A 72,089-nucleotide genomic window follows, 5' to 3' on the forward strand; every position below is an offset into this window, starting at 1 on the left:
AATCCTTCGATTCAAAGTCGAAGTCGTAGTCGAATGTCAAAGTAGCCCATTCAATGGTCGAAGTAGCCCAAAAAACACTTAGAAATTCTACGTTTTTTTTACTTTGAATCCTTCACTCGAAGTTAGTGAATCGGCCCCTTAATATTGCTTAGAAAATTTCAACTTCAACACCCACTTGGCATTTAGCAAGTTAAAAAGAGGTCTATTGGAATATATGGCTTAAAGACATAAAAGTGTGAACATTTTTGAAAATTGTTCCCAAGGTCAAAATTATGCCAAATATTGCTTTGCTTTGTGAAGATGCTTGAAGAACCAATATTTTACTTTGGTGTTTTTCAGAACGGATAATGCACACGGTATCAAATACAAACAGACAGCAGAAAGGCCTCACTCATCTTAGATTGTCCAGTTATCTGCATTCAGTAAACAGCTCTTGCCAAAGATAACTCCATCAGCATCATCATCATTTTTGCTGATTCTTACTTTTCTGTTTAACATCATATTACTTTGTCCAGGAAATGCAAATATGTATTTATATACTGTGAATAATTATAAAGAGCTGCAAATATATGACTATAGAATCTTCTGAGTTACCTTTTGACAATCTGTAAGGTTCTGTTGTCCTGTTTGATCTTGTTTGAATCCTGAAGCTCATATTTTTATTTATTTCATCTTTTACAGTTTGGGCTTTCCTTTAACCTTCCCATGCAGCTGAAATTAACTTTAAGTTATGTGAAAATGACAAGACATTGCAGACAGAGAGATGCGAAAGAAGGAAATATGAGAAGAACATAATGAATATTTATTTTCACTCTAGTCTTTGCAGATTTCTTTAGGCGTTTCACTTGGCAAGGTGGATAAAAACAAAAATGTTGTTTTCAATAGCTTTTTTAGTTGTAAAATAAAATAGTTGGTAGGATGAATTGTTTTGTGGTACAGTTTGCAGGCCAACTTCAGGTGGCAAGGAAGAATATTTCATTCAAATGGTTTCATGTGAACTGATCTGAGCCCAGCTGAACAAATATAGATTTAGACTTTGTCCTGAAAGAGTTGCCAAGTTGCTGTTTCATTAACTAAATTCTTATGTGTTAATTAATTCAAAGTGGTGGCTGTTAAAATACTCTTGTCCTAGAATATTATTTTGTAAATTGATTATTGTAGATGTATTATTAGATTTGTTGTCAATACATAGATATGATGTTATATAAGCCCCATTGCTACAAACTTCCTGGGCCCTACAACCATTAGTATCCTTTGGGAGGATGTCCCCCATCCAGCTTAAGGTGCAAAGTGCAGGCAAACCCCACTCCTGAGCCCCATAGTGCTCTACTCAGGGTAATAGTAAATTAACCCTTTTGTATCCAGTTTATAATTGTGGCTGGTTAAATAATTCTTCATAAGTGGAGACTACTGAGCATGTGGCCAGGTTGGGTTAACAGATATTTTTTGAAAGAACGCAGTAACTGAATTAAAGAAAATAGGCAGATTAGAAAGAAAAGCTTGGCAAAGTATTACTGATAACTGGACTGATACCTGTATAGCTCAGAAGGTTACACTAGAAAAGACAAAACCTTTTAGTGCACGTTTGTGTGGTAGGGGGCCTGCTGCCTGGTAAGGTGATTTCACTATAGCTGGGGCTATCAATCAATCATGAACTCAAGGTCTCAGGACGTGGCCATATCTGACTCCATATTGTCCTCTCTTGTCATTTGGGTTGGGCAGCTAGTTATCCCATAATCATGTGTGGTGTTGGCATTAGGACCAGCATATTTGTTTTTACCGGTATGCAAGCAAACTTCCATTAAATTACCAAGCAATGACTAAGCATCTCTGAAATAGTAGTCATACAGAGTATTTTCTATTTTTAAAATACCTAAAAGTTCAGTTTAAGGACCCTTTAATGGCATCATGCATTTCTTAAAAATAATTTCCAGAGTTGTACTAAAAAAACAACCGTTTAAAAAAATTGCAGCGATAAAAAGTGTTACATAAAAACCATTTAATATGCAACAAAATAATGCCATTTAATTTTCTGCAAACGGACCATTTTTCATTATTTATCACTATTATGCATATTTCAGTTGCTCAAGTCAATAAAAAGAATGATATTCGCATAATCCAGACAATTCACTTAACTGCAATTATTTCAGATAGTATTGAATGTGAAATTGGCAGACTAGTAAAACGTTGCAAAATGAATCAATGCAATTAATCAACTTGCAATTTGTTAATTTTGCCTCATCACAAGTTTTACAATCAGCCATAGCTCACTAATATTCTCAATTTAATAGTGTCAAGGAAATTCATTGCACATTTATCCGTCTGATGCAGTAAAGCTGCATTTGTATTATCTATAATACGATCCTTGTTTTCGTGTGGAAGGTATTGTAATATGTGAAAGTTAGAAAATACACAAATGTCTGTAGAAATTCAGACATACATACATATCATTAGTGTTTCCCCTTTTTTGTAGGATGTCTGGAAGTTCAAAATCCATTATCCGGATCACACAGAAAGCTCCAAATTACAGGATGGCCATCTCCCATTGGGGCAGATTTACTAAAGGGCGAAATTGCAGACGCTAGAGAAAATTCACCAAAACTACAATCCGCAGGAACATTGTCAATTTACTAAAAGATATAGAGGACAATTAGATAGCGAAGTTTCATGTCCTTTCACCAGGCTAATTTTTGGTCTGCAAATTCATCAAAGTGCAAACTTTACAATACGTTACCCTTTTCGCCAGAGTCTGTTTCGCCAGGTTATGCTTGGCGAATTGATAAGATGAAGCTACATCTTCTACAATCAGTGACATCATATCCTGTATGCCAAAAAATAAAAAAAAAAGACAAAACGCTGGTGTTTGTTATATGTTAATTTGGGATTATCTTTAAAAATTGTAACTCTTAAATATATTAATTTTTTAAAAAAAAAATGTGAAGATCATGCCACATTTATTTTAGGGTGGATGCATTTCTAGGACAATAGGGTTCAAATTACCCTAGCAACCATGACTGATTTGAATAAGAGACTGGAATATGAATAAAAGAGGCTCGAATAGAAAGATGACTAATAAATAACAATAAATGTGTAGCCTTACAGAGCATTCATTTTTTTAGATGGGGTTCGATGACCCCCATTTGAAAGCTGGAAAGAGTCAGATGAATAATTGAAAAACTACAAAAAATAAATAATAAAGATAACAAAATTCTAGTATAAATGGTAGAGAAATTCTGTTTTCTCTAAGTTATATCTTGTCTCGATCCTGTCTCTTGACAGCTATACTATCATCCCTATACATTCAACATTTGTATTGCTTGGTAAATAATATTTACTTCTTTGTATGCTATGTTTTGGCTATGATAAATACAGTAAAACCACAATTTTACCAGAACCACAATTATACTGGGACTACAGAAAAACAGTGCAAAATGTGGGAAAACTTCAGGCTATGCCAGTATGAGGTTCATATTTCGAAGAAGAATAAAATACCATTCTATGACTAATTATGATCTGATATGTTAAGAAAGAGATCCTTTCTTAATCCTTGAAGGATTATAGTTTAGTTTTAGTCCTAAATTAGTTTGGGATAAAAATAATTTAAGAGAATCATGAAATAAATAAATAAATATATATATATATATATATATATATATATATATATATATATATATATATATATATATATATATATATTATATATATATATAAAGATACAATGCAGAGCATTTGGCTTATTAGGACAGACAACGTTTGTTCATGCAGAAGGTCAGTGGCAACTTTTTTTTTTAACCAAAGGAAAGAAGTTATAAAAGACAGAAATAAATGGATGGACACATTTAAAAAAAGACTTCAGTGGCTAGCCCCATCAGACATGTGAGCATGGCATGGAATTCTGTCTCATGCAAGTCATCTTATATGAGGTGAACCCACAAAAGAAGGTGATGAAAACCACAGGTACAAACATCTGAAGGCGGGTCACATGAAAGCACTTCCATACATGTGTATTTCCCTGTAATGGAAAAGAACCTGTTACGAAAAGTGAATTGACAGTAGTTTTTCCTCAAAGTATTTTTTTAACTATGGGATATGAGTGATTACTACTGAAAAATCACCATACTTGAGAGAGGCTAACAAAGTCTTTTTCTTATGTTCTGTGTGAAGTTGTCTTGAACTGAAAACCTCTGCTCCTTAAGGATTAAGGAATTGAAAAGAAAAGAATGAAGCTGCTGTAATTTAAACCTAGTCATTTTCTGCCACAAAGGTGCAAAGAAAATGGTCTAAGTAAATCTGTTTCTTTACTACTTATAAGAAATAATTTTATCTTTTGAAAGTTTTGTATTATTAACATTCCAAAGGTGTCATTAAATTTAGAGCAATTTCTTTCTCTGTTGCCTTTTAACATGAGATCAGAGCACAGAGAAGAGAGAGCCACTGAATAAGTGGATATGGTTTTAAATTGCCATTGATCACATTTTTGGAAAATTTGAGTTATGAGATGTACAAATAAACCGTAGATAAATTTCTTAAAGAACTGTGACAAGGGCAAAGGTTCTTGTTTACTAAGATATAATTTCAAAGACCTATGGTCAAGTTTATCTCAATCTGTTTTTATATAATAATAACAGAGTAACATGACATTATATCGTCCATAGCAAAGTTCTTGGCAAGAAATAGACTGTATAGTTCCAGATGCTGAATAAGCCTATTTGTGTAAATCCTTGTCTATAAAGAACTGCTGGTAACATTATAATTAATCCACTATGACCATGGTTATAATTTTGTGTCAAATTACTATTTAGAATTTCAACTTTTTTATACATTCAGAAATCCATGACTATTTTGAATGTCTTTGACTTGTGCTGTCCTATCAGTGTTAGAAGTTTCTTACCAATAAAAATGAGGCTTTTTTCATGAACAAGATGTTTCTCTTACGTAGCCCATAACAAACGGCATAGTCATTAAAACTGAAATATAAAATCCATCCAACAAATAATAGTAACACTTTTTACTCTCATCTAAAAAAGAAGAAACAAATAAGTAAATTATCCAGAAATGTTATATTGTTTTTTTTATTTTGTTCTTCTGAAGGAAGATTATCCAACAATTGCTATTTTTTAACATTTTTATTTCACTTTCTGTTAAGTTTGGAACATAACTTAAAATATTCAGTTTTCTAAATTAATCTTATCAAAAGCTCTAAATCCTACAGTATTGTCAACAACGAATTTCAGATAGGATCTGTGACCATTGTGACATAATGCTTTGTTATAAAAAAGAAAGTTCATTGTGCAATTTCCAGATACAAATTGCTCTGTTTTTTACCCACAATGCAGTACCCCTCCATGCTGATTGCAAGTGCCTGCTAAGTAGCATCTGTCCCATCTTGCATGCACAGTGCTCATATGTCTGCAAACTAGCCCTAGTTTTTGTTAATCATTCATATTTTAGTGCACCGTTTCAGAGTTATGATGGGATATTTTCAGTGAACCAAAGTGCTTGGCATTAGTCCACGAGGACTGGCGAATTTCAGGTCCAGGCTGGTGGTAAATCCATGATTCCTTATAGTCAATACACATACAAATTCATAATTCAGTCAACAGGGACATCGACTTGCCATGAGTTGCTAGAAGCATGTACAGAAGAAGACACCACATTAGTATCAATGCACACTTAGGGGTTATTTACTAAAACTCAAATTAATCTCATCATTTTATTACAACAAAGTCGACCAAACTCCGTTCCATGAATTTAAATCATTTATAATCATTTTTTTCGAAAAATTCAAAGCGAAAAAAAGACGAGACAAAGTCAAGCATCACTTCGTATCAAAAGATCCATGATCCGAAAACTTGACTTTTTTGGATTATCAACAAAAACTAGCACAGATCACAATGTCAAGAAACAAATTCAAGGACATCTACCATTGACCTTCAACTACGATTTCGAATCGAATGATTCAAACTAAAATCGTTTGACTATTCGACCATTCGATAGTCGAAGTACTGTCTCTTTAAAAAAAAACTTCGACCCCCTAGTTCTCCACCTAAAACCTACCGAAAGTCAATGTTAGCCTATGGGGGAAGGTCCCATAGGCTTAGCTATCTTTTTTGGGTCGAAGAAAAATCGTTCGATCGATGGAATAAAATCCTTCAAATCGAACGAATTGCGGTAAATCCTTCGACTTCGAAGTCAAAGGATTTGACTTCGACAGTCGAATATCGAGGGTTAATTAACCCTCGATATTTGACCATAAGTAAATTTGCCCCTAAATCTTTAAAAATTTTAGTTTTTTTTCCACATAAAATTAGAGTTTTTCCCTTTAAAACCTCGACCAGATAAAATCAAGGTTTTATAAATGGGCCCCCTAGTTTTTCATCCATTCTTATATTTGTGTTCATAAATTAGCCCTTTTCATCTACCTTCATTTAATTACTTGTATTATATATTTTATATATGCACCCTGGAGCAGCCATCTGTCACGTTCAAACCCTAAACAAACGCCAAGGTTGCAGTCATGGCTCACGCTTCTGCCTACAACAGTTGCCTTTAACGTTGGGAGGAGCCCTTCACTACTTGGATGCCACCAGGTCTTAAAGTGAGAGAGCCAAGGAACAAGTTCTTGGCAGGCAAGGGAATCGCAACGTGTTACAGGAGTAATGGCACCAGAGACGGCATGCCGAATAAAAGGCAACGTGTGTACGAACGCATGACAAAATGTGAGCACAACTAAATGGCAGGTGTCCCCACGAGGAGAGCCACTGCCCCACTAGACCACCAGGTATCGCTACACCACTGTTTTTGACAAGTTTTATCATTTAAAAATAAAATAATTAATCAATTAAAAAAATGTTGCTTCATAAATTAATTTAAAATATTCTGTGTATGTGTTTATTAAGCAATTATGTTTTTGTCTTCTACTGTTTATTACTGTTCATCCAAATCTTCAACTATACTAGGGTTCATCACCTTAGTCTCATTTATTCTGAAGGTTGCATGTACATTGGTTAATTGCATTAATAGTTCAATTTCTTTCTGTAAAATATTAGTGTGATGAAGATTAGGATATCCAAAAGAAAAGTTTTACATAAACATATGCTTTGACTGATTGACTGAAATTTCACTTCTGTTTAAATACTGTCAGTGTTTAAACAGAAACACCAATAGGTTCAAAACAGACTTTACCCCACCAAATGATTAAATAGAGACAACAAATATTATGAAAACACTAAATAAATAAGTTTCTCTGTTTGTAAACTTTTAGAATTTTGAACATGCAATCGGTTTTGGTTTCTTTCCAATTTCATGTTTCTGTTGAACTCTGAAGGCTTTATTATGAAGTCTAACATACATTTCTGGAAAATAGTTCATTTTGATCAAAAAATTCAAAAACAAGTAGCACCCTGCTTTATTTATGCAAAGAAAAGCCCCTTTTCCCAGTGGGTACCCAGGTGTATTTGAACCATGGCTTTCATCACAAACTATAGATTTTCAGAAACTATATATTTGGTTCTAAGTTTTGGAAATCTTCCCCTAATGTTGAAGTTAAATAAATGGCTTATAAAGTAATATATTGGTGATACTTTTATTCCAGTATATAAACATGCTTTACAAATGCTTGTTTTGGTGGATGTTTTATTAAGGAAGATTATCTGTCCAGTTGTTTGCTTCTCTGGTTTTCATTTGGCCTCTGTACTTATATGTAAGGCTAAGGCCACACGGCGCGATTTCGCCGCGATTCTGCGCTGGGCGAGTTGCGAGTTGCGAGTCGCTGCGGTTTTTAAGCCGAAATAGCTTTGCTAACTTTGGCGCTGGCGTCAATGCAAATCGCGGCGAAATCGCTGCGCTAATTCACACGCGGCGATTCTTTTTCTACTGTCGCCCGGAAACGCCCAGCGAGGCAACTTCGGGCGACAATAGAAAACGAATCGCCACGTGTGAATTAGCGCAGCGATTTCGCCGCGATTTGCATTGACGCCAGCGCCAAAGTTAACAAAGCTATTTCGGCTTAAAAACCGCAGCGACTCGCAACTCGCAACTCGCCCAGCGCAGAATCGCGGCGAAATCGCGCCGTGTGGCCCTACCCTAAACCCTTTCAAACCAAATTCGAATCTGCTGTTTTGTGATTAATTTATCCTGGATTGCTCATTGTACAATGAAAATGTGTATCTAAGATAGTGGCAGCTACATGCTGGGATATACCATTACATTGGCTAGCACTTTCACTTTCTATAGCTCTAGTTAAAGAGAACATATACAGGTAATACACTATTTATCAGCCATTTTAGAGGATGATCTGAAAGAACATAAGCCTATATGGTCCCCATGGGAAGCTTTTCCCTCAAAGGATAATTCTACATCTACCCCTGCTGTTCTCTGATCTATCTACAGTATTGTTAACTGGAATCTAGGAAACACGTTTGCTTTGTTTAACTCCCACTTACTTTACATCTTTTCTTTATTTACATTCATTTAGTTGATGCATCTTGTATATCGTGGATCATGATTCCATATGTTTGCAACATCTGCTGTCTATGTATTATGTTTCTGAATATAATGTTTCTAAACATATATAAAGAGTTATAAAAAAAAGGCCTAGGACAAGAAGCTACATAAGCAATGTGTCACGGCCGGCACCCAATACCAGAACAAATACCAGGGACCCTGGTTTCGGCTCAGCTTCACCAGTAGTGTGACCACCTTTGGGCTTCGGGAGGAGCCCTCAGCTTAATTGGGTGCCATCTGGACTTAATGAGGGGTATAAGGCGAGGAGTTCTGGCAGGCAAAGGGGCACGACCGGATAGCAAGAGTCTTTGGACAGAAGATCAAGGACAAGGCGTCTGGTGGAAACGGAACAGACCGGATCAGGACAGGCAGATAACAGAATTGTCAGGCAGGCAAGGGGTCAAAACCAGATAATCAGACTGGATAAGGCAGAAGGATGGTCAGACAGGCTGGGTCGAGGCAGGCGGATATCAGAATCGTCAGGCAGGCAAGGATCAAACCGGGTTGTCAATCAAAGGGTTAAGCAGGAAGAGTTGTCGTAGGTAGGCAAGGGTCAGGATACAGAATGCAGAGTAGTCAGGAACAGGCAGGGTCAAACACGGATAATCAGTCAGGATAGCAAATTCCTTTAAGAGATGCGCAGGCACGCCGTGCGCACCCTAGGAATCAAAGATGGCCCCGGCAAGGGCAGGACAGAAGCGGCGCAGCGGGCGTCCACGCCAAGGACGCTGCGTGGACCCCGTTGCCCACTAGACCACCAGGGTACGTTTCTTACACAATGAATCCATTCTCAAGGGTCAAGAATCAAACTTTATGAATGGCAGAGGGGTGTTTAAAACTAATAACATTAAAACATATTTTAGACTAACATTATTTTAGGGCTGTTTTCTAGTGATGGGCGAATTTGCGCCGGCGTCTCGTTTTTTTTCGCAGGCGTTTCGCAAATTTATTTGCTGGCGGCGAATTGCGCAAATTCACCCATCACTACTGTTTTCCTTATGTTGTAAAAATATTTAGTATGATAGCATACTGTTTCTTTAATTGATGTTTGAGAGGAGACCATCAAGGCTGCAGGCCAGTTTTGATTTCTCCTAAAGCTAATTTTTTTTTATCAGTATTACAATATTCCCAACAATCTCAACACTAAACAGCATGTTATACATCGAGGAAGCTTTGGACATTAAAATGGTGTAAATGTTTCTGTTATTGTGAGCAGCAGTTGTACAGGTTAAATGTTATAAATGTTATCTGTGTTTTATGTAATGGGGTTTTACTTTAACACAATAAATTCCTATTCTCCAGGTTGCTAATCTTTTCACAGAATGACCTAGGAACGCAGCATGTTCTGTTTTCATGCTACTTACTTCACCATTCTGATTTCACTTCATCCAGAACATTTTTTTTTTCCTAAAAATGCATCAAACTGTTTACTGCTTTTTTTTACATTATTACTATTTAGAAAGGGAATATTGGTGCTTTGCAAGCTCTTAAAATATAAGACCCATAGAACAACAATTTCTAATTTTAAAAGTTAGTGGGAAGAGAGCAGCAGCTAAGTGGCTATGAGGACGGCACGTAGGCAGGTTTTATGTCAAATAAGTTGCACTGCTTATTGAAAGCACTCAGAAGTCATAGCAAAGCAAACAAAGATGTTGCTAATATAATGCATTTTGTAGCAGAACAGAAGTGATGGTTGCCTAATGTAACAGTGATTGTCCCCCACTTTCTGAATAAAGTTTTATCAGAGCTTGTCATTTTAGGGCTAATACTCCCCATTCCAAAAATGTTAATACAAACTTTAAGAGAGCTATTGCTATTACAACTGTAAAAACCAGAATTGTATTTTATCCATTTATGTTGGGAAACCATTTTGAGTGCATCAGATTATTTCTGCATTCCCTACAAAGCCCCAATAGTCCTAAAAAAACTTTGGGCTTTTGTGATAGCAGAAGCTAGCATGTTACCAGAAAATGGAAGCAGATAAAAATTCCTTGTAGATTGACTTGATTATGCAACGTGCAATTTTAGTTCTAAATTAGTTGAGGGGGTACAAATTTCAAACACAAATATAGAGTTTGCTTTCAATTCCACATTTTGTGCATTGATTCTATGTAAGAAACCTATATTTGCAAACTAACTTTAATGTACGTATAGGTTTTCATTGGTGTTATGTATATGGTTAATACTGATTAAGGAGGAGTTACGTAATTATTTAATCTTGTTTGATTTTCCCTAGCTTTACTTGCTACTTTTCTGAGCACTTCTTCGCTGATGTGTGGTATGGAGATTCTAGAGGGTCACCTATGAGATATCTCACAACACATGTTGATGCAATTCATTAAGGTACTTGTGTCCAAACCCAATTCTGCACTTCCTCATGTTGCCAAACCATCTATCCTGCTTTTTATCCTTTTCTAATGAATTATGTGCAATGGCACCTTTTGATGTTGGGGAACCTTGGAGCTACTATCAACCTAGACCTGCGGCAGCTCCATGGTTCCCATATGGGGACTACATTTTGTACCTCTCCTATGTTTGCTTGAAAAGGCAGTAATAACTGAATTGGTTTTTGTTTTTGCAATATAGATCTAAGCTCTATAATGATTATTATTCAATCTGAAGTTGAAGTTGTATAGCCAGGGCAGCCATCAGGGGGGGACAGGGGGGAGCTGCTGACTTTGGGAAGACAGGGCGGGAGTACAAGGGGAGGTATCTTCTGACCATTACTTCCCCTTATTGGTCACTGAGTTTAAGTCCCGGTTGAGCTGCTCAGGGATTGGATAGCTGAGGTTTGAACTTCTCCTGCAGCTAATCCAATCACCATGCAGCTTTACCAGGACTTGAAATTCTGTGACTAATAAGGGAAGAAAATGCTGTCACTGGAAGGAAATGCAGCCATCTGTGTTCCCCTCCTCCCTTCTGTAGTTTGCAGCTCACTGACAGCACGTGGGCCCCATTAATGAAGTAAGTGCAACATGGCAGGGCCCCCTAAAGTTAACCTGTTGTGTGGGGGGGCCTGGGCACTAATTTTTTTTAAACTTCCGGGAGGGGGCAAGTTTTTTTTACATAGACTTTTAAGGGGGGCCCAGCCCACCAATTTTCTTATAACGTGGGGGGGGGCCTGGCCACCAATTTTTTCCCCATGTGGGATCCTACCCACCAATATTTTTTAATGGGGGGCCCTGACCACCAATATTTTTTTATTAACATGTGGGAACCATAGCCACCAATGTATTTTTTTTAGTGTGTGGTGGGTGGTGGACCTGTGGGGTGGGGAGGGCGGACCTGTAGGTAGGGCTTGTGGTGGGTGCAGCCCAGGGGGCCCAGGATATTTTTTCGTATGGGGCCCTGCGATTTCTGATGGCAGCCCTGTGTATAGCTATAATCAACTATTAAAAATGATGACATTTATGACAATTATCTTGTTATAGAATATATTTTTTTCAGTTTCTATTAACCATTTATTGTTATTGCCAGCTAGTTAGTCAGTATCAACATATTGGTATGAAAGGGGTTAATACTGTAAACACGATGTAGCTACTGTAACAATATATCATACTAATCTTATGCATCTTAAAGGTAACACAGCCTGAAAACAATCCAAAATTTTGACTAGTGTGTCCAACAAAAAGATTTCTTTGTTACTATTAATATTGTCTCGGACATTTGGTCTCAGCACAATGATTTTCTTTTTGCCTTCTTTCTGTAAATCTGACAAATTCTGAAATGTTGTTGAATGATACGGCTTGTGCTTTAGTGCCTGGGCCAACTTTAACACAAAAGCTTTGTTCATATGGCATCTTAGGTTTGACTTGTACACAGTTCAAGAATGAAAGGGCAGATCTTTATCCTCTAAGCCTCCTTTAGGCAATCCAACATCACCAGAACATTATAGATCAGATATGTGTACACATTTTTAAACAAAGATTCACTTTTACTGGTAAAAGGACGCAGCATAGATAGATGCAATATAGATGAAAAGGAAAGAGTTTGAGTTGTGACCTTTTAACATACCTTGTTGTGTTAACAGTATTTTGGAGCTGAAGCCATCCATAGCTAATGGTGTGTTCTTCTGTGGTATTTTTCAACATGCTAACAATGGTAGGTTTAAACAGAAAACATGCTAAGGTTCATCAAGGAAAAATAAGCAAAAGCCACAATGTTAATAAATTCAATGAACTAATGAGTAGTGAAAAACCACATTAAAAACTCCTTTGTTTTGAAATTTTTTTGGTTACAGCACGGAATCCACCACTTCAAGGGGGTTATTTATTAAGCTCTGAATACCCGAAATTCTCCGAAATCCAAAAAATTTGTGATTTTTTTTTAAATCATGATTTTTTCAGAATTTATTAAACTAAAAAAGCCCGAATATAAAAACACGGCATCTCAAAGATGTCAATGTTGCATAAAAGTCAATGGGAAAAGTCCCATTGATTTTTGGTTGTGTGGGGGTTTTTGGGCAATTTCATAATGTTTTCGGAGCCTTCGGGTGAAAACTCCGAAAAACTCTGAGATTTCAGGGAAAATTCACATAAAATCATGAAAATCTGAGCATTTCCCCACTAAGCAAATTATTGGGAAAATGTAATAATAAATAAGACCCAAGTGGGTTAGAACGGAGTTTGTAGCAGCCAATATTGAGATAAATTCGGACCTTGATAAATAACCCCCTAAGTCTATGAGCAAAACGTGGATTAGTCAGGAGGGGTATAAGATTCCCTAAAGATCCCCTGTCCCTAAAGTACAGTATTGTGCAGACAAATGTATGCAATGGTTCTAGTACTGACTACTGAGTGATGAGCAAAACTGCCCTATTGCAATTTGCTGAAAAAATTGCAGAAAATTTTGCAAAATGGAGTAAGTTTGCTGAAATATCGCCAAATGCATTGGAGTTAATGGGTGTTTAAGAGGAGGGGGGATAGGATGCATTTTCTTGTGCCAAACACATAAAAGTCAGTGAATTTTTTTCTTGCATCAAAATGCATTGGAGTCAAATTATGTTTTTTTCTCACACTAAAATGCATTGGAGTCAAAGGCTGTTTTTTCTCACTTGATACAGGTTACCTGCAGTAGGGGTAACATTTGTTTCTGCACCTCTTATCATTTTTTAAAAATTTTGGTGTGCCCTCCATCCATTATTAATTCTATCTGTTTTTTTCTCACACCAAATGCTTTAAAATCAGTGGGTGTTTTTTTCTCACGCCAAATGCATTGGAGTCAGTGTGTGTATTTTGCTATTTTTTTCTTGTGCACAAAAATGTACTACTTTAATAAATTATTGGCACTGGGCCAATAATTATTCTTATTCCGAGCTATACAAAATATAACTTATCAATTAATTTATAAATGTGATAGTGAGTGGAAACACTCTTTAAAGAACAACACCCAAAGTATTAGAACAATGTACTACAAGTAAAAGTTCTACTATTAGTGCTAAGTATTTATGGGCGAATTTCTCCCATTTCCGTTTGCAAAACTCGAATTTTGATGCCTGCAATAGCGATGGGCGAATTTATTCGCCAGGCGCGAATTCGCATTGAATTCCCGCGATTTATCGCCGGCGAATAAATTTGCGAAGCCGCCTGCCGCGAAAATTCCCCGGCATAAAAAAATGGACGCCGGAGCAATTTTGCCACAAATGGACGCCGGCATCTGAAAAAATGGATGCCGGCTTAAAAAAACGGACGCTGGCGTCAAAAACGAGACGCCGTTTCAGGATTTTTTCCCAAAAAACGCCCCAAATTTGCCCGTCACTAGCCTGCAACAATTCGCGTCAGCGTTAAAGTCAATGGGCATCTGAATAGTGTTGACGAGCATCGTTTTTTTCTGAGTTTTGCTAATTTATTCACCAGCGGCAAAACGCGGATATTTGGAATTTATTCGCCCATTACTAGCTCCATAAGCAGCATCTTGTTGATGAATTAAGGGATCTAAGCATCTATGCCAGCAATGCCTACGCTGAATATTATGGTACTGTGAGCAGCAGAAAAGGAGTTCAGCCATGATGAAGAATACCAATGGAGACTTACTCTGAGGCATAAAATGTTGCTCTCATAGCTCTGCTGTACTTCTGGGATGGTACAATATGTTTTTGTTAGGAAGGAACTGCATAAATATGTCGAATTTCAATTCAAACAAAGGAGGTAATTTGAAATATCTATGGACTGCTGTCCTACCAACCGCTTGTTCCAGGATTGGGGGGTCTGAAGAATTTAGATAATTACAAGTGGGAGCACTGTACTTCTGGGCTGGGCACATCAAGCCCATCATATAAAGTACAATGTTATCTAGCCAGACCTATAAATCACTTATCCATGTAATGAGGAAAAATGTTCACACAACAAATTTGCCTAGCGGTCCATGTTAAATTCGATTTTGGGAATTTAAGGGGAAGACATTTTTCTTCAACAGTTTATTTTATCCTAAGCTGTATGTTTTATTTTCCTGAAAGGAATTAGAAGTTCTAAAGAAATATTGTTTTCTACTGTTTTCAAAGATACAACATGTAGCCTGTAGCCTGGAACTATCTAAATCCAGCAGTCATAGCATGTTTTCATTAAATCAGTAGCACCACACTGCAGTTCTGGAAATTAAAATGCTTTGATACATTTACAAATATGTGAGAGCAGTCAAACAAAATACATACTGTAAAACAACACAAACCTAAAACATAATAGAGTATAAATGTGCAAGATAGCACAATTCCACTCTGAATGATATGTAAAACATGCAGATATTTAACTCTTCAAATAAATTCACAAACTTCTACAGTACAGTGTCAATACTCATACCTTAAATAAGAGATAGTGGGTTTGGATATATACAGTATTCTCCTCCTAACCAGGAGAGAAAGGCTGAATGCTCTGCACTGAGTAAATATGAACCAATTCCCCACCACACAGAGAGGGTAAAAGTAGTGTGAAGGGCATGAACTTCTAAGTTAAAAATTAGAAAAACCTTCTTTTAGTCATTAGACCTTTTTTATATGATACTATAGGATCCAGCTGAAAACTACTAGGTCTAACCAATGGGACAGGAATCTGTCACGGCCGGCACCCGATACCAGCACAAATGCCAAGCACCCGGCTCAGCTTCACCAGTAGTGTGACCACCGTTGGGCTTTGGGAGGAGCCCTCCGCTTACTTGGGTGCCACCTGGACTTAACGAGAGGTGCAAGGCGAGATGTTCTGGCTGGCGAAGGGGCACGGCTGTTAGCAGAGTCTTTTGGGCCGAAGGTCACGGTACAAAGGTCAAGGCAAGCGGATGGTCAGACAGGCTGGGTCGAGGCAGGCAGATAACAGAATCGTCAGGAAGGCAAGGGTCAAAACCGGGTATCAATCAGGCAGAAGGGATCAGGCAAAGAGTGGTCAAAGTTCAGGCTGGGTCAATATTCAGAATTCAGAGTAGTCAGTATACAAACAGGGTCAAACACAGCTAACAAACAAGAACAAGGTTTCAGGAACAGAAAGCACAAGGCTAAGGATACAATCCTATCACGGGCAATGTCTGTACACTGAAATGCCCTTAAATAGGATTCAAATTTCACGCCAAAAACGCGCTGGCGCAAGCACGCCAGCGTGCCTGAGCCTTTAAGAGGCACGCAGGTGCGCCGCGCGCGCCCTAACCAACATGGCGCCGGCGTTTTAGGGACCAAGCGGTGGGTGACCCCGCCGCACAGGTATTCTTACAGAATCATTGTAATTAATTATTCTATCCTTGGTGGGTTTTTAGGGAAAAGGGGTGATAGGAGCAAATTAATGTAGGATCCCCATATTCCTCACCAGAGATGGGCAAATCTGTCCCGTTTTGGTTCATTGAAAAATTTGCAAAGTGGCAAAAATACAATGGACGTTTTTTCATGGCTACTTTTTACAGGCCGCTTGATTTTTTATTTTTACAAATAAAAATACTCTCTAATTCAATAATATCCTGTTTAAGCGCTGTAGACCAAAACTGTACGGCATATTTTATGGCCTTAACAGCACTCCGTGCAGTGGAAGAGTAAACCCACTTTTAATACAACTCAAGACCTTATTTGCCCTTGATGCTGCCGACTGGCATTGCTTGCTACAGCCAAGTTTATCATCTACAAGGACTCCAAGGTCCTTTGCCATTATGGATTTGCCTAGTGCAGTCCCAATAAGGGTATAAGTGGCTTGCATATTTTTACTTCCCAGGTGCATTATTTTACATTTATCAACATTGAATCTCATCTGCCAGTTAGCTGCCCAGATGCCACAAGGATGCCACATCCTGGATGGAATTTATTGGGCTGCATAGTTTTGTGGCATCTGCATATACAATGTCCCATTTGCAATAGCCATCATAGATTTTGCGGCCAGTGACATATGTTTTTTATAAACTATTGACAAGTAATGTGTTGTGCCCTAAATGTGCACATAATGAGGCATGAAAACACATTTTGAAATATGACTCTTAATGAATCAAGGCCAATGTGTGTAAACAAGTCTATCAATAGAGAGTGCACTAATGGGCACTTATGTTTCTTAATCCCTGGCATTATAATTATCCTGTTATTTTATTGAACAAAATATTCTTTAAACCTCTATTATACTCATTTAAAAACATGCAGTTTCCTTAACAGAAGACGTGATATTTAATATGCCCTCAGCGCAAGTACCATTGATCAGTTTCTTTAACATACCATAACAAAAAGAGAAAGCTTATCCCCAGCTGTGGCTTTCTCAGGGTACCTATGATTGGTCTGTGGGAATTCAGGGAATGCAGAATGCCAATAAAGATATTAGTGTTCCCCATGGAGCAAACTATATTACTGACACCAAGGCAGATGCTCATTCCTTGTTTTGCCTAATGTTTTATCCTGTCTCAACCTTAAACTACTGTTTCTCATTTTAGCACATATATTTTCAGTTTCTTGTTTCCTATTAAATTCAGACTTTTATGAATAGAATGAATTGATTTTCCCGAGGATGATACCACCATTCATTTATGGTGGAAAAGTCTTCTATACCTTTTCTCTATATCTTATTTTTAAGAAATATTTTCTAATAAGGAGAATATATTTAATGCATTATGTGGGTTATATACCAAAGGGCCCATTTACTTAGTTCGAGTGAAGGAATAGAGGAAAAATAGTTAGAATTTTGAATGTTTTTTTTGGCTACTTCGACCATCGAATGGGCTACTTCGACCTTTGACTACGGACTTCGAATCGAACGATTCGAACTAAAAATCGTTCGACTATTCGATAGTCAAAGTACTGTCTCTTTAAAAAATTATTCAAACCCCTAGTTCGCCACCTAAAACCTACCAAGGCAAATGTTAGTCTATGGGGAAGGTCCCCATAGGCTTCCTAACAATTTCCTGATCGAAGGAATATCCTTCGATCGATGGATTAATCATTCGATCGAACGATCATTCGATCGAACGATCATTCGATCGAACGATTATTCCTTCGATCATTCGATTGTAGGAATAGAGCAAAATCCTTCGACTTTGATATTCGAAGGATTTTACTTCGACCCTAGGTAAATCTGCCCCCTAGAGTGTGTCATGGAATCGGAATTTTCTTTGTGTCCACTCCTTTAACTGGTTTACAGTTAATTTCTCACAAAACAAAAGTCTGATTTCTTGAATGTCTCAGAGGAAGACACACTGCAACATTAAGATAAGGGGCCCATTGTAAAAAAAGCTTCCTTAAAAAATAAAAAAGTGATATATATATATATATATATATATATATATATATATATATATATATATATATATATAGCATACCCCCCCACACACACACATATATTCACAGAGAAAGAATATAGAAGGACATAATGGTGTCTAACTGTGCATCATACATATTTCCTTTGGTTTTCTTTGCAATTGTCTGCATGATTCATTAAAATTCATTGCCAATTTGCTAAAAATGTTTAATACATGAGACAGACCTAGGACATCTATTAACCTACCATACATATAAGGGCTGGGGGAAGCACTACCAGAAAGATTAAGCAATTGTTCTGTTCTAATCTAAATGGAACTATTTAGAAACCCTATGTAGGACAAAGGAAGGACCATTGAGTATATTATAACGGAACAAATATTGCAGAACAAAAGTTCCCTTGGTCCTTGTCTATAAAATATATCAGATCAGATATCCATATTATAAATAAATATTCTATTAATGGAAATTGGTAAATAATGCAGCATTGTGTGTCTCAACTGACTTTTATATTTATTTTATTATTTATATTTTATATTTATTTTCCACCCTTCCTGTCCGGGCACAAGGTTCAGGGAAATTGATCCCCTAGAAGACTATGCAGATAATGAAGAAGGTATTTTAAGGGAGCACAAAAATTACCCATTGGCTTGTCCAAAGTTATAAGGGGGTAATTGTCAAACACATCTGCAAGCACAAGTACTAAATGGAGAGCACATATTGATGCAATTTAGAAAGGTTTTTGTGCTCAAACAAGTACCTGCACTTCCACATGGTTGTCAATGAGTCCATCCTGCCTCTTCTTATAAATTGTGCTTACTGATGCTGAGATACCCTGGAGTTTCCACCCACTGGAGTGGTAGCTAAATAGGCACAGCAAACTTGTGCCAATGAATCAGATGCCACTTTTAAGGGATAAAGACACCACTTTTAAGTGATACAACTTGTACCCAACTATGATGGGCACAATTGTGGTAGACAGTGGTGTTTCAGGGCTACTTGCCATCCTGAGGTGTCCTTTCTGATGCCACCCCCCTTCGTACTTGGCGCATACCATTTCCAGAGCTGGAACAGGTGCAGTAGGGGCAGCATTGCTAGTGCGGAGAGCGTAATTGCACTCTCTGCACTAGCAGAGCCGGAATTCCAATTTTAAAATCAGAATTTCAGCTCTTACAGTTACCAGGAGCAGCTTTTTTTGCCACCCCTGGTAACTTGTAGGCTGCTGCCGTCTGAGGCGAGTTTCTCAACTCACCTTATGGCAGTAGCCTGGCGGTAGATGCACTCAAATCAGCAATTACATTGGATTAATAAGGTGAAAACTGCATTATGGGTAAAAGAGACTACAATGTGCATCTAAAATTTCACTTTGCACACTCCACTTTCACAAATAATCCCTATAGGTTTGATTTATTCTTCTTTGACAGACACACATGAGAATGAGACAATTAAGCTGAACAATGCTAGTAACTTTCAAATTTCTTATAACAAAATAAGGTTAACATTGAGTAAACAAATAAGACTAGGACTATCCTGTATAGGATCAATGCTTAAAGGAAAACTATACCCCCCAAACAATGTAGGTCTCTATAAAAAGATATTGCATAAAACAACTCATGTGTAAAACCCTGCTTCATGTAAATAAACCATTTTCATAATAATATACTTTTCTAGTAGTATGTGCCATTGGGTAATCATAAATAGAAAATTGCCATTTTAAAAAATAAGGGCCACCCCCTGGGATCGTAGGATTCACTGTACCAACATACCAACAAACCATACATGTTAGGTCACATGAGCCAATTAACAGACAGAGTTGTGTGTTTTGCTTCCACACTTCTTCCTGTTACAGTTAGAGTTGTAGTATTTCTGGTCAGGTGATCTCTGAGGCAGCACACAGACCATCACAAAATGGTGGCTCAAGGCAAGAGATGTAAAAGGGCAAGATTTACTTAAATATATATTGCAGTTTGGTAAGATTCTTTAATATGTCACTTAATATGATATGAACTATCTGTTGCTTAAGTGTTCATTTTGGGGTTATAGTTTTCCTTTAATGTTATTTATATGCAGCAGTCATATAATGCAAAGCAGTGTAGTGTCAACTGTTTTCCCTGTATGAGGTCAAGCTACTTGCTGACATTGATGATAACCCACTTTTAAGATGCTCCAGCTCTGCTAAGCCATTATCGCCATGTCTACACTAGGGGGGGTAATTTATCAAAGGGCAAATTTTAGAGTTTTTTTAGACCTTGAATGAACTCAAATGAACTCACAGCTCAATTGGTTTCTAATTTAAGAAAAAACTTGAATGGGACAAACTCTAATCTTGACTCTAATCAAATGGTTCATGGGACCTCTGCCATTAACTTCTACATGAACTCGACAGGTTTAAGATGGTGTAATTTTGGATTTGAGCTATTTCCAGGACTGGGGTATAATAAATCTTGAAAAATCTTAGCTTTTTGAAAAAACTCGAAAAAGTGAGTTTTTTCCCCCCCCCCGAAAAATCAACATTTGACTCAAAAATAAAGTTGAAAACTCAAGTTTTTCATGGAAAACACAACTCGAACCTTTATAAACATGCCCCTATGTATTATAGAGTATATTAAGAGCGAACAACCTTTTAATTACTATGCAATCATTAATTGAAAGGTGGGAAAACCAGGAAGGAAATCCTACCTATTCTGCAATAACAATGGGATTTCATAAATACCAACTGCTTTCCTTTTTCCCCATATTTAGAAGAGAAGCTCAATGGTGAGTACTACTTCCTTTAATTTACGGGGTTTTAAGTCCAATTCTGACCCAGATACTATTGTGGGAGTTCTTGCTGTGCCAGATTTTATTTTCTTTGTGTACCTTGACTACCTCCCCACTCTCCAAAAACATAGAAGCAGGTTAACTGGCTCCTAATGAAACTGACCCTTTCTTGTCTGTTATGTGAATGAGATAGGAAGTGAACTCCACTTTGGCAGGAACTGATGGGAATGAAGTACAGGTATGGGACCTATTATTCAGAATGCTCGGGACCTGGGTTTTTCCAGATAATGTATTTTCCCATAATCTGTATCTTCATATTGTAAGTTTACCAGAAAATCATGTAAAGATTCAATAATTAGTCTGGATCAAGTACAAGGTGCTGTTTTATTACAGAGAAAAGGAAATCATTTTTAAAAATGTGGATTATTTGGATAAAATGGGGTTTATGGAAGATAACCTTTCCGTAGGAGCTTTTTGGATAACGAGCTAATTTCTGGAAAGTGATCAAGTATGGTCTCTTCTGTGTACTTGAACAATTATTATTAACATGTATTTATATAGCGCCAACATATTGCGTAATTCTACTTATAATTGCAGTTTTATACTATAGAAAGTGACCACATAAAATGTTTCTTTTAAACAAGATATTTTATATAATAATAAATATCAGTATATAATAAAATGCATTGCAGCAGATTTTGGTACACATATTTTTCTACAGTGTGCTAAAGGTCAGCATGAAGAACTCGTTCCCTACTAATAAGCTGTGCTTGCCTATAGCAAATCATGAAAAAATGAGGGTGGTGCTTTAAATGATTGTCTGTTACCTTCTGCTATGGAGAGCAGCTGAGGAATTCCTGAGGAAGCAACAAATCATCCTAAAAAACATGTATGGACAGACATATCTGAAAACACTTCCCATATGCCCAGGAAATACTCACGAGTTGGAATAAACCAGAGAAACCATAAGCAGGGAAAGTCATTAATGTTCTCTCATTCTCTAACTAAACGCTAGTAAGAGATTCACTAAATCAAGGGAACAGACCACATGTCATTTCTTTGAATTTGATGTAAAAATGGGCTTTCTATGAGGTTTGTCTCAGTGTAGTTAAATCTTAGATTTAAGAAAAGGATTCATGTGTTAAACGACTATGGGAGAGCCACTATATTTTTGTGTTTAACCCCAGGAATGCTGTGTTCTTTGAGAATGGCTGGAATTTTGTTTGCATGTGACTTTCCATCTGTCAAAACAGGATGAGCAAAGTGCATATATCACCAACTGCTTGGCTGCTGGGCGATAGTTCGTCCAGCACATTATGCAAAATAAAAGGAATTTTAATTTGGAGAGATATATATATATATATATATTACACACATATATATAAATACACACACACACACATATATTGCTGAATAAGTCCTCCTAGGCATCTGGCTTAGTAAAGAAATGTCAGAAATTATAACCTTGTTATAAACAGTTTTTTTAGAAAAATACAGTCTTTAAAAAATTTTAGGATGCATATTTTCTGTGGCCTGAATGATCCGCCAAAGAGCAGCCACCCCAGTGACATTATACAAATAAAGCATTTTGGTTGTAGAGACTCGCTTCTCATTTGTATTCTAAGAATCCAGTATCGCCTCTAATATTATTGTTCCATGAAAATGGAAATATTAGGAGCAATACTGGGTTTCATTCCCAGAATTCTTTCTACTATAGAAATAAGCATATTCACATGCACATTGGTACATGCAATAGAAAGTAGACCAGCAGCATCTCTTGGTACCTGTCTCATAAATACTCCTGCTAACATAGTATGACCAATTGTTTTGTATTAGTGGGAACTAACATCTTCTGTAATGCTTTACTTGAAATATTGCACAATTGTTGCAGGTGATTAGGGCTGTAGCAATTGTTCAACAGTTTGCCTGTTTATTTGCAAGCTATTTCTTAGCAGCCTCATAATGGTCAAGATGGCCTTCTTCTAGGTGCTTTTGAAAACTCCAGTGTTCAATTTTCTTTACCTTCAGATGCAGATCATGTTCTTGGAGCTGTTGTCCTCCATTCCAGGTCTTTCACCTCAAAATCCATTTCCTGTTCATGACAACTATTCCAGTTGTTCAACATTCCAGGTCCATTATCAAATGACATAGGACAGTTGGCCAGAAGAGAAATCCTACATAAATAGAAATGGTTTCTTCTCTTGTAAGGCAAAGTGTCTTTTTACCCTTTAAAAATTATGATGAGCAGAAAATCCTTGTACTAGGCAAAATTCACAGATTGAGAAGTGGCTATGTCACACCAGACACCACTCCTAATGAATAACTGGATTGTTGATGGCTGATAAATCTTTCAGTGATTTCCATTGCAGTTTTCTCTGTGATAGATCTATAGTTTAGATTCAGATGAATGTTTCCCAGCTGAATATGATTTATAGTACATAATATGTCCCTTAAACTTCTTTGTATGTATACACCAATCTAACCCCCTGATAATGGAGTTCAAAGCATCCTAAGATTGAGTATATAGGGTATTAAGGAGATAGAGGAGTTAAATGTAACTCTATGAAGGTTCTTCCCATTTAGCATACAAAGTGTCATGGTCTATCAAAGAGGGCTTGTATAGAAGAAGGAAGGAAGGAAGGAAGGCAGGAATGGAAGGAGGGAGGGAGGCGGGAGGGAGGGAGGGAGGAAGACAATCCTGTGCAACTGTATATACCCCCAAAGATACAATGTAACAGAATAAACAGTGTACTTCATGGATTTACATTTGTCAATAACAATCCACTTCTGTAAATATGTACTGTTGAATCAACAATATTGGCATAACCAGTTTTTAAGTCTGGGTTAAGGAATACATCTAATTTAAAGTAGTTGAAAATTGCTCCCTCAATGAAAGTTCTAGTCTAGCTCCTGCATGAATGAATGAATGAATGAATGAATGAATGAAGATGGACTGGAAAGCTGAAGATTGCCCAACCACCTTCAACTTAAACCAAATCATTGCAATCTTATCACCTGCTTATGCCTTTCATGCCACTGGCACATCTCCATGTAAGTAAAATGGCACAATATTGTAGTCTACAACTGTATCTGCTACATTATGAATAGCTTGGAGCAGTGTGTTCGCTTCTACACCAGGATGTATTTCACATTTTTTTAATCTTTCAGTAGTTCCAAGAATAAAATCGAAACTTCTGAATTATTACAAATGGCATTTTAACGTATAATTCGAGGTAATAAAATCACTGCCTTTCAAAGGTTTGGATCGTCTAACCATGTTTTATTTAATAACATCTTACAAAGGTTATATTAATGGCCAGGGCAGTAACTAGGCCTGCCTGCCTGTGGGAAGCTTTAACATATATATTGACCTTTATCATATTTTATTTTTTATTTAATATGTGCAAGATCTATCTACATGCACCCTCGCTGTACATTCTTCTAACATTCATGATTTGCTTTAAACTTGATCAATTAAAGAAAAAACAACATTATTTTATTTTGTTCTGAAACATTGTTGTATAGGTATATGTTATCCTTGCTTCCTCAATGTTGGAGTTCTGGAATGTTGAATAACAGCATTTAACGGATTTCATTCAGCTTGAGCATAACATATTTATATACATGATCCCTACAATGAGTAGTTTATATGTCCAGTCTTGCACCAAAGTGATTGAGCTAAGGCCAAGATTAATGATTGGATATGGGCTTAATTGGTAATATTGTACAGTATATTCAATAAGAAGGTTTAAGGCAAGTAGCTAGATCAAATGTCCTAGACTGTTGTTCAATAAATAAAAAAGCTACAATAAACTCTTGTGGATACTATCATCATATGATGGAGCATGTTATCATAATAATGATATCTCATATGGTATCTTTCTTTTTTTCTTGCAAAAGGCTTGTTCTATATTTGCCACCTAATGTGACCACTTGTATGTGGACAAGGAAAGGATGGATGATGTTTGAGAAAAACTGCCTGAATTTACTGCAATCAAATGTATCCCTAAAATGTGTTGTATACTCCATCTTACCAATAAGGAATAGCACTGCTTGTGGTCAACAGCACAGTGAGCACCCAGAGTTTTTCCAGTATTAGTATTATCACTAATAGTATTCTCCCATCAGGATTCTCTTAGAAGGCTATCATCTTCCTTTTACCCACTCCCTCCCCAATTAAAAGCCACCATAACTTTATTATTTGCATCAATGACATTTTCCTAATGTCTTAAATGTCTTGATTTCATAAATCACAGTCTTACAGTAAAATTATCTTGTGATTTTTTTGGGCATTAAATGGGTTGATTTATTATTGGGTATTAAAGGGGTAACTTTAGTATGCTAAAGAAATAGATATTCTGAGACAGTTTGCAATTGGTTTTCATTTTTTATTATTTGTGGATTTTTTTGTAATTTGGCTTTTTATTCAGAAACTCTGAGTTTGCAATTTCAGCAAACTCGATGCTAGGGTCCAAATTACCCTAGCAACCATTTATTGATTTGAATAAGAGACAAGAATATGAATAGGAGCAGGCTTGAAAAGAAACACAAGTAATAAAAAGTAGCAATAACAATACATTTGTAGCCTTACAGAGTATTTGTTTTTAGATGGGGTCAGTAACCACAATTTGAAAGCTAGAAAGAGTCAGAGGTAGAAGATAAAATGTGTCGGTATTTGGCCCTGCCCATGTCAAGAGTTATTCATTTCAAATTATAACAGGACAGGACAATCCAATTGTAAAATCATTTTAGTGCTGGTGTTATCAAGCATCTGTGGGATGTTCAGTGGTTTTAAAGTTATATGTAAATGTAATAGCACTTGAAAGTAGTACGGGTATAGGATCCATTATCAAAAATGCTCGGGACCTGTGGTTTTCCAGATAATGGATCTTTCCATAATTTGGATCTTCATACCTTAAGTCTACTAGAAAATCACGTAAACATTAAAGAAGCCAAATAGGCTGGTTTTACTTCCAATAAGGATCAATAATATTTTAGTTTGGATGAAGTACAATGAACTGTTGAATTACAACAGAGAAAAAGGAAATCATTTTTAAAAATGTGTTAATAAAATAGGGTCTATAGGAGACAGGCATTTCCAGATAATGGATCACATACCTGTATTTGTCAAGCAAATGCTTGATGTGGCCACTTTTATTACAAATGTCCAAGGAACCTTAATAAAGACAAGAGTTAAAATGATGCCCTACACATTAGCCCACTGTGAAATGAATGCTCCATATGTTCTCAAACGTCTGGGGAAAAATGTTAAGCCAAAAAAAGTTTGTTAGGACTTTTGCAGGCAATCACTTAAAAAAGGAAAAGTCGCCAACATTTTTTAAACTTTAATGCATTTTCGGCAGACAGGATATGATGTAAGTGACATAAGGTTGAAGAAGATCTAGCTTCATTTCAGCAGTTCGGCTGGTCTGAGGTGGCGAAGTCAATTCTGGCAAAAGAGGTAACGTTCAGTAAAATCCGCATTTTATTGAATTTGCAGATCAATGACCATTCGCCTGAGCGAAAAGTTGCCTGGCGATAGAGTGTGAATGAACGCTAGCGATGGTCCTGTTCGTTAGCGAATTGTCATCTGTGCCTGTTAGTGAATTGGCGATGTCTCTGTGGATTGGATTTCTGCCAAGCAGTCACTAGCATTTGCCACTTTGCCCTTTAGTGAAACTGCCCCAATGATGGGTGTTCCTTAGGTAGCAAGTTCCAATAATTGCAAAAGGTGTCATCACACTTTTGGCCATATAGCATATAGTATATTTCAAAGTGTATTCAGAATCCCCATAATGGCTGAATACCATTCCCAAAGCTAGGACAGAAGATGACTTTTACTTGGAAAAAATGTAAAATGTATAATTAGTTCAATTAATAGGTCTTGTGCTGAGCAAACATTTTGCCTATTGCTTTTATTTAAAGATACGTTTCACTTTTGTTATTTAAACAGGGTACATTCTACAAGCAAAATCAGTAGTTATTACCAGACCACCTAGAACCCCTCTGTATATTTAATTGATCCTTAGATCAAAACAGACAAAGGTGCAAAGGTGGGGTTTGTTTATACAGAGGGTTTATCAGTGTACTGCTGCTTGATTAGTTTCAGAACTCGTTTAGTGCATAAATAACAATACATATTTCTTCATTAAGTCAATAGGCAAAAACTATGCTCTGCATAAACCGTATTTATTAAACCAGTGTTGAACAATAGTGGGTATGTTGCCCTTTAATTAAAAAAACCCCAATAAGAATTGTATTGCACATCATTTTCAGAACAAACAAGATCTGGGTTTATAGCCTTAACTGGATTGATTTTCAGGGAAGTTTGAGAAATATGCTGAGGGTTTCAGGCAGAGAGTACAGTTTATTATAAGTGAGAGTGAATATAAATATGCAAAGCATAGAACATGTTCTGCTTCCTTTTACCTAACTATAGGCTGTAGTGCTGAAATACAGGTTTTTGGAGCAAAGGTAATAAAATTGTGGATTTAGGCACACTTAATGTGGGATATATCCAATTTTAAAATTCCAAGATTTGATACCTATTGTAGACATGATTTTTAAAATGTGAATATGCAGGGTGAGTCATTCTGAGCTGGATTATGTGATTCTTAAAATGAAATAGAAAACCAAGAACCTGCCTTCACATTGCAAACTCCTAAAACAAAGCCTGCTGGCAATAAATTCTGAAGAATAGTTACTCCTCCTATGTCTGGTGTTATGAAATTTCTGCATAATATACACATCATTATGGGAGCTTTGTGTACTTCGGAACAGATGACATCCTTATCAACTGAATATAAACATTCGATTTCATATTTAATTTGTTTTCCTTCCTGAAACGTCCACGGTAGCTGCTGTGTTGCAAACCGTCCACTAACAATAAAAATTCCGTCTTTCTCATCTAACTTAAATGTGTATTGAAAAACTGAGCAAAGATATAGTAGCTAAACAATTATCGGAATGTTTTGAATCCTCAATTCTCTATACGAATGAGTCGTTAACAGAGTCAGTGACCCTATAGCAGCAACAGATGCCTGAATGCTGCATGGTGAAGGCAACACAATAAAAAAATGTAAGTACAGGTATAGGATCCCTTATCCAGAAACCCCATATCCAGAAAGCTCCGAATTACGGAATGGCTGTCTCCCATAGACTCCATTTTATCAAAATAATCCAAATTTTTAAAAATGATTTCCTTTTTCTCTGTAATAATAAAACAGTAGCTTGTACTTGATCCCAACTAAGATATAATTAATCCTTATTGGAAGCAAAACCAGCCTATTGGCTTTATTTAATGTTTAAATGAATTTCTAGTAGACTTGAGGCATGAAGACCCAAATAACGGAAAGATCCTTTATCCAGAAAACCCCAGGTCCCGAGCATTCTGGATAACAGGTCCCATACCTGTACTATAAAAAAAATACAAAATGAATACTTTTAGGCATTTGCTAAGAAGCGGTCACCTAATTGACCACTTATTGATAACACCTGTGCCTACCTTTTTCAGGTGAAGGGTCCTGGAAAAGTAGAAAAGGTATGGGACCTGTTATCCAGAATGCTCGGGACCTGGAGTTTTCCGGATAACGGACCTTTCCGTAATTTGGGTCTTCATGCCTTAAGTCTACTAGAAATTCATTTAAACATTAAATAAACCCAATAGGCTTGTTTTGCTTCCAATAAAGATTAATTATATCTTAGTTGGGATCAAGTACAAGCTACTGTTTCATTATTACAGAGAAAAAGGAAATCATTTTTAAAAATTTAGATTATTTGGATAAAATGGAGTCTATGGGAGACAGCCATTCCGTAATTCGGAACTTTCTGTATATCGGGGTTCCGGATATGGGATCCTATACCTGTACATCCATTTGTAAATATAACATTGTTTCGCCTGGTCTATGGGAAATTGTGGGCGTCGGCTCACAGACCTTTTGCCCGAAATGCACCCAACTAAACGTTGACTTGTTTCACTACTTAAGGGGTTGTCCAAAAGGGGTGCAAGATATGGTTATACTTGGAAAAGTTTTTGATTCTAAAATGTAAGCTTAATATTGAACTAAGAAAAGAATTTGCACGCCCACACTGGGATTCTTCCATTTCGAAGGGGCAACCAAGTGATTTACTGTCTAGCCTAGTTTTGATGTTTACCACTGCTACTAAAAACGACTGTTTTATTGTAAATTGGCCACTCTCTCACTGGCAAACATTCTGCCTTTTCTAAACTATCTCTGCTGGCCAGAAGCAATAAGGATGAAATCAGCAGAACCACATCTCAAACGATCGCTTACTGAAACTCAATATTCTGGGATCAAATTGACTCAAGCTTCAAATCATGTACTCTGGGCTTGTTGCAGTTATAAGCGAATCCTTAGTGGTTCTATGGGCTTGTCTACATATTCTTTGTTTTCATTTCGTGCTTTATGTTTGTACTATTTAAGAACCTTGACATTTTCGCTGTTTGGTGGTTTGGTTGTATGATTTTGTTTTAATTCATTTGTTTCAATCAGTTGAACTATTCAGATGGCGTCATCAATTATAACTTACGTTTGATTTTGCTATAAGGCATTTTTGCCATAACAGATTGTATAGGTGTGCCTCGTTGTTCAGTTTTGATCTATTGTTAAAATCCTGCTTGTTTAACTTGGAAAACAATAAAACATTTATAAAAAGAAAAGTAGTACATTGGCTGGTCACTTCTCAGTAAATTCCTCAATTGGGATTTACCTTATAATCCAGCACTGGGGAATGTTGCCTTGATGTAACTACCAACAGTAATCAAACTGTGAAAATGAAGCGTGCGCCCATTAACATTAGGCAGGCAAGTCAACATATGGTTGTGCAAGGTCATATGTTGGATTGCCATTAACAAAGAATGTTTTTTAGGATAGCGTGTCTTTAAAATATACATCAATAGTCTAGCTGTCATAGACATAATTTTCCAATAAACATTATTTTTGGCCCGAGGACAATTTCAGCTCTGTGCAGAAGGTTCTTCAGATGCACCAGGGGTTAATCCAAGGCTAGGGAATAAGAAAAAAATCCTTAAAAATAAGAATCAAACATAACAAAGAATAATATTTACAAGGTAGCTCTTTTCCATCAGATAGCCCATGGCAAAGAAAGGAACCTTAACAGATAATTAGAAGAGCTTAGTGAGGGATGAGTTCGTATTGGTCACATCCCTCTTTCAGCACCTGCGATAACATTTCAGTTCTTGATTATACTGAATAAGGTAGTGCTGTAAACACCAACTTGATTATTTATCTGTCAGTGCTAAGTGTCAATCATCTTCTGAACAATTTCTGATGCAATGCTATTTTTAACCATATCATTATACTGAAGGAGCGTTACAGCAACAACTTGCATCAACAAACACAGCCCCTTAAAGAAACTATAGCTATAGGTTTTCAGACATTTTTCTTAAAAGCCCACTTTGCAGCCTAATGTTTTTGAGTCTCCACCTTGCTTGTAAAACATTTTAATCAGAACAGTGACCCTACTATTGCTAAATGAACAAGGAAAAAAACAAGCCTCATCACAAGTCATCCCCATGTTCCTTATGAAAATGTCACAGAAGGGGGGAAAAAACTATTTGTAACACTATTATTTTGATTCATTCATTCTGAAATGCAAATACTGTATACTAAGTGGGCCAACAGAATTCCTAATGAATTTTAAAAAGGATGCTGATTTGATTCATAAATCTAAAGAGTTTTTAACAAAGGTTTAAGTAGATTATATTAGCAAGGATCTCAAGACATTTTTTATAATGCCATTTCATGCTTTGTCAGTGTAAAAATGTCCTTAAATATTGTTCTTATGCATCAAGTTGAATTACCCAGCTCCCTCCTTACACAACTAACACAACATCCCTGTTATCTCTCCCCCTTAATGTTTTCTGAGCCTTTTAAAAATCAAAGCCTTTGTCTGCAGATGATCACCTTACCAATAAAATGGTTAATACTCCAGTTCTGTGGAACACAACATAGAGCCATATAAATGTCACTGCTTTAAGTTAATTAGATCTAATTTGTGCTGGTGCTGCTTTCCCTTTATATAAGCTTAGCTGAACACATAAAATATAGGTGTGCAGGTGCAAGAGCTTATGTCAGGCCAGGCTTAAAACCGTATATATACACTGTTTGTCCAAAAGTATCAGGACACCCCTTCTAATTATTGGAATCAGGTATTTAAGCCATAGTATTTAGGAATACGTTGCTGTATAAATGCACACACTAAATAAAGAAATTGTTTTTTAGTTTTGCTGCATGGCTACGGAATATTTTTATTGGCTGTATTTATACATTTTGAATACAACAAAATACAAGGTAAGAAAAAGAAAACAGATAAGCAGAGAGTTATTGGTTATAATCACAACTACAGGGTAACAGAGCGTTCTGTGCAGGTTGGAAATATTTAGAAGGAGGTACAAGAGAGCAAGTTTAAAAATGGTGCATCGGGTACTGCAGTGTATAAACTTTTAAAAAGCACAGTACAGCATATTGACACCAGTTTAACAGTCAACTTGGGCCTCTGGATTCGCATTTAGCCAAGGGGCCCAAATTTTATCAAATTTCCTGGAACATCCACTGGCTTAGTAGGTTAACTTGACCAAAGTAAGAATCTTATTTACCAGTGATATCCAATCGGGGACTGTGGGTACTTTGATTGTCATCCACTTAATCATTAGAAGCTAAGGGAGGTCCTTTACTAGAGATCTGGTTCTAAGTAGAGGCAGGATATCATCATCTAGGCCCTGTTGGCAAACCTCTAGGGAGATAGGGGAAGGCTAATTTGTTAGTCATGTACTCTATTACTCCTTCCCAGCTGGTAGCATTCTGGGAACAAGCCGTATCATGTGATAGAAGGCAGCCCTGTCATCCTTGCATTTAGGACACCTTGTGCTGGGATTCCGTACCTTTTTTTTTAGTCTAAGCAGGGATGCTTGACAAGACCAAAGGCTGCATTTTGTGTAAAGTAAGAAATTCCCTTGTCTGAGGATACCACAACTTTTCATAATCACCCTTGTGCATAAAATTGGGGCATAGGCCCCATCCTTGACAAGTGTTCATCTGCAAGCTGTGACACTTATGCTTTGTACATAAACAGGCCCTAATGCCTGGTAGTTGTGCCACCAAAATAGGATGAACCTCTTCCTGCTGCTTATTATTCCCTGCTTCTACCTGGTACCTGCTTCCAAACCTAACCAATCCCCTGCTCAGTGTGATTTTCCCATGCCACTCCATATCCGATTCAACATCAGATCTTTGCATATAGTGGTATTCTGATGAGTTTCACAACTTAGCAGAAGTTATTTCTTGTGGGCAGTGGTTCTTTACATTGGGTATTGCTTCAGCACTCTATTGGCGCTGTGGTAGACTGTTGTTACAGTTAATAGTGATGGGTCAATTTGTCCCATTTTGCTTCGCCAAAATTTTTTCGAATTTCGTGCTAAATTCGCGAAACAGTGAAAAATTCGAGAAACGCAAATTTTGATGCCTGCGTCAATTTTGACGGCAGCATTAAAGTCAATGGGTGTCCGAATAATGTTCGCAACGGTTTTGACGCAAGCGACTTTTCCTATGCACGTCCAAAACTTTTTGATGCCGGCAAATTTTCGCAGCAGTTTCACAAATGTATTCACCGGTGGCAAAGCATAGAAATTCGCCACAAATTCGCGCCTGGCGAATTTATTCACCCATCACTAACTGTTAACGGAAACATGCATCATATTTCACTTAATGCACACACACATTTACATTTATTTTGAGGCATTAGGTGCAATTGCAGTCCGCTGGAATTGTGAGCAAAATGCTGCATTAAGGATTTCAAAAAATGCTAATTTTCATCTGAAATTAAACTTTGCACTATCAGTCTTAAATGAGACCGTCTCATATATATATATATATATATATATAGTATATATATATATAAAATAAATATCAAATGGTATTTGAAAAAAAAAGCTCTTTTTATAGTTTTACCCTGCAAGGGATGATTTTACAATTGATTTTCTGCAAAAGGATATTCCATTTTTTTAATTAATTAATCTAATTAATTATTAGATACTCTCACAGTGTATTGCTTATGAGAAGAGTTGAAAGTTCTCTGCAGATTCTATAGGTGACTCCAAAGCATGAAATATAAGTATAGTACTGTTCGCAGAACACGGGACATCAAAGAATAACTTACTAATGTTTAAAAATCTTCTGGTATCCCTTCAGGCGGTTCAGTCGATGATTTGGATTTTTTTTCCAGATTCCTGAGACACCCCTGGAGGTCACCTTTTACACACAAAAGGAAAACAGGTGTTATGAATCAGAAAAATGTGCATTTTCAAGTAATCTCTGCTATTGCACAAATGATGTGCAACTTGCTTAGAGAGCTTAAGTTTAAGAGCTGAAAAAAGTAACATGTAGTTCAAAAGAAATCTGCAGGCTGTACGTTTGGCACTAAACCCCAAGAATCATTTATATTAATTGTTTTCAGGGGCATTCTTTCACAAAGCCAGAACAGCTCTTCTTGTCCAATCTCAATTTTAAATAGGGGAATCTTTTATGCAACCAAATGTTGCTCTTCAAATGATTGTTGCTTTTGTATTTTTCATAAATATTAATTTTTGCTCAATCTGTGAGCAATTTGGGATATCATAGAGAGAGATAAAAAATGTACAGATGATTTACTATCGGCAGTTATTTTCTGAGCAAATAAGAGCAGAAATAGTTTTTTGTTAAAAGAGGAAATACCGTACTATACGTATAAATATACAATATGTATGAATATATGGTGTGCAGAGCTACCAGTAACATATGGTGCTCATCTGCCCAGCTTATCAGCTATAAGGCAAAGTGAGAGCTTTATTAAGCAGCTTGTTTAGTAGTATTTTTTACAGTTTTTTGAGACCTGGAGTATTAAGAAGAATTCCCTCCAGAAATAATATACACCATGGTTTGCAAGGCTTTTTGGGAACCAAATCATGCTGCTGTTTACCCCATAGCAAGGTAAAACATTCTTGTATCATTCACACCTCAATAGTTAAAGGGTTATGAGAACACCCCAAAACTCCTCATTTTGGCCTTGTGGGGATATCAACGCAAACAAATATGCATTATGTGTTCTCCTGTCCTGCTTCTTTCCACCCCAGGGCACCTGCCCAGTTTAAGAAACCTATAGTATTGTGAACACTTGTAAAATAACTACTGGTAAACAATATTGTATGTAAATGTATACAAATCTTACCCTAACTGATCTTCAGAATGTGTCTCTCTTCTTCTATCTCCCAGAGGAACCACTTCTCTTATTAATAGATTTTAAAGTGATTCTGCTACTTATAACCTTTATTTCCTAATTAACAGTTCTCCAGCATCAATGCCATCCAGGCCCAAACCCCCGTGAGACACTCCTGGGTGTATGGGTGATGATGATCTTCTTTTGGTTTTACAGAGGATGTGAGGCTTTGTGTTAACATTTCACCCTGTGGGTATAATGGGAAGTCTAGTGGTCATCCTTTGTATGTACTGGAAACTGTTGTGGGTATACTGATTGCTATATATCAACCTGTAGATGCACTGTGTACCACCCTATAAAGACAGAATGTATCCCTATGTGAAAAGCAGGGATAGACTTGATGGATGAAGTTAGATATTGATATTGATGAAGTTATTGATGAAGCTGATGGGAAAGCTTGGACAACCAACATGGATGAAAAAGTGACCAATGATAAAGAATAAATAAATGTATGTCTGCTACCAATGGACATGGTATATTGATAAAAAAGTGGAATTCTGAATTGCCATGCAGCAGTCAGTATGGATTCCAATCACACAGCTTACCTGTGAGAAAATTAAGTGGCAGGCATCAGGGATGACCGCCACCTCGCCTGCTGGGATGCCCTCCGCTTCCTCCTGTGTGATCTGTGCGCCACGTCTATTCTATCGCTTCCGGGTTACACAGTATATTTGGCATTATTTGGAGCGCAGCGGTAGGTCATCGAGCAGTGGCGCGAAGTTCAAATATTTAAAGGGCTCCTTGCCTAATGTTGATTGCCCAACGGAAAGGTTCCTTCCAAAGTTCCTATGTGTGTTTCTAAGTCTCTTGTTAGTATATTCGGTTTTGATACTTAGCTGTCCCTGACTTTGGCAATCTGCTGCCTGAACTGACCCCTGCCTGTTTTTGACTATTCTCTGGATTCTAAATTGGTGCTGCACATCTGCTTCCAGTATGACTATGGACTATGACCTCAACCTTGTCTCTGCTCTCTAAATTTGGTACCACTTTGCCCAATTGGTTTGACCCGGCCTGTTCTTGTCTGCATCACAAGTTCCCCTGTCCCTTACATACATATTTGGTTCCGGTACTCGCTGAGTACTTTCTCCCTGGTCCTCCTACAATAATACCTGGCATTATCTCAGTAGCCGAAGGCTCCACCTGAAGCCAAAGGCGGCTGCTATAGGCAGAAGAGTGGGCCATAACCGGAACCTTGGAATCTGTTCTGGGTTTGGGATACCCTAGGTTACATTACCTTTTTTAAATACCCATGCTACCAATCACTCTGCATTTTGCAGCAGCCCCTCTGGCCAGTATCCACAGATTGCCATTCCAGGTCTGGATAATGCCAAAGAACTTCAATAGAATTGTATATATTATCTTAGATAGGCAGGTATTTCACCCCCCTAAAACAGCTTCACATTTTTTCAGTCAATTTCCATGAAGTTTGCCAATATTTACTTAGACAAAAGTTTGAACTTAATGGACATGTATAGTTTTTCTATTATACTGTGTAACTATGCTATAATCCATTGTAGTATGTTTAATTACGTAATCATTGTTTCTTGGTAATGTCCCTATATCCCACATAATTGACATTTCACATGTGGGGTTATGCATCTGCTAAGTAAAATTGTGCCTAAATAAAATGGTTTTGTTTAAGCGCTACGAACAGATTGTGGATATGTTAGGTGTTGGAGGCAGAGAAAAATGACACAAAGCACAATAGATTATTGAATGGAAATCTTTGTAAAGTAAATTTAGTTAATTCAGAGGCTCAGAGGCTGTCCACACAAAGGCTTCCATTAGACAAATTTTCACATAACAGCACTCCTTGAATTAGGTAAAGTACTTGAAAGATGTGGCAGTACAAACAGGCCCATTTGTATTATCATATGTTTAATCAAGGTATTTAGACAATTAATAAGTGTTATGTTGCATATTAATGGTATTAAAAAACTGTTTAATTAAACACAGTTATTTATCTAATTGTTCGAAAGCTATAATATCTTTTTTATTTTTAACTTTTTATCTTGTCTTTCCTTGTCTGATTGGAAATGTATTTTTCCAGTTTGCTGGGCAGTAAATATGTATCTTTTATATAAAACACAGCTTCATTTTTTATGTAATTTTGGATGTCATCACATAATCAAGATAACCTTGGCTCATAAGTTCCTATGTTTTTAAATTTAGAAACTAGGTCATATGAAATCATTCCATGGAACCTTAGATATGTTACCTTAGGTCAACTATTAATTAGGTTAAATCATCTACCAGTTCATCTTCCAATAATGTGCTAGTATGACAACTTTACTCGAGAATCTGTTATTACTGCCAGTTATAATTTGTATGCAAATATTAGAGGACTATAGGACTGGATAATTCTTTTTTGTTGTTCTTGTTTATCCTGTATCTCCTAATGCAGTTACAGATATCTACCATTTCAGGAATGATAAATGAACCTTGGATGCCCTTAGAAAGACAAATTGGCCAAAATACTAATAAATAAAGTCGAGCTTTATAAAATAGAATTGTCATACGTCATAAAGATGATCCCAGTTCACATGGTGCAATCCTAAAATACTGCAATAGCTTTTTTTTGAAGTGCAGTTTAAAAGTAATTTACAGAAAACTACATTCTAATGACCCAATTTTGTAGAAACTTTTTTTCCCAGGAAAGGCCAATTCAAAGTAATTTTCATGGTAAAATGTCACAATGCATTTGTTCCTTTCTGCTATGCGAATTTAATATTTTCTCTTTTTCAGTGAAGGTGAGAATTTGCACAGCAAGAAAAATGCAAGGTAAAAACGACAACAAACAAATTATACAAGTTCTCAAATATTTAATTTTAAAAGGCTAAAATAGGAGGCAGATCTTTAGTATAAAGGCTCAGAAATTACCCAAGAAGCCTCTGATAAATACACCACACAATCACCCTAACATCAGAACTGTGTATGTTATCTTTTGTACAAAGGAGGTTTTTTTAGACTTACATGGCCTGTTTAAAAAATACTTTTTCCAGTTTTTAGAATGCAGGGGTATTAAAGCATTATTACTCTCCTTTTTGTTTAATTTGCATTAAAAGAATAAAAAAATAAAGCCAATTTTAGTATTTTTTGTATATTTTGTCCTTCAGGTACAGATGGTAAAATAAATCCTTCTGAGCTCTCAATTGACAGCATACTGTAAATTACAGAAACCCTAGTGGTTACAATTTAAAATAAAAGAGACATACATAAAGTTCCACCTTTCCAAAACCCTCTACATGTCAGTTTGGCTGAATTACCTTACTATGTTCGTTCGGCACTCGGCAGCTGAGATTAATCAGATCATATGGGGACCCATTGACTTTAATGCATTTGGACAAAAAAGTTGCCATAAGAAAAAAAACACCCATTGACTTTAATGCATTTTTTACAAAAAAGTCGCCATAAGAAAAAACGCACATTGACTTTAATGCATTTGGAGCAAAAAAAGTTTGCGCGTAAAAAAAAAAAATGTTGATGCCATTTTCAATCTGTTTCGCAAATTTTTTAGCAAAGCGAAACGGGACAGATTTGTTCGTCACTACCACTGATATTTGATTATATTTTATAATATATTTTGACCCCGTAATCAGCCCAATATGTTGCAAAGTCAATCAGAAATGGCCAGGTTTGTTGTCATCTGGTACCGTATTGGCCCTTTTTTAAGCTTTTGACCAAAAGAAAAACACTCAAAATTATAAAGAAAAAAGTACCCCGTAGGTAACAACCTAATCAATATCCAGCATACGTTAAATCTCTTAAGATTTAAATAAATTAATTAAATAAATAAGTTAAGGTGAAAAAAGGGCCCAATCAATTAATTAATTAATTGATCAACTACTTGATTTTAGAATAATTCATAAATACTATAAAGTGCCAATTAGTGCATAATATCCATTGAGTGGTTTAATCAATTATCACTCTCACATTAAATAACAATTCATGGTTGAACTCAACCAGAAAAAGATAAAAAGATAAAATGACAAAGTTCATCAAAGGAGTGCAATTAATTGGGAAAAATGCTTAAATTAAGTGAGGATTATTAAAAACACATTGGAAAGGTATATTAAATTAATCAAGTGCTGGTATTTATATAAAGAATGCTGGAAATTAAATTAATTGAAAAGATCCCATTAGATTAAAATATGACCACAATTGGGTAAGAACAATACCAATGCTACGGTCAGCAGAAAAGAGAGAGGATGTAATGAAACATAAGAAGGTGGAGTTGTCCCAAAACGAACTGCCTGTTGTTTTCTAAGTCTGGGACACCACTAGGGATGTAGCGAACCGCCGTTTTGGTGTTCGCGAACGCCGTTCGCGAACACCGGCAAAAAATGCGAACGGTTCGCGAACCATTCGCGAGCTTCGAACACCCGCAAAATCGTTCGATTCGAACGTTCGAAGGATTTTTCGTTCGATTCGAACGTTTGAAGGATTTTCATCGTTCGATCGAAGGATTTTCATTCGAATCGAACGGTCGAGGGATTTTAATCGTTCGAACGAATGGAAATCATTCGAACGAATGGAAATCGTTCAATTTTAGCGGTCGAATGGTCGCGAACTCAAATTGCGAACGTTCCCAAACGTTCGCGAACATTAGGCGGACGCGAACGGTCGAAGTTCGCGCGAACAAGTTCGCAGGCGAACTGTTCGCTACATCCCTAGACACCACAAAGAGGAAGGCAGGACAGGGTAACCGAGACTGTGGCCTTGGTATATTAACTTGCCCTGATCTTAAAGAGACTAAGTTGACCCTAATAAGCCACAAATCACTGGCCCCTTAGAATGGAAGGATGAAGTTTAAGATAAAAAAGACTGTAGCAGTAAGGATTAAATCCAAAAGAAAAACACACTATAGAGTATCTCAAATTCACAAGTCTTTAGTCTACCATACTATAGTATGGAGGAATAGAGATTTGTGAATCTTTCCACATATGATTGCCGTAAATGCTTTCCACTGTTTCCGTATTAATTAATTATTTATACATAATATTTGTAATGTATATATAATGTTTGTATTTGTTTATGTAAATACTTTGTAAGTATAATTATTCATATGTCTCCATTAGAGCATAAGCATGCACCTAGGGGCACATTTACTAAAACTCAAATGAATAAATTTTTTTTGGAAAACAAATTCCCTTCCATGATATGAACTCATTTATCAATAATTTTAATCAAAAAAAAAATCGGAGTGACAAAGCATCATCACAAAATCGAGCGTCAAATAAAATCGTACAGTTAACGCTCTGAAAATTGTATCGAGTTTATCGGATTATCAACCAAAAAACCTGAATTTTCCAGATTATCCAAAGCAGATCATGATGTCAAAAAGTAACTTCAAGGATATCTGCCATTGATGTCTACATGACCTCAACAGGTTTGAGATGGCATGATAAATGTCTAAAAATAATTTACAGTTTTCCCCCTAAAAACCTCAAGCAGAAAAAAAAGAAGTTTAATAAATGGATCCCCTAGTCTTTTTTAATATACACCAAATTATAGATACTGGGTTCTCAACTATTTATTGAAATCACAAAAATGTAAACAGTTATTTAAGTTCTCTTTCACACTGCAGTATTCCTTTTATTTTTCCTCTTTTTTTAATAATACAGCAGACTGCATTTGTAGCAACATTCAGTTGAATGAAAAAATGGGTGTCACTTTACGTGCCAGATGCTTCAATTAAGCATGAATCGATTACATAGTGGCCTAAGAAGTGATCTTGAAAAATATTGTCCTTAAATATTGTAATTTCTTTTTTATGATTTCCTGAGTAAGAACCTATACTGCTTATGGGTCAAAATGAAAAAGGGTGATGTATATATGCCAGAGGCATAACCAACCGTTAATAGACCTCATCTGCTAATGGCAGCTGAGTGCAAAGCACAAACAAAGCCTACAATCTGCCATGTTTTTTCCACAATGCAGCATTTTATGAAGAGGTCCAGCATAATTGCACCCACTCAAAATATCTACAAGATTTTGCAAGTGCCATTAGGGTCAAGCTATGGTAGAGCACTTGTGCCTTTCTTTTTAAAAAAAAATAGCACACGTGCCAATTAAACAGAAACATGAATATTCATTAAATATTGGCTCCTTCACTTTATGTGATATGATCACAACACAGAGTCTCTGGAGACCAACATACAGTAGATGCAGTAGATGCTGTATCATTGTAGCACTGCACTAGGGGTAAAAATGCAACATATATGTTTTTTATATTATTCATGGTCTTCCTGACCTAAAGCTACAGTATGTATCTGATTTGACAGAATGATGGCTTCTTACCCTGACCCTAACCTGGATATCTTATTGAGCTATATCCACCTTTTTCCAAAAAACACATGCAGGGCTGTATATATAAGTGTATCACAATAAAATAAAGGCACTAAAGCCCTTTTGTTATTTATACCCATGGGTGAGTAAATTAAACTGCAAATGTTTTTTCCACCAATTCCAACCTCAATTCAGATGGAAATTGTGTATTTCCAGATTGCTTCAAATGGCCAATCAAATAATCACTAATTTGCACATCTCTACTCCCTGGAAATTGGATATCACAACTTTCAAACAAGCAAGCAGATATCATGTCACTGTATATATTTTGCAGCAATTGCAAGTGCTTCGCTTATTTTACATTGCACCAGTCATCAAAATATCTCTTCAAATGTCATCTTATCCTTTTTCTGCTAAAGTACAGACTTTCCACTTTCCAGACAGAGTGCATATTCTCTTTTCAAATTACTCAGAAACCTTTATTTTATAGCAATCAGGAACTTGAAAGTATAGTGTCATTATTGTTTTGCACCATATATGATGGGTGCTCGCTCAAGATGCTTTCCATCTGAGACATCTTTTGTGTTCTTGCTTCAAAGCATGTATGCCTAAGTTTAAAAGACCAGACCATTTTTATAAATGCCTTGCAAGAACACATTTTTCACAATGTTATACTTCTAACAAAAGCCTCTGTAATTAGTTTATTAGACCCTGTAATAATATTTCATTAAGATAAGTTGTTACCAGACCTTGCAATTCACCATCTTAGATGCATCCAAAGCCAATTAGAATGAAAGTTGAGGTTGAATGCTTTTTTTACTGTTCTGCATATACCTGGAACTATGGTAGAATTATTTTAACAGCCATGTTTTAATATGACAATATTTTTTTAGTCTTCCTTCATTATATGAACATATGACAATGACAACAAGGGGGGGGGGATTAAACTAAATGTGAAAATTCTTCTCAATTACAACGTAGTATTAAAAAGTAGTATGAGTTTTAATGATATGGATTCATTGCACTTTTACAAAGAGTATTATTTGTCCAAGAGGACATTACTTTTCTCTCTATTCTGATTTCAGAATTCAAAATTCTGAGCCATGATAAAGTGATATTGATGCTCCCAGACAGATACAGCCTTATTCAAGTGTTTCTTAGGGAATAATTGTTGCTTGGTATAAACGTTTTATGAATAAGCCCTCATATTCTATGTCATCCCGGTGAAAATTATTTTTATAGATCCAGTTGCACTTTGGAAACAATTTGGAGTCTTAAGTGGAGTCTTAAGTGGAGTCTTAAGTTTGCTACTTCTTGTGTTACCCATATCATCTGATCAGTTGTTGTGGATTACTCAATGTGGACAATCTTTAAACCTTTTCTTACTTTACCCCATTTGTTTTTCATAAGCAAACAGTGAAAGTTGAGTTCTGCTTGACCAATCAGGGTGTGTATTGCTTATGTATTCACCTTCAGGAGAAAAGAGGTAGAGATGTGGGGAGCAGAAGGAAATTAGCTGAGAGCATTAAGTGCAAGCCTACATACTGTACCTATTTTTTAAAACCATGTGAGTGCCACTTAAATTCATCTATTACCAATGTTGCCAAAAGTTACCTGCACCAGACACTGCCTGATAAGGTATTTAAGCCTTTGTTGCAAGCACTGTCATGATCCTTTGGCTTAAATTTAGAGTTTCTTTCCATTAGTTGTCAAGACACAAAAATACTCCATCTTTGAACATATTTAAAATAAAATATTAGGCAAAGATTATATTTAATGACATTTACATTTTTTTTTATCATATCTATATCTAATGTCAGACTGGTGGCTGGTGTTGAAATGGGTTCTGATAATAATGGCAAGGAACTTTGGAACTCTGGTTTTAATCTTGTGCCAGCTCATTACTGTTCTAGCAAATTGCTTTATCTCTGCAGAAATAATGACATTAATTATATGGAACTTGCTGGAACTTGCTGGAACTTGCTAACAGCTGCAGAATACTGCATACCTGTCAAATTACTCTACCCTTTCAGCTAACTGACCATTGCACTCGTTTTCAAAACTTTTTACTGGACAATAAAATTCAAAGTAAGGTAGTTCTAAGTTTTAATGTTTTGCTGCAGAAACACTACTATAGTTCATATAAACAAGCTGCTGAGTAGCAATGGCGGAAATTCAAAAAAGACTATATGGGACAGGTTAAATAGGGGATAACAGATAACACCATCATGTTCTACAGAGCTTATTTGCCATCTGAGCCTTTTCTCCTTTGACTGGCTGCCCCCATTGCTACACAGCAGCTTATTTATATAAACAATAGTAGTGTTTCTGAAGCAAACAACAGCTTTACCGGTGCACAGCAACACTGCATTATATTTTTATTACTTTAAAAGATTTAAATTTTTTGATGTTACAGTTCATTTATGGTTCATCTGGGTCTACTGGGCAACATACAGTATATACATGTAATGTGCTGCGGGTGTTGCTATTTAAGTACAGATCTTGGCCTTGGTTTTGTAAGTATTATAAGTATTATTTTAACCTGGTCACATGCTACTGTTTACCTACTTGTCGCTATTCTGTCTGTGCAAGAACTACTTATTCTTCTGTTTACCACTTTCTATAAATTCAATAATCCAGCATCTTTCTGCAACATCTTTCTGCAAGAACTATGATTCCTGGGACATCCTTCACCAACCCTCTTTGACCAAAATGGTACTGTACCCTTAAGCTTCTGGGTATCAGTGCCCACCCTGCAATGGCTGCACTGTTCAGCTCTTGCTCTGGTCTCAGAAAGTAATAAATACAGTATAAGTAGTGATGGGCAAATTTATTCGCCAGGCGCGAATTCGTGGCCAATTCCAGTGCCCCAAATTCACCCATCACTAAGTATAAATATGCAAGTGTGTAGGATAGTTCTGTTGTGTGTGCCATAAAGGGATCCATAACCTAATCATACATGCTTTTCTAAAACACCCAGCAGTCTGTATATATGTAAACACTGTGCATATTCCAGTACTGTATTATTTTAAAAAAGTGCATTTTTTCCTATTTTCATGGTACTACTAGTTTCCATAGTCAACTTTATAGCTACAATGATAAAATTGCTCATGATTAGTTCTTGGAGAACAATTTTTGGACAGCAGTGACAGAGCGCATATGAAGGAGAAGTGAAAGATAGACAAGAAGTGCCTGTGGCTGAGACACCATCCCATATTGTGCAGCTCACCTGGGAAAACATAGTAATTCGAGTAATTCTATTTAATCAGCACAACACGTTCTGTTTGATTTTAACCCTGCATGTTGTTTCCATAATGCATACCACTTATCAAAACCCCAATACCACACGTCAAGAGACACTGAGATTACCTTTGCACAGTGCTCCTGATCAGAGGAATATAGGGGAAGGAATGGGTTGGCTGTGTGATTGAAGTGTTTCTTGAAGCTGTGACTGCAATGCTGAAAGTACAACTTTGTCATTTAATTTGGGGTCTGTGTCCTTATGTGCCAGTGAAAATTAGTGGGTCAGATACCTTCTTCTTAGATATTCTGGAGATTACTATTTTTTTACTGTAATAATCACCTTCTGACATAATCTGTTCACGGGGTCTCTGCAAGTATAATCTGTAGTCATCACTATCAATGCCCTTACAGTATAAACCACTTTTTTGTCAATGTAATCTGATGGTATGGTGTTTGCCATCACAGTTCTGTAGGTATATAATCCGCTGGTGTCACTGTCACATCATCAGTTCAATCAGAAAAGGCCACAGTGACCATTCAATAATTCGACTCTAATGGGGTCACTGACCTGCCAGTATAATCTGCTAGGGGCATTCACTGTTCTAACAGTATAATCTGCTTTCGTCACTTGTAACTGTTTTTGTGGAGCTATCTTCTAATGAAGAATGAGTCTCCACGTTATCTAGGTAGTGAGAGAACTGCAAAACCTGATTCTCTGTGCACTGCCACCACTTGATGGGTTTCAAATGATCGTGTAAGGACCACTGGCCTTAATATTTGATGTGTGGAAGAAGGAGGAAGCAGGCATGGCAAAAGGAGCATCATATTAAAGGTACAAGCAGGATAAAAGACAAACAGTTAAGGCATGGTAGGTAAAATGCAAGGCATACATAATATACGAAAATACAAACAGTAGGTAAAATAAAAGGGAATAAAACCCTATATATACCAAGATAAAATTTATTTGTGTCCTCCTGAAGCAATGGTTGGAAACTTGGGCACATTCTCCTACAAAGATGAGTCCCCAAAGTATGAGCTACCATGGTTACTCTCCCTCACCCTCATTACCTTATGCATCAGGTAGGATAGCCAAGGATTAATGTCCCCCTGTAGTTGGTTGTGGGTTTTAGGCCAGTTTTCTGCAATATATTATTGGGACTTGCCAGTACCCAATAGTATAATAAAAATAGGGTCATGGGGTGATCCATATGTAGGTGATCAGAATGATACCAAACATGAGGGGTTCCGCATGTTCCAATCCCCCAGGAACCCCCCTCCTAACTTGTGGGTATAGGCTGGTCCTGTTTGGTACCATTAGGAAGCATGTGACTTCCTCATAACCAATATGTGAGTTATGAGGATGTGAATCCTATGACAGAGGAGATATGAATCCTTTCTTATAATCCATATATGTTCTAATAACTTTCCCCCCTGTAGCTAAGGCTCTCGGCTACTTTATTTTGATCAACTGATTGACTGGTCCAGCTTCCTTGCCCAAATAGCGTGATTTGTCTCAGAAGGCAGATATGAATATCACCTTTGTATAGCCTCCCTGTGGAAATGTCTAATTATGGGTCTCTTTGAGGAACCAAAACCAAATGTCCCCAGTGGTAACCTTTTACAATGCCAGATGCCAATGACACAAGGTAACAGTGATCTAAAACAACAATCAAGTAGAAGTTTAGGACCAACGCAAGTGTCCAGCAACATTAGCAGCAGTTCAGGACATGTATTGATATTCTTTGATCTGGCCAGGGAGTAGGAACAAGGTTTATAAAGGTAAGGAACTGGGAGATCTCTAGCACTGGATGGTGCTGGGAACATGGACTGCCTTGATTAGTTTTCTATATAGGAAAGCCTAGTGCATGTAACCTGTCTAAAACAGTTCTCATTTTCTATCTAATTAGCAAAATATGGTGTGAAAAGCATGTACTGACACTAATACTCTATCAATGATGATTTATAGCACTATAGAGGAAGCAGACCCTGCAGTCACAGAGGGACCATGACTGTGGGGTCTGCTTCCTCTATAGCGAATAAAAAAAACCCTCCTCCCAGGCCGCCCTCTTACCTGGGACGCAAGTTGGGCAGGTAGTCGGCTGAGTCGGGTGGAGATTGGGGGTCGATGGTGCGACATGGGCAGGTGGAAGAAGTACATGGCATGATGGAGACAGGCATGGTTGGGATGGGGCGGGAGGATGAAGATTTCTTTGCAGGGGGACCCAGCACACTCTAGTTACGCCATTGGTTTATAGGGCACTTTCATGGGTCTCAGCAGTGATTTCCACCTGGAATCTTTATCAATGGCCAGTCTTTTCCACCCTATAGTTGGTATTGGAGCCCCAGATCTTACTTCTAGGCCAGGTTCAGCAGGAAGTGTTTCCTCTCTACTAGGATGGTTGGCTGGAAAAGATGGTGCAAAGAAATATAGTACAGAGAACATATATAGGGTTCTTTTCTTGAAAGGGGGTCAGTTTTGCCACTATATTCTTGCCCAGCCATATAATGCTGCTCCCCCAAATTTCATTTCTGGATCTGTCACTTATCATTATAAGTATTATACACGGCTTGAGTACTTTGCTTCTTGTTCCACCTCACTCAAAGCACAGTGAATAGATTGTGCTGCAGACAGTAAATTTTGTATGCACAGACACATAATGTAAAATAATTCCCATAAACAGATTTGATTAATAATTAATACAATATATTTCCAAAGTATGATGCAATTTGTAGTACCGGCTCAGATGCTGCATACAGATTTGCACAATTAAAAGAAATGCTGTACAAATGTTTTTAGGTAGGTCTTACTAAACAGTAATGTCTTTTCTCATTGCTCTATGCAACTTTAAGGTAGAGTTGTGTGGCCTCCCTAAATCTCTAGTGGATGGAATGTGATTGGGTCCTCATGTTGGTGAGCAATGGACTACTATGATAATTGTTGTATAAAAATAGCATTAATTTCACTGTAGGTTTATAATGTTTTTTGTAAACCATTTGCCTAAACTCAGAACAAGCTTTATATATATATACAAAATGGGTGCTGTTTGTTTAACTGAATTACACAATTATTGTAGTGGTCAGTGAAAACAAAGGTCACAGAATTTGGCAGGTCTGTATGTTAATGAAGTAACTTCTGGCAAGAGTCTTGAGTATGCAGAGGAAAATGATGGAGTGTGTCTTGGAACAAGGTTAACAGCAAAATTAAATCTTGTTTTTTTTACAGCAACAGTATTTATTATTAATATGGTTTCTTTAATTTCTATACAGTCTTGTAAACAACGAGATATGGAGCAGAATAATATAGGTGCATGAGTGTCTATTTACACAAGAAAAAAGGATATGGTGTGAATGAAAATTGTATTCACAGATTAAGGGTCAGGAGCACAAATGTGTATGTGAGAACCCCAGTTTTAACAGTTCAGTAGTAGTACTAGACACCAATATCTTGTCAATCATTGAGACCTTTCTCTCTCTCTGTCTCTCTTGTTTTCATTCAGGAGGACTGCAGGAGTAGCAAGAATAATAAATACATATTTACATAACAAATATACTTACTAGGAGTTATATGTAGAGAGATGCTCAAAGGGAATTTTTATTTGCCAGAAAAAGTTGTTTGTGTTGACTTCATTTAACAAAGAGTTGCATCTTTATGGTGCACATTATGTATTGTATACCATCATAGATGTTTGTTTGGTTACTCATTGGTCACTCAAATCAATTGTGATTGGCTGGGACAGTGTATAAGGGTATATTTCCCTTAAGTTTATCTCATATTCTTTGATGTACAACAGTGCTCTTGGGTTAACTATGTAGGGTGGCTCACTTGGTATAAATTATATTTCTATAGTTTGTTAGCTCTCAAGCTGCCTTGTCAATATAGTGTGGGAATTGATAAAACTGAATTGTTGTTAGTTTGCATGGACTGTGGTGTAGTGATGTGTGGGTCAACTTTCACTCCAACCCCACCCAACCCTAACCCACCCCTTCCCAACATGAACATTGCCCAACCCACTCGCCCCCTCTAATTATAGACCCTCGCTACTCCCCGCGGTGACATCACGAAAGGGGCAGAGCAGATGTGGGTCCTGCGGGTTTCGGGTCGGCCCACACATCACTACTGTGGTGCCAAGGCCTGATACTATGGTAGAGGGACAGTCACCTTTCTTGGTGAAGAATTAAAATAGAGGGTTTATATCACTGTTTGGACTGTGCCTTTACTATTGGGTGTCTGCAAATGTGTACTATGGTCTAAAACCAACCATCAGGAGACCACAATCCTGCTACCTGAGCTCATAATACCATATGCCCACATATATGCTTAATGCTGTGCAGAACCTTCACAAAAGGTAGTGACCAAAATTTATTTTCACATACCCTTTATAGAAGTTGCTGGTATTGAATCTAAAGCAAGTGCAGTGGGTGAAGTGAAATAAATCACCATGATTTCTACCCTTAATGCAGCATTTTCCCATAAATGGAACATAATTGCACTCCTAGTTGCATACACAGAAATTGTGGCTGATGTGTTAAAATGGTGCAAATCAGATGCAACTTGGGTGTATCATTTTCAGAGTGAGTTTTGTGTCACTTCTGAGAAGTGACACTTTTAGTATAACAGCTTTCACATCCACATGTCAAATGTGATGCTCGGCAACAATATACATTAAGTCAGTGATCGCCAACAAATGTTGCTCACAAACCCCTTGGATGCTCTCAGTGGCCTCAAAGCAGGTGCTTATTTTTGAATTCCAGGCTTGAAGCAAGTTTTGGGTGTATAAAAACCAAGTACAGGTATGGGACCTGTTATCCAGAATGCTCGGGACCTGGGGTTTTCCTGATAATGGATCTTTCCGTAATTTGGGTCTTCATGCCTTTAGTCTACTAGAAATTCATTTAAACATTAAATAAACCCAATAGACTGGTTTTGCCCCCAATAAGGATTAATTATATCTTAGTTGGGATCAAGTACAAGCTACTGTTTTATTATTACAGAGAAAAAGGAAATCATTTTTAAAAATTCAGATTATTTGGATAAAACGGAGTCTATGGGAGACAGCCATTCCGTAATTCGTAGCTTTCTGGATATCAGGTTTCCGGATAAGGGATCCTATACCTGTATACTGCCAAGTAGAGTCTCCTGTAGGCTGCCAGTTCACATAGGGGCAACCAAATGGCCAATCAAGGCCCTTATTTGGCACAGCAAGGGACTTTTTCATGCTTGTGTTGCTCCCCAAATCTTTTTACATTTCAATGTGGCTCACAGGTAGAAAAGGTTGGGGATTCCTGCATTAAGCAATACTGCAATGTCCGGTATTCGTTGCACCATCGGACTTTTGTCATTTAGGTGACTTAACCAACCCACCTCTAAAACAGATGAAGTGGGTCAATGTCTTTGTAATTCAAAAAATAAAAGTAACACATTGGATTTGTGTTGAAGAGTGCCCAGAAGTGATTTATTGGCCCACGGTGGTATATAGACAATGTTTCAGACCTTGCAGGCCCCTTTATCAAGTCATTTGTTGCAAAGACTTAGGGGCACATTTACAAAGCTCGAGTGAAGGATTCGAATTAAAAAAACTTCGAATTTCGAAGTGTTTTTTTGGCTACTTCGACCATCGAATGGGCTACTTCAACCTTCGACTACTACTCCGACTTCGAATCTAATGATTCGAACTAAAAATCGTTCGACTATTCGACCATTCGATAATCGAAGTACTGTCTCTTTAAGAAAAACTTTGACCCCCTACTTCGGCAGCTAAAAGCTACCGAAGTCAATGTTAGCCTATGGGGAAGGTCCCCATAGGCTTGCCTGCGTTTTTTTGATCGAAGGATATTCCTTCGATCGTTGGATTAAAATCCTTTGAATCGTTCGATTCGAAGGATTTAATCGTTCGATCGAACGAATAATCCTTCGATCGTTCGATCGTAGGATTAGCGCTAAATCGTTCGACTTCGATATTCGAAGTCGAACGATTTTAGTTCCTAGTCGAATATCGAGGGTTAATTAACCCTCGATATTCGACCCTTAGTAAATCTGCCCCTTAATGTATTTTTGCCCCTAGGAAGTTGGAGTGGAATAGTAAGCATCTGGTACCTGAAACCGATGATTTGTAGTATAAAAAAAAAACATTAAAAGCTGTAACTAGTTTCTCTATGAATATGAATTGCTTTGTGTATAAGAGAGGGACTGCTGAAACTTTTGCTTGGTTGGCATTTCGGTTTTTTTTACTGATTGTGGTTTTTGGGGTTTTTTTTCCTGGCTGCTTTTTTTCCTTCTGTATTCTAACAAGAATTCTTCAAATGCTCAAGTTCTCAGTGGCAGAGAACAGAAATTACTTTCAGGCCAGTCCCTGCACCTTGGAGCAATGGATTTTATTAGGAATTCCCTCGGCCAATAGTATTTAACAGAGTGGCCATCCTGGGAATGTCAGAAGTGATTTTACCACAAGTCCACGCTATTGAATTTTAAGTTATATAAAGCAGTGTTACATATTTCCGTCTGAAAGGTATTGGCAAATGCATTGTAAGTAATAAATATAGATCAGTAGCTGGTTATACAGTGCATATGCTTAGCTTGTAGCCCACAGTGAGAAGTGTATTGGATTCCCTGGAATCATGTTTTGCAGCTCTATTATATTTTAAAGAGGAAGTTGTCGATTTGACTTCACGTTTAACCCTCTTCTGCTCAATGGTTTAATGCTGTGTTCTATTTATATGATTTTTTTCCCCAAGCACAGTCTTTGCAGGCTACTTTTGACCACAAACACCCATGAATAGGTACACAAACCTTAAATGAAAAGAATGCAGTAGTGTCGCATGTTCTTCTCAGCCATTCACCAGTTCATCCAGATGGCTGGCAAATACATTAAGGGGCCGATTCACAAAGGGTCGAATATCGAGGGTTAATTAACCCTCGTTATTCGACTGGGAATTAAAATCCTTCGACTTCGAATATCAAAGTCGAAGGATTTTAGTGCAAATAGTGCGATCGAACGATCGAAGGATTATTCTTTCGATCGAACGATAAAATCCTTCGAATAGAACGATTCGAAGGATTTTAATCCAACGATCAAAGGAATATCCTTCGATCAAAAAAAGTTAGCCAAGCCTATGGGGACCTTCCCCATAGGCTAACATTGAGTTCGGTAGCTTTTAGATGGCGAACTAGGGGGTCGAAGTTTTTTCTTAAAGAGACAGTACTTCGACTATCGAATGGTCGAACGATTTTTAGTTCGAATAGTTCGATTCGAAGTTGTAGTCGAAGGTCGTAGTAGCCCATTCGATGGTCGAAGTAGCCCAAAAAAAACTTCGAAATTCAAAGTTTTTTTACTTTGAATCCTTCAATCGAAGTTAGTGAATCGGCCCCTAAATGTGAATTGATCTTTTACTGTACCCAGTCAAAGCCATTTCTATGTGTCATGGAACTACCTCTTACACTAGTCTGCAACTGCACTAAAAGTATATACAAGTATGGGATCAGTTATCTGGAAACCTGTTATCCAGAAAGTGCCAAATTAGGGAAAGGCTATCTCCGATTGACTCCATTTTATCTGAATAATCCAAATGTTAAAAAATGATTTCCTTTTTTTCTGTAATAATAAAACAATCATTTGTACTTGATCCAAACTAAGATCTAATTCAACATTCTTGGCAGCAAACCAATCGATTGGGTTTACATGATTTTCTAATTGACTTAAGGTATGGAGATCTGAATTATGGAAAGATCCATTATCCAGAAAACCCCAGGTCCTGAGCATTCTGTATAAGAAGTCCCATACCTGTATTGCTAACAATTATACTATTACTAATAAAGTAGTGGCAACATGAATGGATTGCCCTTTGTCCATGAAGCAGATATGTAAATAACACAAGCATATGCTTTAAAACCTGGGCATAGGCATCATTTGTTTTCATAGCTGCCGACTGTTTTTCCAAACCATTATCCATTTCTCTAAAAGATCCCCTTGCATTATACATCTCAACTAATGACTTGACAACAAGCCACACTGAAGCCATTTCAGTAGGGATATATTTTAGCGCCTCAACCCTCTTTTGTAGAAAGAATAACTGATATTTGCCAAGACAAATCTTTTCTTGAGAGTCATTTTAATGATGCCACACTGCAGATAACTACATTTACATTTGTATCTAGTACCTCTCTTGCTGTCAGTCTAAGAGCCTGGCAAAATGTATATTTTGAATGACAAAAATCAGATGCTAAAAATGTAAGCAAATCAAATAAATGTGAAGATCATATTTGTAAATCTAACATCAGTATTTCTCATCTGTTGGAGTAGATATGTACATTTCTATACCCATCAAACACTTAATAAAGGATGGCTCCTCTAGGCAATTTGCAAAGTATATTTTCATCTAGATATGTGTCATTGTAAATCAGGAATCTGTGGTTCACAGTTTTACTAACAAGTATACCATCATCTTAGATAGCCCTGTTTATGTTAACTCATAAATCTGCAATATTGCTCTCTCTTGTCAGGTATTTTAGAATCCACAGTGGAAGTGCATTGTTTTATAAGTTGAAAATCTGCCTTATTTATGTTTTATGCATACCCTGGAATCTTGTTTTCTACCCACGCCTGGATCCATTGATCTGCCATAGTTGCTTATTTATCAAAGATAATTTAATTAAAATAAGCAAAAGCAATGGGATTCTGGTCTTGGGTTTGTGTCTCCTAAGAACAGAAAAATAAATATTAATCCGCACAAATATTAAAATCAAGTTTTAAAATTTTCCTCTGAGCTTTTCGCCATCTTAAGAAGAATCGTTTAACAAACGATGCCACTTTTCCCTCAATGCTGTTCTTTAAGAGACACAACAAAAAGAAATAATTACGCACACATTTTGCATTAAAGAAGTCATGATAAAAATATTTGCTTTGTGTCACTTCTTTTATGTGATTCTTTTGTCTGTTTTTACTTTTTTTTTTTTTAATAGAAACCTGTACTTCAACCTTATTGTTCCGACCTAGCCCATACAGTATTTGTTCTTTTAAGCTAATGCTACATGCATGGAAATGTTAATATATTTAACTTTTCATCATCTATAAATGGAAAGCACTGCGTGCTATTGCATTAAAAAAAATCCCCTTTTCCCATCATGAGCTATAGTTTATAGTTTTGTATTTATTGAATGCATTTGCAGGTTCCCTTAGGATGTAAAATGTATGGAAATATATGTGCATTACTAAAGAAAGAACGAAATTTATTCTTTTCCTACACCGAGCTCCTCTTTGCAGTAGAGGTTTTTAATTCAACACAGAGCTGGAATGAGATGGAGGCAATTTCTTGGTCTATATGTGTGACAAATGCTGAAAGTGGCACAAGATTAGGAAATTATTTGAAGTATCTTGCTCAGTTTTTTTTTTGCTCCGTCCCAAAACCGTAAAAAAAAAAAAAACCTTTCTGAAAATAGAAGTTTTGGTAACGGTTGAGAAACGCTGAATAGGATTTTTATCCAATTTCTCATAAATGCCATTATAATGACAAAAAAGGTAGAAACTGTAAATGCTTATATTTACACTGACCCAAATGCATTTCACATTAAATGCAGCTTTTAGTTTTATTACTTCCACCAGACAATTGTTTCTTGCAAACATAAGTGTGTGATAATAAAGCAACGTGATCAATACGTTTGTTTTGCATTTTATTGATAACTAGAAATTAGACAGAAACAGGTTTGCAAAATAAAGAAGAAAAGAAGATCACAAATGAAATAGGACATTTATTTCTTGGGATCCAAGTTTTCCATATATTTGAAATGGAGGTGTTGAGCTCCATCTCTATCATTATAATCTCATTTTACATACAGAGCTGCTGCCAAGCTTGGAATAATGAGAAATATCTGTGATAATGAAAGAAAACAGAGATCCTGCAAAAATCACTTATATTAAAAAAAAAATGTGTGGTCAGCGTTAGAGTATGCATTTTGTTCTGATTAACCAACCCCTCCCCATTAGAATTTAACCACTCGCAGGTCCACCAAGCTGCATTGAGCTCCCAGGGGGTTAAAGGTACCTCCTGAGAAGAAAAGAATCATAAATTGACTGTAATACACTTTGGAACCGGTTTTGCGAACTTGTAGCGTTGCCCTGTTTTTTTATGGACGAAATGCATTGAAAATAGAAAGCCTCAGTAAATATGTACATTCTTGGTTTCCAAGGTGGGCGCATGCTTAGAATTCAGAAAGAGGCTTATTCGAGACTGTACATCTCCGTCACCTTTTCACAGATCTGTTCGTGTTGACAGACGATGTCATAATACATCAAGTGAAAGATCAGCACAGTGGAGGAAAAATTCATTATCTGACAGCAAAAAAGAAATCGGTCACAATATTAAATTGCCAAAAACTGCATCTTTTTCTTCTCCTGTAAATGAGGTTATAGTAATAAAACACTTGTGTTTATTATTTTAATTAGGACTGGTACATAGAATGAAAAAAACAGGCCTTATCCCAGAAATTTAAGACTGTGTGTGTGTTTTATATTACTGGCTAATCTTGAATGTGTGGCTGTTTATTGTTACAAGGGTCTTTTTGTCATTATCACTGCATTTTTACAAAAGCTTTGGATAAACATACAAGATGGAATAACTATTGGATTATGCATGCAAATGTCAAATGTCAGTTCCCCCCCCCCCTCCAAAATGCAGTGCAAACTGAGTTATCCTTAGTCAAACAACAGCAAAAATATCCTTGGACCTTAAAAAGCAGGACATTTCCAAGCTTTATATTAACAGCTCATGCAGATATGATTCATTTGAGGTTGAACAATACCTGGAATAAATAATGCCTTTTTGCAGCCTAGGGCAACATCTGCCACTTCTGCATTAATTCTCTGTCTCTGTTTGAACACTTCACAACATATGCACTTGTCTTTTGTCTATTATCCTAGTGTTGTGTTATTTCCAAATATTGACACCATCTACTTTTATCAGCACTAACTACTCTTTAGCATCCAATCCTCGTGTTCATCTCTATTTCCATCTATTGATTATCCTCCTCACTCCAGCAAGTAGCTAGCCAGAAAAGCTGTCCTGAGAAATACCTTCCAATGACTTTATACGCACAATTTACACGGAATTGTTTAAAGAAGATATTAGCCCCACTACAAATCAGTGAACTTCATTTAGTCAATACGGCACGATTCAGCTGTTGGCACCCTGTCACATGTTAGTGTTTAAGAGAAAGTGCTCTGCCCAATCTGCACATTAGACCCAGTATTTAGTTTCATATTAAAATGAGACTAGACTTTCACTTTTCTTTTATTCCTGACATCTCTTCAATACCCTTTTACAGCACCTCAATGGACCATATGATAGTAATATTGGTTTAAGTATAAAAACTTGAGATTAAATGCTTGGTTTTGACAGTGTCCTTAAATATAATAAATTCAAAGGGAAATACTGTTAAGTCAAAATGGAGTGTTTTTCATTAAGTCCAATCAAATTGTAGACAACAAAGGATCTTTTATTTGGGAATATGAAGTGAAAATGAAAACCAGAAAACCTTTTCTTAGAAAAGGTCTAGCTAAATTATGTTGGATGGAGGTCTACAGATTGAACCTGGGTGTTTCTTTTGCCAAACTGAATTAGAGTTAGATATGGTTTAGAGGGGGCTTTTTACAAAGGAGCAGAGCCTTACACATTCCGCAGCTGAAAATGTATTCAAAGTACATTTTTACTATGAAAATATTTCCCAATAAAGGTCACATATATACAAATGATAAAACCACAGATTTGCTTTCATGACCAGCAAGAGATGGAGGAAAGGTTTTTCATTACTTTTTAGTCTCTAAATGATTAGACAATTCATGTGGGGACTGTTTACAATGCAAGCTGGAGTCTATAGCATCCAAAGCAAAAAAAAATATATAATTACTTGCATTTCTGATTGCAGAGCTGGAGGAAAATGACTTCTATTTTGCAGAGAAAAAAAAATACAGGGCTCAGCTCATACCAACCATTGTAGTTCTGTGCTAAAATCGTAAGATGAAATATATCCAAGAAAATGATGCATGAGTATGAATTGTGGTTTGTAAAGGAAAGAGAGGGGGAGAGAGAAAAAAAAGCAAACACCTTTGTGTAACGTGGTGATTTAGTCAGAAAACGAATGCATATGGAACAAATGCCAATATCAATTAGAGCTTATATGCTTTTTAAGGAGAACTCCACAGAAAGCAAAGCAAGTATAACAATACCATTAAAAGATTTTCAGTTCCAAACAAAAGAAATGAATGCTAATGAAATTGTAGGCTTCACTCTTAAACAAGCCTTTTAACTTGAGCTCTTTAAGGTATGTAATGGTTGTGCTGACTACGCTGGCAGGATGGCATTGTGAAGTGTCATGCAAATGGGCACTGTCTGAGCTTAACTACATTTAAAATGCCATCATTCATAGCAAACCTACAGAGCAAGAATGGTAGTGTGGTCATTTGCTTATAGTCTTGTTTATTTTATACTTGGGAGAATATACTACATGACTCAAAGGTTATTGACATATTTTATTACATCAATAAATACAAACATGTCAGCCTGTTGGATAAGGTACTCCATGTTGAAACTGAAGCAACAGATTTTAGGATCAGCTTCAGCTATTGAATCAAAAAAAATATAGAGCACATCTGTTTTCTCCATCCCCTGTTGCTCTGCCTCTATTTTCTTCTTTGTTCTTTTTTCCCATTAAAGTTCAGAATTGTAAATATAAATAAAACATTAGATATATATAATAAATACTTACTAGAAGTAACGTGCAGCATATTATCTGTACAGGGGGAATGACTTAAATTCTTGCTTACATGATAGAGAATATTTCATTGCTCCTTCTGAACACAGAAGTCATGCCTTGCTGTAAGGGATTAAACTCCGGTTGGCGGAAACAAAACTATTTTGGTCCATAAAATGTTTCTAATGAGTGCTATGCCACCTGCAGTAGGGGTGGCTCTTGGTTCAAGTGCAATATTGTGACTTTGAGCATGCAAATAATAAGGAGTATCCCAGTTTGCTAATTATGCACATGGTGTTCCCCACTAGTATCCCCACTATAATATGTTACATACATGTACATGGTGAGTGTACTGGGAGACTGAACATGGGCAAACTGCCTTGGTTTGCAAGTGGCATAGTTCTCTCAAAGAGCATTATGTGGCCAAAATATTATTGATCCACCCAACCAGAGTGCAGGCTCTATTAACCCCACATTTCCAACGGGGAAAACAATTTTACTTTGATAGATATTGAGTTGGCCATATTCGGAGACAAAGGACTGTACTGATATATTTAAGCCATGTAGGCATAAGGCCAAAAGACATGCATTCCCATCATTCAGTTGGTTGGTGATCAAATCAAATGGCAGTCAGCCCATTGGAGAAACGTTAATAGATAACGTACTACAATAGGATAAATGTTTTCAGGGGAAACAAAACCACAACTTTCAGAATCTGAAAAAATAGATGTTGCGTGAATCTGTCCTCTTTAGCTTTAATGAAAAATGTGTGAAACCATGGGAACATTCACTAAAGGGGGAAATTCAATGTCCATGATTTTTTTTTCACTGCAAAATTTTACGGTTTCCTCCCAAAAAAGTCACATATGGCGAAATGCAGAATTCTGCTGTGAATCCATGCCTGCTGAAAAATTTTGCCCGTCACTAGTTTTGATAATTTTACTACAAGCTAGTGGAGACTGGAAATAGATGTCTTGTAGCAGATATCAAAAGATAGTAAACACCACAATGTTATTTTCACTTGATTCTCATTCAAAAATCTGCACAAGCATGTTTAAAGTGAAAATGCCATTAGACCCTGCCTCTGTACCAGATATATATTTTGTACATAATAAGTTTATTCGATTATTTAGGTAGTAATGATGAGTGATTTGAGAAGGTATCAGATTAAATTCACTGTTCAATTATATAATTTAACGTATGGTGTTCTTTTCTTATATCTGACAGGAAATGATATCAGTCAACTGGTCAACTGCAATAATGCCAATAAAAGCTGTTTATTACAGTATATGTATTTGAATGTATACACCTTCCCCTACCTCGGTTAAGTTGGAAGTTAAGTAGTGACATGGCAGTGATCTGTCTAAGGGCTATTATGTGTACAGTATCTAATAGTCATGAATCTAAAGCAACTCTACTCGCTTGTGTCACTGTTCAGTGGCTTCTTCAGTTCAACTTTGTTGTAGGGATTTTCTACACCTATATTTAGGCCCTTTGGCAGCAGCATCAGTTGTGCAGTGATAGCACTATGGTGTTCTCAGAAAAACTGGTAAATCCCTGCTGAACCTAGCAAAGTGAATGACAGTATAAAACGAAAGACGACATAGGCCAGAAGGATTCTGATTTGAGAGGTCTCCAGCATAGGGAAGTACCACTGGAACACCTACCATGAAGTAATTCCCACAGATTTTCTCAGAACTGTACAATTAAAAGAAAAGGAACTTCTGCCTAGTTATTTTATTTTTGGAGGCTTTCACCCCCTCTGATAAATGTTTAGGCGGTTCTCTATGTGTATGTACATTGAAACAGTTTTCAGACACTGGTATAACACTGATGCAGAAAAGTGACTTGATCTACTTTTCAGCAAATGCATTCATGAATTGTTCCCACATGTATGTACATATATAGTGGGATGACAAAACACTTTCTTAACCCATCTGTCATCTGCTACCCAGAAGGCACATTCATTGAAAGCTGAATTTGCATTCAACATCCATTCCATAAAAAGTCATGTTTGTTTAAAGAGGTATCTGGGTTGTCACTGTGTCTGTGGGTTTATCTGTGTGTCCCCTGTCCTCCACCAGTCACCTGATTGCTGCTTTTGTGTAGGTTTTGCACAGCAGAGCAAGGTCCTGCTTTTCTATTGCAGAGATGTTCCACTGCAACTACCTGCACCACGTATATTTCACTAGTGATGGACAAACATTTTCAGCAAACATTTTTCTCGCCAATTTTGACATGAAAATTAGACCCTAATGTATTTTGCCTAAAAAGAGTTGCAAAAAAGTGGCAGTGAAAAAAAACCCCAATAGACAATATTTTTGAATGGAATAAGGTGCTACAAAAAAGTTACAGTGGAAAAGTGAAAAATAGCCCATTAACTTCAATACATTTGCAAATTCTTACTTTTCCCAACTTTTTTTTGGGAACAGTTTATATTCACTAATTACTATATTCCAGCAATAAAGTCTGCTCCATTTGTACATGACATGAAGATGTCATATTTGACTTGATAATTACCAACACCCCCATCTGGCAAGCTGAAAAACTCTAATTATCATTTTATACATAAATACATTTTTCCTGAATTAATTTAGCAAAAAAATTAAATGTCATAATTATCTTGTAGCAATGTACTTTCATTTGTTTTGAAATCCTGCTATTTTACCCTTGTGTTTAATCATACCATTGCCCCCAAGAGTTAAGCTGGCCATAGACGCAAAGATCCGATCGTACGAATCAACGTACGATCGGACTTTCCCATCTCCCAACCCTCCACTAACCATTCAGATCAAAGTCTTACCATTCCGATCAAATAAAGTAGTTAAAGAACAAATCAGCCAATGTTCTGCCCCTGACAGCAATCGTACGATAGACAAAGCTAGTGACAGTCTCCCTCTGAAAATCGTACAATCGGCAATACATGCAGAGATATTATCGGCAGCCGACAGAAACTTTCTAACCTGTCCCATCGACCAAATGTCCGATCTCCTTCGGAAAAATGTTGGGACTCTCCACACACGGTCCGAAAATCATACGAATCCACGATTCGTACGATCGGATCGTTGCGTCTATGGCCAGATTTAGCAAGTAAGGATCAAGTAACATTACCAAAGGTGTTGATACAAGTGATATCTTCTAGTAAGTTTTCTTCACCATCAGATAAAATAATTACTGTATACTATTACTCTTGTAATAATATGTTTTATAAAATTTTTTATGTAGTAGCCCCATTAATAAAAAGCAGAAATTTACATATAAAACAAAGTTGAAATTGAATACAAGTATGGAACCTGTTGGATCCTGATACCTTAAGTTTACTAGAAAATAGTTAAAATATTAAATAAACCCAATAAGCTTGTTTTGCTTCCAATAAGGATTAATTATATCTTAGTTTGGATCAAGTACAAGGTACTGTTTTATTATTACAGAGAAAAAGGAAATAATTTTAAAAAAATTTGGATTATTTGGATAAAGTGGAGTCTATGGGAGACGGCCTTTCCGTAATTTGGTACTTTCTGGATAAGTTGTTTCTGGATAATGGATCCTATACCTGTATTTTGGAACTATAAGAACTGCTGCACTTTTCATTACAAATTACATGAATGCAGGTGCTACAAGTCACCCTACACTGCCATATTTTCATGCAATAATAAGTCCAAAATGTTCCCCATGGTGGGCAGTGGGCACTTCCTCAGATAAGAGACCAAATCAAAAATATGTAATTGCCTAAAAGAATAGCCCATTTTATCTCATATGGGCAGCAACATTCAGATGTTTGTTTGTAACTAAAGCTTTGCATGGCACATCTAAATTAGACAAAGTGTAATCACGAAGCCATCATAAGTACTGAGCTTCCTTAATTATAATTAATGGTAACATCAAGTTTTTAATGAAAGCATAAAGCATGCCCGGGGAGCAAACCCACAATACATCAAAAGTGCATTTATTAGGAAGCCAGAGGTGATTTAGTGCTATCTGAGGTTTTAACTAAGATTGCAAAACATGTATAATCAGTTAACTGGGCCTCTGTTTACTCTTCATCTGCATGTTACTCCAGGCTAACTAATTATGTTAAATATTTGTTATTAATGAATACACAGAAAGCAGGACAAAAACTATTTTATAGAATCGTGTTCCCGACATGAGAGTTTCTCAGTTTGTTTTCAGTGAAGACTGTGGCTGTATTCTTTCATTTTAAAGATCACTGAGGGGGAGCTAAGGGTTTTGAACCCCTGGTTGAAAAAAAGACATTGAAAGATGACCAGCCTAGCCTTCGATATACATCTTCTCTCACATTTATCTCCTCCTGACACATTCTGAGCAGCCTTTCCCCCACTAAGATCCTACTGGGAACGATTCAGAAATACCAAGGAGAAAATACACAAGTAGACAGCACAGAAATAACTGCACATTCGAGCCTCACAAAGACAGGTGTGGTGTGGGAACTCATGTTATTTGTATTGTCTGATGCTGTTTGCGGTGGAGAGGGGTGGAGGGCTAGATTCTATGGACGTAACATATGTTTTTTTTTACGAATGTAAGTAGAAGCAATGATATCTGACTAAAATGCCTTTGGCTTGCTATTCTTGCTTTAACTTCTTTTAAAGACATTATGTATGCTACAGTTGACCCATTGCGTTTTGTACACCTTCATGGACGAAGCCCTCGTCATTGTCTTTTGTAAAGTTTTTCTCTCAAAAGAGGAATTGTGCTCATTTTCATTCAACATATTTTTCTTTCTAAGCCACTGCTTAAAAACTATATGAACAACAACAAAAAATAGCAATATATAATGATTTCATAAAACGTTATCATCACGCCTTTACATTCCAGAAGTCTATATATCATTTTATTTATGCTTGTTTCAGTATGTGATGCTAACAGAGCATGTTATAGTCAAGATCATCAAACATTGATTAAACATACTTTCCTGTGACTTTTATTTTCCTAAACATATTGTATGAAAATGGAATGTTTTGTTGTTAGGGTTTTGGTGCCTTATCCTTGATGATGAATCTTTCAATTTTTTTTTAAAAAAAACTCAAATCATCAGAGTGGTTTCTAAAAAAAGTATATTTCTGGATTAAATTCCCAGTTTAATGGAGTCTGCTGATAAAGAAAAGATAAATATAAATGTCATTGCCAAAGCCTGGTTTTAATACATGCTTTGCTTCTTTGAAGCCCAGACCTATTATCTCAAACATGTAACCGCAGATAGTGGCTTTTTTTCCCCCTATCTCCTTTTTTGACAAATGTCAATCAGCATTAGAGAACTGATTTTTCAGAGGAGTGCAGTCTTACCTTCACGGTTAATTCTTTGTATCTCAAACATTTTTTTGTAATATGATATATTATAGGTTACCTTTTTTTATAATCCAGTGAGTAAAATAAAATTACAGTACATACAAGCAATCAATACATGCATCCAGTTTCTGTATAGCAAAAGTTACATTTGTGGCAACTAACTGTATGATCTTATGTGTGTATTAACCACATAAATTAATACCCTGCAATAGGTAAAAAAAATATTAAAGTTTGCAATGTATTTTATTATTAAAAGTCATTTGCACATTACATCAATAAAATGTGATATATGTACCTTTTATGTTGGCACTAATTTGAACCTTTTCTGTACAATGTATTAGAATATTTTACCTAAACTCTATCCTTGAATAATTAAAGTTATTTTTAAATAACGTAATAATACAGTGGATACAAAATAATGCAGACATTTCAGGTAAATCATATCTTTGTCCTTGGCTGAATAAAGAAATATGTGTATGTATATATGTATATATTTAAGTAAGAAAAAAAAGATTCTGATAGAATTCAGTTTTAATTTTTCCATTCATATCTACTAAGTAATACTAATGTTAAAAAATAGTGCAGGCTCGGAGCTGTTTAGAGAAATGGCCTAATATATACGGTGCGTATCAACCATCAAAATTCCTTTAAAAAAATATCCTTATCGGAAGTATTTTGCTAAAGTCGGGATTTGATGTCCTTGCAATCTTTCACCCTTCTTGATTGCAGAGTGCAGATCTTTGGAGCCTGATTACTTTCCAGCCAGAATATTAACCATTTGCTGCCAAATAACTTGAACATAACAGCTGAAGGTTTTGGGATGTGGAAAAAATTAGGCCAATTAAATTTGGCTGGACAGGTAAGACACACACAGAGACACACAAACTTATGTTTTCTACCGTAAATAATACACTAAGCAAAAACAAATGTATATTGAAATATAGAAGATGTAGGAATGTTTATTTTACAGCTTGTGTTTGTACGATTATTGATTTTAAGCAGATTGTGGTTGTTTATTCTAGAGAACAGTTATCAACAGACCATCAACTTTGTAAAGATACGGCACAACACTTACATTTTGTGTACAGCATCCAAGAAGAAGAAAAAAATGTGAAAAATACACTATTTTAAACAGTAGCCCAGTACAAAAGGTTTCGTTATTCCTCGTGGTGGGAAGATAGGCTGGAGAAAATGGTTTATCTTGCTTTAACAAAAGGCTTTTGGCCTAATTATTTTTAAGTATAATCCAACCAGAATCTTCTCATGCTTTGCTGCATTGAGTGACACTATTTGCAATGACCAGTCTGCTGAAACTGAGCAGGTTGCTGTCAGTTTAAAAATGACTATAATAAAAGTGACCATGAAGATGGATCTTGTGATTTTGCGTTTCTAATCAGTCATCTGTGAAGAACACTTTTGCTTTGATTCAGCAGACTGGTGACAGTCATGATTGATAGTGCATGAGGATAAAAAAAGGTTATTAACTGTCTTCCTATTAAACTCAATGTATTACCCCTCTAGGTGCAAGACACCTCATGCTCATGCTTTAAGTCAAATAACTCACTCAGGTAAGGTCATCAATGGAACACTGTATCTTTTTAACAGCAAAGAATTCAAAACTGAGCACGTCAATTAACATGTATTAGCCTTTTGTTGGCTGTTTATTTCTTTAAATATTGTTTTACACTAATACAACTTTGCATCATGGTTATGTGTAAAACCAATCCATAATGTTTGAAGACAGGTCACACACAAATATGCTGCCTCCTCTCAGATGAGATAAGTCCTGTCAACCTGTTTGAGAATATATTGTACTTGGGGGCAAATTTCTCTTTCTTTTTCTTCCACGATTTGAATTTATTTGGCAAATATCGTGAATTCAGATGTAAGCTTCTGAAACGCCAATTTTAGTGATGTACTAAGCACAACATTTGCAATCTAATTGCTGGTGAACTATTTTTTTAAATGTTTTTCAGTGTATTGAGTTTTGAGTTTTTGAGTACACATTCAAGGTTTTACTGTTGTCTTCAAATTCTAAAAAAACTCAAATATTTGATACATTTAATAAATCTGCCCCTTAGACGTCCCCGTTGGCCCATAAAGGCATATATACAACAACACAGCTGTGGAGTGAATGGCCATCACCAATGCAGTAATTAGCTGAATGGCGTTACTCTGATGTCTGATTGGTGTCTGCTGAATTCTGACTGGCACATTTGGGGTTCATGTATGCCTAATAATGTATGACTATGATCAGCCTTCTTTCCATTAAGTCCTTATAAAAATCAACTTGGAAGCATATTATGAATTGCCTCTAATAAGAACAGACTTGTTCCATTTTAGTCATTATAACACAAGAGGTCACCTAAAAACATGGCCCACTTGGTTACAAAGACTGCATGTGTTTTCTGGAAGCACCAGTAATATTTCCGATGAAGAGATAATTTACAGTTTTTACATAAGCATGGGAGATAAAAATGCCTCAAATTTTTACCAGTACCTACTCCAAACACCAAGAGATATTTTTGTTATTGGAGTAGTGTTTGGAAAATGGTGTGCAATATGTTCAATACAAAAGAAAGCATTCCATTGCTTTAGGCATACTGTAGATTGATCAAGTAGAGGAGAACGCACTGCCTTGGATTGAAAAACCTGTCATGGAAAAATATAATTCCTAGCCTTTTTTTTGTAGAAATGTCATTAATACTTTAGCTGCAGGTAATTTAGTTTTTGGCACTGTTCTTTTATAGACCTATGGAATAAAATGCACCATAGACCACAGTTATAAGTGATACTGTCTCTAGACAATTTATGGAACTATGTTTAAAAAAAAAAATTCTCCCAGGAATGGTAAACTACTATGCTATGCTTACCTGTAGGGAGAAGACTACACCCAATCCCCATCCAATGTGTTTTTTCAACCTATTTAACATCTATTGGGGCCCCATTCAGAAATAATTTGCCAAAACAACAAAAACACAGTAAAATAACCTACCAACTTTTCAGGAGGAGTCAGGTTGGTAGCCTATATCGACCTATTTATGGCCAGCTTTATTTGACCAATAAGGACCATAAAAATAAAGATGCCTTAAATAAAACCTGCATCTTTCATTTATATTTGTTCATTGAACTTAGAAAAGTTAGAAAGGAATAACCACAACCAAATTGTTTTTGTGTTAAACTACAGGAGAATATGATAATGAGAATTATTGATTATCTGTGTTCATATATTGTTGATATTTTTACATGTCAAAACAAGAGGGGGAAATAATCAATGTGGCAACCACGCCCTAAACAAGACAAACTTTCCTTTGAATTTGTATAATAGTGAACTGAAGATTGAAATTGTTTTTAGAAATGAATAGCACAATGAATGTGATATTATTATCCACCAAACAAATATATTTATATGTGCAAGTCCTCAAAATATTTCAAACAAACTAAATTACATAATCCCTTCATAGAATAGCAGAGGATTTGCACCACTAAATGAAAGTATGTGTAAGAGAAAAAACTCTAAAAAAAAATTCTCCTTTGGTAGAAAAGATAAATAATCTGCTATGGTGCTCTAATAATATTTAACCATTGTCTGGAGGGTAAGTAACATCACAAAGAGCCCATGTGCTTGCTTATATAGGGCCAAGGGTCATTGAAATGAAAAAAATCCAATTTGCATCACAAATGTATTTAAAGTCACTAATTTAGAGACAGCTGTAGAACTGGAATGCCACAATGTTAAAGGAATACTCTGTAAAATGAGATGACACACAGCCAGCATTTAATTATATTAGGATTAAAATCATACTAACATAAATTATATGTTACACTTTAATCACATGGTATACTGGCCTGTGGAAACATATTTAAACATATACAGCACTAATGAGTTAATGTAAAGTGATGCTGGATTTAATGGATTCTAGAGCATTTAGATCTACCTAATTTTCGTTAGATAATCACTATGGAATTACTGTTTTAAGGAGATTACTGTTAGAGTATTAAACAGTGAAACACATGTTTGTGATGTTCATTGCATTCCCTAGATACTAAAAAATCCAGTAAAATCCCATATTATCATCTGAGCAGTGTACTGTATATGTCAACATTCCGCATTTGGGATTTTATGTATTTTCTAATTATTCCACTGAAGGATATTAAAAAAAATGAAAGGGATATTAAAAGGGATATGAAAAAGAAAGAGAATATTAATTTTTGTTGTGCAACATATTGCTTTTATATGAAAATAACAAAATAATAATATCTTTTTTTTTCTCATAAAAGCTTTTGTTTACATAAATGAGAAATGGCTGAGGAAAATGAAACCATAGGGGTCTTTTCTGCAACGGTAAAAGACCATGCATTCCCCCTTATGGCCAAAGCTGAAAGAATTGTAGAAACATTGTATATTTAGTTGACTCTAAGCTTGCTATTTCGCTATTTTAAGTGGGATTTAACAATTCTGACCTCAGCAACTTACCCCATGTCTGAAAAGATATATTGACAGCCTTAAACTAAAAGGTTAAGCTAAGAAAAATTTAAAAAAATCTGCATTCACAAAGGTATTTGTTAAATAACTTGTGACTGCAGAAATGTGTATGATTTAAAAAAAAAAAAAAAGCACTTGGTATTGTAAGGTCTCGTAGAGAAACAATAAACTACAAGTTACATTTCAAATACAGATCTCCAAATCTTAAGTCTACTAAAAATCTTCTAAATATGAATTTAAACCTATTAGGATTGTTCTGCCTCCAATAAGGATTAATTATACCTTAGTTGGATCAAGAACAATGTACTGTTTTATTATTACAGAATAAAAGGAAGCAATTAACATAGTGAATTATTTCATTAAAGTGGAGTCTATGGGAGATGGCCTTCCTGTAATTCGGAGATTACTGGATAATGGGTTTCCACATAACAGATCCCATACTTGTACCAAAGAGCTGCAAAAACAACCACATAGCATAATATGAATGAAGAAAATGTTAAAGGCATTAAAAACTTGGTATTGCCGTACTGTAAAAATTATGTAGATGGAAAACAATATTTTTAATGATTTCTGGAATTGGTGATTCCTAAAATGACACGATAATTATCAAAATTCCAAAGCCCCCCCAGCAACAAATACTTGTGGATCCCTTTCCACTACATTAGCAACCTTTCATCACCCTCACCATATACTGTAAATCTAGCAGCATGTGCTGAATAATTCTAGGTCCTTTACAGTTCCCCTTTACCCACAGGGTGTGCACTTCCTATTGTTATAGCACTAATATTATAAATAATCGCTCACAGTTTTTGTTGCTATCCCATGGACACACACAAGACTAAAATCATTCCAAACGTCCCTCATGGTTCTTGGTTCACCAGCCCATGATTCTGATCCTGCCCAGTTGACTTAACTATATCTTTAGAGCCCCGGTAAAGTCAATCATTCAGAAGTGGAAAGGATTATGTACCTACCAGACTCTTACATCAGGTCACTCTTTGAAGCTGAGAAGGCACAGACGGACAAATTAGTGTAGACTCTGAGTGCAAAGTCAACCCATAAATGTTCTCTTTAATTGATGGGAGATAGAAGAGTCTGGCCATGAGATAATAATACACTGGTAAATCCTACAGGTTTGCAAAAAATGAATCAGGGCTACTGTATCAGAAATCCCTAAAGCAAAGAATCACAGTGATCATGAGGCAAAGGAAGATAGCTGTAAATGCAATGAAGAGTAAACCTAAAGCACACTAAATAACATTCCTGTTATCTGATCATCATGATAATATCCAGTTGCTTCTCAGATGCTTCTCATTAAGGAAAATCGTGCCAGGTTTGAAAAGAAAGCGAAGCAAACCTTAGATGTGGTTCTGTATAGTAAAGACTGTAAAACAGTATGAAATACATTTTTTCAGAAGGACAATGAACTAGTGTGTAAGGAGATCTTTAGACTACTGACATGAATGTGCTACAGGACCAAAAAACAGCTGTTCATCACCAATGTCCAAACAGAAAGAACTTACAAAAATATACATGGAAAGATGGTACAATCCGTGTTGCTATAGCAGATATTGTATCAAATAAACACCATAGTGTATATAAGCAGATGTAGTGCACAGAGTGACTCTATCAAGCTGTATTTATGTGTTTTTTTGTGTCAGCATTTTCCATTGTATCTCCATGAACTGCAGCAGTCTGCACTTTTGATTGCATTTATTCAGTTAGATATTTGGGTGGGAGCGATTCATGATTTTAATGACCTGTTGGACAAAGTCATTTGAAGGCTCAAGGCCATGCTTCCATTCTTACTCAATGCTTAAAAAAGAAATCATCCATTTGATTGACTTTTGTTCCATACTGCACTTGTCTGACATTTTTTCCTGGTATTTATATAGCATCAACACATTTCAGCAGCAGATAAAGATAGAGATATACTCACATCAGTCCCGGCCCCAGTGGAGCTTACAATCTAAGGTCTGTATCACGTTCACACACAGTAGGGCCAATTTTATTGATAGCCAGATAATCTATTTGTATGTTTCTGGAGTAGGGGAGGAAGCCAGACTACCTGGAGGAAACCCAAATAGACACAAGGCCTCATTTTGTTTGCACTTCACTTGCTGAATTGAGTCATCTGCAAATGGCCTTCGACCCCTGCGACCAGCACAGTTTTTGGATCCAGTATGGACTGCATTAGTCAGTGCAGGATTCAATAGAGGCTGCTGGGGGGCATGTAGGTATCCCTTCACTCACCCCAACTTTGTTGTGTGTCACTCTGGACGCACAGCCTGCATCAGGGCCCTTTCCTTCCAGTCTGGCTTAATGAGAGGGCTGAACTGGGTGTCCTGTTACTGCCTTCTGCACTGAGTGCCGTATTTTTCATCTGGCACTCGGTGCAGCAGGCAGGGGGGCACAAGTGCTCCTAAAATGCACCTTTAGTTCACCTTTTAGTCTAGAATGACCTGTACACTTTTTAATGGTGGGGAGAAACTTACTTACAAGTCCTCTGCTATAGACAACATCTCAAGTTCCAGTTCTAGCTACCCATAACACTGAAATGTTTTCTTTTAAAGAGCAAGGGCAGTAATTTATGCCACTAAGGCTGGTCCAATCAATGCATGTTTTACTACTACAGTATGTGTTTGTTGATTAGTTTTTACTTTAAACAGGAGTTTACCTTTGCAACCAGATATCTACTAACATGGAAGAGACTGGACAAACTGGAAAAATGTTGGTCAAAAAAGTTAATAACTAAAAACCATAAAAAATTAAAACCAATTACAAATAGCCTTAGGATATCTTTGTCAACATACTAAAAGTTATCTTAAAGGTTATCACAAGAAGGGAAAATCTGGTTCACTAATAACCTCCATAAGCATGTGGAAAAATTTGGGAAAAGTTAGTGGCTGACATGGAAGTGCAAGCTGCCCAAGCCTCAGGTCAAATGATTGGTTTAATGCAATCTGACTTTTATCTAGCTAAACTTCTTATAGATTCGGATCTTTGGGGGCTGGTGATAAACTCTCAATATCTCCTTTTGCCACAATGCAATTTGTGCTCATTTTCCAGTGCACTTTCCAGCCCATGTATCAGACCAACATAATACCAACCTTCCACAGTTTTTAAAAATAGTCCAATTTCTCCTTTAGATTTTAGATTTAGGAAAATCCTGGTAATTGCTTTTTTTATATTATGAGTGACACTAGCAGCATATTACATATGCCCATACAAAGGAACACAATTACATATTTCAATAAAGAACAATAAATGTATGTTTCACCATTAGAAATTTCCTGTTCAGCAGTATAGTAAGAAGGGAATATGAATTAGCAACTCACCAGGAAATTGTTTTTATGCCTTAAATAACATACACTTTTTTCTATTTTTGACTTTTTTTTCCATGGAGGTCTGCTATAAACAACAGACCAAAAGACATTTAACAAAGCTATCAATATCATCACATAGTTAACAAACTCAGATACCGTGTGTATGTTTCTGAAAGCCTCTACTTTAAAATGTACGTTTGTGTGTCTCTGTCTCTCTGTGTGCCTCTCTGTGTCCGTCTGTCTGTCTGTCTATCTATTAGTCAAGGAAAAATACATATTTAGTCATTATTTTACATGGGGAGAATGGACTTTGCACCCGGAATTCTCTTCTAGATGGATTGTCTCAAGATAATTAGTTGGGATTGGGAATATTGTTACAAGAAATTGAAGTCTGGGCAAAAGTTCATGTTTTAGAAGGACAATAAGCCTAAACAAAAGGTCAAAGTCCCATCAGAGTAGCTGAAGAACAAAAAGGTCCTGCAATGCTTTAGTCAAAGCCCAGATCTCCATCCAAATCAATTGAAAATACATTGCACTGTTTTAAAATTGAAGTTTACTGGCATCATTTCTCAAAAATGGTCATTAAGCATTTCCTAGCGAATTTTCTCTAGCGTTCATTTCTGTCTAGTGAAACTTCACTAGCACTCTTGCTCTTAGGTTAATTTGAATAGATAGGGCGGGTACCTAAAAGTTGTTGACAATTTTAAGGCATTTCCGGCAGACAGGATACAATGTCACTGACATAAGATTGAAGAAGATGTAGCTTTGTTTTATTAATTCGCCTTGTCTGAGGTGGTAAAGTAAACTCTGGCGAAATAGGTAACGTTCAGTAAATTTTGCATCTTAGTGAATTTGCAAAATAACGACCATTCGTCAGAGCAAAAAGTCTCCTGCCTGTTAGTGAATTGGTGATGTCCCTGCAGATGGGATTTCTGGTGAATTGACGCTAGCATTGACCACTTCGCCCTTTAGTGAATCTGCCCCATTGACTCTGTATTAATCAAATAATTCAAATTTGTAAAAATGTATTTCTTTTTTTCTGTAATAATGAAAGTACCATGTACTTCATCCCAACTAAGATATAATTATTCCTTATGTGGCAAAACAATCCTATTGAATTTAATGTTTAATGATTTTTACCATACTTATGGTTTAGCGATCCAAGTTACGGAAAGACCCCTTATATGGAAAACCCCATTTGCCAAACATTTTGAATAACAGGTCCCACACATGTATTTGTAACATAGTAGACAGATTATAAAGTGAAATATATATTTTATAACATTGAACAGATTAATACAACACTGCACTGATGTGCTCTACCACTGATGTTCATGATGCTGTACAGGTATGGAGTTACTTTTCTGAAAACCTGATATCCAAAAAGCCATCTCTCATAAAGACATTTAAGCGAATAATTATAATTGTTTTAACGATTTGCTTTTTTCCTCTGTTAATACAGTATCTTGTATTTGATGGTAACTAAATTACTTGAATCCTATTGGTGGCAGAATAATTCTGTTGGGTGGTGAGAGAGTGGGAACCTTAACATCCCCTTACTTCTAAAGAGGGTTTGGAGATTTTGGAGTAAGGTTATGCCTTAATCAAAAAAAAATTTATTACAAGTTTTTTTGTGCATCATGGTTGGTGAAATCACACAAGAAGCAAATTATATGTGTGTTTCTAATATTTTCAATGCACTCAACATTTTCTGTATGAGCTTGTGTTATAATTTCTTCCTGCAAACACATGCACAGTTTACAGAGAACATGGGTCTTAACCCTCTCCCCAAGGAAACTATAGCTTTAACTTGAGGTAAAATCAACATATAAACTGGGAGACCACCAGAGAATTTGGCCACCAGAGATGACCATCTTTGCTGGATTAGGACCTATGACTAAGAGTCCTGCACTGGGTCGGGCACCAGAGGAATGTCTGCAAAATGGTCGGTTTTCAGGCATAAAATCACTGATTCCCTGACCATGTGGTTAGTCCAAACAAACCCAGCTAAAGTGCAGGATTGGCTGCCTCCCACCCTCCCCCATGGTGCAGGCAAGTTTCTGTCCCACTGAATCGGCACCAGCGTGACGTTACTTCCGACTATGGTGATGCCACTAATTTTTTTGAGGATTCTCAGGTTGGAAGGTAAGTTAACACTATAAAGTCCGGGTTGGGTAGCAGTTCTGCATAGAGGTATGTGTTGGGGTTAGGAGTCAGCGGGTCCGGGTCAGGCACATGTCCTTCCTATTGGACCCGTACAGGACTCTAGCAATGATCCTTCATCCCAGTCTTAAAATGAACTAAAGTATGAGCCTGGACATCCCTTTTCCTTGCTTGTGATTATGAAGAAGAGGACATTACAAAAGTCAACATAAAATATCCAAAATAACAACCTGCAGAGGCTAAAACAGGACTTTTGCAATGAACTAAGTAGAAATGCAG

The sequence above is a fragment of the Xenopus laevis genome, chromosome 6L (genome assembly GCF_017654675.1).
Source record: "Xenopus laevis strain J_2021 chromosome 6L, Xenopus_laevis_v10.1, whole genome shotgun sequence".
In the NCBI taxonomy this organism is placed as follows: domain Eukaryota; kingdom Metazoa; phylum Chordata; class Amphibia; order Anura; family Pipidae; genus Xenopus; species Xenopus laevis.